Consider the following 72,089-nt stretch of genomic DNA (forward strand, 5'->3'; position numbering starts at 1 on the left):
TGGGTGAGTAGTGCGCTATACAAATTCTGAACTTGAACTTGAACTATCATACAGCAGCTCTCCTTTGAATCTCACCGATCCATGAAGTAGTGTGTAAGTGTTTTGTGAGTGACTCGCGGTGATATGGGCCCCACTGTCGAGAATATGTATGATTTTGTACTTCAGGGAAAGGTGTCATGGTTTTAAAAATTATTTCCGGAATAGCGCTGTATCGTATCATCGTATCAAAACTTTTATTCGGTTATCACATAACAGAACCATAAAAAGTACATAAATACAATTGCAATACATGTTTAAATCACAATGTTATAAAACAGATAAAAACAGTTAGGCATTTAAAAACATTTAATAAAAAAATGATTGTTAAAAATGGTGTACAAGGAAGCATGGCATCGTATAATCAGTAGCTCAGACTTTACAGCGAATTTTTAAACACGATTTTAAGAAGCAGGCTACACATTTGGCGGCGTTTTGAGAATCTAGTAACTGCAGGGCCAAGTAAGCAGGCCGACAGGTTCTCAAGCCCATTTCACAAAGAAGGGGAATGATCCAGCGCTTGCGGGGTTGCTCGTAATGTCGGCAGAACAAAGTTATGTGCATTGTGGACTGGGATGATATTCCGTTGCAAGGACATTTAATCAAATCATGCGACCAGTTCAGTTCATTGGGGAAAGTAACAAGGCGAAAAAAAGAATTAAAACGAAACCTGGTCAAAACATATTTTTCATGGTTGGTTAAGAAAAAAGTTAAATATGGCTGAATACCAGGAGAGGATTGAACCATTAGGATCTGCACATTAGATGGTTTAATTACTTCTTGGGAAAGACGCACATCTCTGAGGTGGTTTAAACACAGATTTTTCAGGGCCTTCCTGGTAATGTCTGATATTGAAATAGGCTCAGAGAAGTAGGATGTGCAGTTCAAATCCTTGAGGAAATTGGAAACGTAAAATAGCCAGGGAATTTTGCGCCAATGTGCCAGGGATAAGCAATCGGTTATTAGTGAACAGGTTAGATGGCATTGCGGTTTATTCCAAATACGGTGCCATAAAAGGATCGGCTGGCATCTGATGTTATCTGTCAGGTAGTCGATGCCCAGCTCGATGTGGCAACCGTATATTGGGGCACTTTGAGGAAGTGCCAAAATGTATTTTAAGAACCCGTTTTGAACCTTTTGTAAGTTATCTAAAGGAGCGTAGCCCCAAACACCTGCGCCATAAGTTGCTACGCTATGGCATTTGGCATGATAGATTTTAAGCAACTCGGCAGGTTTGCCCAATTTTCTCGAGAAGGAAACAAGAGCTGAAGTTGCTCTCTGATAGAGCAACTTTTTACTTATCATAGCTTGTTTCCAGGATAATTGGTCGTCCATTAAAATTCCTAAATAGGGATATTCCCTGGTACATTCCAATCTAGCTTGTTCTATGAAAACAGGTTTTGGGTTCTTCGCCTTGGGGCCGATGTGCATAACAAAGGTTTTATTTTTATTTACTTTCAACCCGAGGGAAAGCATAAACTGACAGTATTTATCCAACTGTCTTTGTAACTGCACTAGTGTTCTTGCTAGGATTACAGAGTCATCCGCATAAAGTAGCGCGGGAATAGGGCGGTGATTGATAGATGGAAGGTCCTGGCTCCCTGCTAACATGGCCGATTCCAGCCCATTAGTATAAAGATTAAATAAGAAGGGGGCCAGGACGCAGCCCTGTCTAACTCCTTTGTTTACTGGGAAGGATGGGGATAGTTCGCCACCAATCCCATATCTCACGCAAGCAGTAGCATTGGAATAGAGTTCGCGGAGAAATTGGATAAGAGGAGGATCTACCCCCAATTAACTGAGAATAGACCACAGCCTAGAATGTATCACGCAGTCAAATGCTGCGCTAAGATCGACATAAACTAGATACAGATTACCCCCTTTTGCCCCTACGTATTTGCCTATAAGAAGGGTTAGATTCAATGCCTGCTCAACAGTACCAAGTCCCTCCTGGAATCCATACTGGAGGTCTGTGAGAATGTTATTCCCAGACGCCCAGTCCTGGAGACGTTCCAAGATCAGTCGACCAGCGACTTTCCCTAGGGAGTCCAGGAGGGAGATGGGCCTGTAACAGGCTGGGTTATTGCATTCACCCTTCTTAAAGATTGGGAGCAGGATAGAAGAAGACCAAGAATCTATTAGGCCTATCTTTGTGACTGCTGCCATTACCTGGGTGACAAGGGGTGACCAGAGTTCCATATTGCTTACAAAGAAATCTAGTGGAACCCCGTCAGGGCCGGGTGCCTTACCAGTATTGGAAGATGATAGTGCGTTAATGACCTCGTTATGGTCAAAACAGAGGTCAATCGGAAATATTTGGTCCCCAATACGTTCGCTTTCCATCTGAGCCACAGTTATAGTGTCGACGGAGGAACCTCCAAATATCCTTGAATAGTGAGCCACCCACTCATCGGCCGTCACTGCCACATCTAGGTGTTGAGAAGCTGTGGCGTCTACCAAAAAGGATGATTTGACTGTGCGCCAAAACAAGGAGCTGTCTTTGCGTAGGCAGCTCTCATGCAATTGGGCCCAAAGATTTTTCTTTATTTCCTTTTTGCGATTATGTTGTGCCAATTTGTAAACCCTTCTAAGTTTGGCTATCTCATCAGTGTCTCTGTGTTGACTGTGAAGGGCTCTTTTTAGGGCGGATAAGGATTTACGACAGGTTGAGTTAAACCAACCTTTGGATTCCTGTTTCCGAGGTTTGTGGTGACGAAATAATTCTGCCCGTATAATTTTTAAGATCTCCAGAAAACTGGATATGATCAGCTGGGGTGAGGAATCTTCTGCCAGACAGGTATTCATCCATGGAAGGGCTTTAGGAATAACTCTGCCAGTAATTACTTCTGGGTCAACTTTGGACCATTTTACGGAAAAGCCATTTACTTTGTCCATGGACAAAGATTGTTGGTTTAATAAGCTGACCCTGGTAAGATGAGGTAGAGCAGTATTGATTGACAGGATGACACTATTTGGAAAGTGGTCACTGGATATATCAGAACCTGTTTTAAATGAATGCAGTTGACCCTTTAGTATTTGGGAGCATAGAATAAAGTCAATGAGACTTGACAGACACCTACCGTGAAATGTAGGTTTAAATTCAACGGGTGGATCCACAAGGTCATTTGCATAATCCAGCTCCAAGGAGAAAATACACTCATTCAGGGTATTACCTAGATACGAATGTGTAAAGTGGGTCAGAGAGCAACCATTTTCATCTTGGAGACCACAGATCTTTTCTTATAATTATTGCACAGAGGAACGTTAAAATCCCCCCCCTAAATCACATAGCAGGTAAGAGAGGGGTACTTGTTTCGTTGTTCTTTTATAAAAGATGTGATTTCAATTAAAGTTTTGACACATTCATCGGGCTGAAGGTTGTTATAAAAATTAATAAAAAAGTGCAAAGTGCACTTGTTAAATGAGACCATTATAATTTGAAAGTTCAAGCTGGTAAGGAGGACAGTTACGTTCGTTGATGGTAGATTATTTGAAAAGTATACTACTAGTCCTCCCTTGGATCTACCATGAGTTGTAATACTAGCTGGGACATAGTATGTTTTGTAACCCTGGATGTGTATGGGCTCAGTGGCCCAGGTTTCCTGTAAGCATACTATTTGGTGTGCATTTACTGTGTCTAGCCATGGTTTGTGGTTTATCTTGGAGCGGAGACCTGCTACGTTCCAAAATAGAACAGAAAGCATCCGATTAGGGTTTGCCGGATTACTTGTATTAGAGGGGGCAACAGAAGCTAGAATACCTGGCCATGGGGGTGAGTGTGGTAATGAGACGATGAAGTGTAATTCAGAATGGTCGTCACAGTTGACAGAATTATCAAGCAATAGATCGGGGTCTGTTGGACTTGGGAGAACTGCTTGCCTGGAAATACCAGGGGGCTCGGTAGATGTTATTACAACTGAGGACATTAATGATTCATAGGCCATTTCTGCAGAAGAGGGTGATGATATTGATCTGGATTCTGCCGTTGTAACTAAAATACCGTTTGTAGGATGTAATCCCAAAGAGCGGATGGCTGGTTACAATAATTTGGGCTCGAGAAGGGCGAGATCTGTACTATCCTGGCTATTAAGGACTGGTGGTCAATCCACCATTTCCAGGCAGTCAAATCTATTTGCTAGTGGAACACCTCTCCATCCCAAAGATGGAGCAACTTCTTTACCTCCGTAGCCTGGCCAGTCAACCCAGTCTCTTCTTCTGTCCCAATTTCCTACTTGAGTCCAGTTCCATTCTGGTCCTTCATTATATCGGGGTATTGGCGGACAGAAGTAAGAAAGTCTTTTAGTATCTATCCCGTCGTTTGTTGCTTGCGTACCCCAGGAGCAAATATGCTCAACTGTGTGTGGGTCGTCAAAATTAACAATGACGCAGTCTCCCTGGATTCTTTTCGGCTCTTTGCCTATCCAAGGGACCCTGCGGACCATTGATACTCTATTGGCTGCGTACGGTGGAAGAGGTCTGTTGACGGATAGCCAGTGCAATACTTTGTTTCTTAGAGACCAGCCTGGTTCTTCCATGTTTGTACTCAGCTCAGGAACCCCGGTCATAATCACCACGTATGGACTTGCTTCTGGTGGTAAGTGAATAGGATGACCACCCCTCCCCCTGGCCCTAGAAAAAGTATTTTGTACCCCTGGTGGCTTAGCTTGAACAGGCGCCTGAGTTATTTTGAGGAGTTGGGATTTTTGTTGTAACAGGACCCTTCTTCGCCACTGTGACAGGGGGCTTTTGTTGTACGGCTGATATTGCGGTGGCCGGTTTTGTGGCTACCGCCCCTTCCTTGTTAATTTTGGGATTAGATTTTTGAACCACAGTTTGACCAGGACCCATACCCTTTTGGGTTTTTGAAACTGTACTCAGGGCTGCTATCTGCTTTTCAATTTTTAGGAGGGTCTGTTCAATGGGTTGCACATAAGATTTGATTAATTCCCCTAATCTAGTCAGCAGTTGGTTATTTATACCACAGAATTTACCCACGTTACTGTTGACACTAAGGTTTGCAGCGTTTGTGGAAAGGTTAATTGTTTCAGGGGATGTGAGGTTTAACTCTTGCTGTATCGAAACAGCTTGACTTGGAGATTGAATAGTGGGTAAAACTTTATTGTTAGGTTGTTTCCTGGAGTGGATCGGTTTGTGCGATTTTTTTGATTTCTTGTGTTTGGGTATCGCTCCCTCCCTTAATCCCCTATTTTGTGCTATAATGGAGTCCTCCCTGTTCGGGCTCGCAAAAAGAACCAGGGTTTTCTCCAATAGCAAAGATGACTGTGAGTCTGAAAACTCTAAAGATGCAGACAGGTCAACAGTACATGGGACAGTGTGTGTTTCGACATGCACTTCCAATAGTGAGCCGGGTTCCCAGGGGCATGAGGGTGTTTTCGCAACAGCAAGAGAGCCCAACGAGGATCGTTTGGCCTTGGCCAAATCCTGCGAAACCCTTCGTTCCAGCAGGATTATGCCCTGGTCAATTTCCTCGTTAGCCCTGGAAATGAATTGGTCAATTGGGCCAGTTATCTGAGCGGCACCTTGTGCTGTTTTACTTCTGGTACCTCTGGTTGTCATGGTCAGATTGCGAAACTATCAGGGATGGTACAATATAACAACAGATATAAGAATGGTATTAGTCCAATAGTGATAGACAGAATGTGTTCGCAATGCAAATGTTAATAAGGTGGCCCAGTCCAGTCTTACCCGGTCTTTAACGGGCTTAACCGGGCCCGCCCTTGGTCCGGGCTTCGCCCGGCGTCCCGCGAGGCGGGGCTTACACCCTTCTTATGCGCCTCCTGGCGCTGTCGGCTGATGTCACTGCCGCATAGGATGCCGGGAATGGTAGTCCCCGCCCGAACTCTGCTCGGCGGTCGCGCTGGTGAGTTGTTAGGACCAGCGGGACGGCGGGAGGCAGGCAGTGGGGTCAAGCAGCTTTGGGAGGAAACTTGTGGCACTGACGACCAGCGTCCGTAGATCGATTCTGAAACTTTGCAAGAAAGAGGTCCCACTCGCCAGGGGCTTACACCCTTCTTATGCGCCTCCTGGCGCTGTCGGCTGATGTCACTGCCGCAGAGGATGCCGGGAATGGTAGTCTGTTAAAACGAAGTATGGAAGCGCAGAGACACTTGTAGATGGTAAGTCAAGATGATTAAATCACGTAGTAATTCTTCAGGCTCACAGTAACAAGATGACAATAAGATCCTTAGTAAAGTCTGTGGATGCCCCACCAGGAGCAAGGTCCTCTCTGCTCAGCCCATTACACCAACTGAATCTCAGCTAGATACAAACCAATCCCAACATTCCAAGTGACCTCACTACAGGCTGAGCAGACAGGCAGAGAACTATAGTGGGGAGACTGCATTAGTAAATAGCACATTATAACACATCTCCCTTTTTAATAATAAAAACATTCAAACGAAACAGAAGAAGATAAATCACGAAATTGAAGAAGATAAAAGACAGGAGTCTGGAATGGAAATACAAAAGCACAAGTCAGGAAAGAGAATATACAAGTCAGGAATAGAAGCAGATAAAATACAGAAAATATAGAAGTCAGGAAAAGAAGAATGCATTAAAACAATATATAACACATCCTACCCCCTTAATAACGATCATAAACACAAAAATGCATCAAGATGGTAAACACACTTTTGACAGAGAGAAGAAGAGGACGCACCACCAAAACATTGTAATACATCCTTACATTCTTCTCCTAAAAAATGATCAAAACAAAATTTATCAAAAACCAAAACCGCACCAATTTCTTAAAGTGCTGCACAAATCTCAAAAACCGAGAGTAAAATACAATAGCAAAACTGATAGGAGAAGTTACACACACTAGAAGTAACCCCTAACGTGTGTACCCGTCACACACAGTCTAAGTAAATTGTAAGTAACACAAGACAAAACTTGAAAATCTAGGGTATCCCATAACCCAAAACAAAACTAGGGTATCCTTTTACTCCAAAACACACTCGAATCATATAATGAGTATGAATAAACTCAGAAATTCCAAAAACAAAGGGGATAAACAAAACTGATGTGAAGTTACATTACTCTAGAGGTAACTCTCCACGTGTGTACCCATCACACACAGTCCATGTAGCCCAAAAACAAAGCAACCAAAAAGCTAGGGTATCCCTTAACCCCACATAAGTAGTTGTCATAACACACACAGCCTATATAACATGAAAATAAACACTAAGCAAATTAAAAACTTAGGGTTACTTTAGACCGAAAGAAAAAGCAAGGTATCTTTAACCCATGACACACTCGCTAAACTATAGGTATCCTTAAATCCATGAACACACACAGACAGGCATCCCAACAGTCCTAAAAATTTAACGTGCAAAACAAACTAAGCAGAAAGAGACCTTTTGAAGTTACACACCACCCTTTGAAAGATACAACCCAACATGCACACGACAAAACTGTGTACATAATAAAAAATCAAATCATTGCGGCAATGTTAGACTACACATATCAACTTTCATCCAAGCACAGGAGCTCGAACTTTGTCCCCGATGAAGAAAAGAAACAAAACAAAATAAACTGAAATAAATAAACGTAGTCACCGCCGATCATATTTGTATGGAGGGAGTTGTTTACAGAATTCCATATTGTAGTTCGCCGAGATTCCTGAGGTCTTCAATCTCCACCCGTAGTCTGTTAGTATTGGTATAAATCCTCAGAAGTCCAAAGAATCTACTGACATGCTTGCTGATGTACACACCCTCCATTGGTAATGTCATCTTCATTACGTTTTTCTGTAGTGTAACACGATGCATTTTACACTTTAAAGATCTCACCCCACGTCTGCTGACACTGTTCACTAAGAGTGCTACGACTTCCATGCAGTTTCCCAGAAATGCGGCTGCAGTATCCATGACCACGACTCCAGTAGTGTTCCTACACAACTATGTGTGTTAATAGATATCTGCGCCAAACCTTCAAGATGGCGGCACGTAGATTACGTTGTCTCGGGTGGCTACCGGCACGTTAGAGCATCCTAGCTCCCATACGCAGTACAAGATTCTTGAGCCACTCCACATAGGATCAGATGCAAGGTAAGGTGTGCGCGTGTATAACCGACTTTTCATTAAGTTTAAACGTCGCACTTCAACCGCTTTTACAATTACACTCTGGTTAATTAAAACTTGTACCCGGCATGGCTCCAGATTGAATTACAGTCTTGCAAAAATGCTTTGCTCCGTGTTACATGCTCCCAAATAAATTATCGAATGAATTTCTAACGCTGTGTTATAATCTCTCTCTCCCTGGGGTCATAAGCAGTTGAGCTCCGTGTGCATCTGCCGAAAATGAAGTTCTTAAGTGCAATACGACGCTCGCTCATTTAAACTCAGACAAAATGTTAAGTTTTCCACAGATGCACAAATTATCAATAAATCTCACGTTGTCTCAAGAATGTCTAATTGCTCGGTTTAAATGTCTAAAAATTGTTTAGAGGTCAAACTCTCATGCCACATAACGCAGTACACTGTTTATTGATGTTAAGTTTAAACTGCCAAATCGTACTTCTTCAAGACAGCTCCAGATCAAACACGAGGAAGCAACTTTGCCGTTTTTCTTTTAAAACAGTGAAGACTTCCAACACTGTTGCTATATCATGACACTTCAAATCCTTAGGGTTACTCATACAAAAATAAACAGCAGTGTCTCTCTTATTGCAGCAGTAAGTTAGGTTACTCTCTCTAGAATAGCTGTGATGAAAATTTAGCTACCAAAAGAATTCACAATACAGCTCAATCAAGCTTTAAGAATTCATGTCAAGATTGTCCAAAAACTGTATTTAAATAGTCTTAAATTGGGAAGAAACTGACACCTTTCGTTGAGGGCGACTGTTGACAGGATCACTGGTGGGGCATTAAGGGTGCCTAGTTTCATCCATTCCACAAATAGTAAAATACTTACTTTATGTCTTTAAGTTTCAAATCTTTAAATTCTTTATAAAAGTGCTTCTTCATCTACTTCAGATTCAAAAGTCAAATCCTTCCAAGGTAGCTCGTATGGGTTCTTTTTAAAACGTCGCCAGTGTTAAAACGAAGTATGGAAGCGCAGAGACACTTGTAGATGGTAAGTCAAGATGATTTAATCACGTAGTAATTCTTCAGGCTCACAGTAACAAGATGACAATAAGATCCTTAGTAAAGTCTGTAGATGCCCCACCAGGAGCAAGGTCCTCTCTGCTCAGCCCATTACACCAACTGAATCTCAGCTACATACAAACCAATCCCAACATTCCAAGTGACCTCACTGCAGGCGGAGCAGACAGGCAGAGAACTATAGTGGGGAGACTGCATTAGTAAATAGCACATTATAACATAGTCCCCGCCCGAACTCCGCTCGGCGGTCGCGCTGGTGAGTTGTTAGGACCAGCGGGACGGCGGGAGGCAGGCAGGGGGGTCAAGCAGCTTTGGGAGGAAACTTGTGGCACTGACGACCAGCGTCCGTAGATCGATTCTGAAACTTTGCAAGAAAGAGGTCCCACTCGCCAGGGGCTTACACCCTTCTTATGCGCCTCCTGGCGCTGTCGGCTGATGTCACTGCCGCAGAGGATGCCGGGAATGGTAGTCCCCGCCCGAACTCCGCTCGGCGGTCGCGCTGGTGAGTTGTTAGGACCAGCGGGACGGCGGGAGGCAGCCAGGGGCGTCAAGCAGCTTTGGGAGGAAACTTGTGGCACTGATGACCAGCGTCCGTAGATCGATTCTGAAACTTTGCAAGAAAGAGGCCCCACTCGCCAGGGGCTTACACCCTTCTTATGCGCCTCCAGGCGCTGTCGGCTGATGTCACTGCCGCAGAGGATGCCGGGAATGGTAGTCCCCGCCCGAACTCCGCTCGGCGGTCGCGCTGGTGAGTTGTTAGGACCAGCGGGACGGCGGGAGGCAGGCAGGGGGGTCAAGCAGCTTTGGGAGGAAACTTGTGGCACTGACGACCAGCGTCCGTAGATCGATTCTGAAACTTTGCAAGAAAGAGGTCCCACTCGCCAGGGGCTTACACCCTTCTTATGCGCCTCCTGGCGCTGTCGGCTGATGTCACTGCCGCAGAGGATGCCGGGAATGGTAGTCCCCGCCCGAACTCCGCTCGGCGGTCGCGCTGGTGAGTTGTTAGGACCAGCGGGACGGCGGGAGGCAGGCAGGGGGGTCAAGCAGCTTTGGGAGGAAACTTGTGGCACTGACGACCAGCGTCCGTAGATCGATTCTGAAACTTTGCAAGAAAGAGGTCCCACTCGCCAGGGGCTTACACCCTTCTTATGCGCCTCCTGGCGCTGTCGGCTGATGTCACTGCCGCAGAGGATGCCGGGAATGGTAGTCCCCGCCCGAACTCCGCTCGGCGGTCCGCTGGTGAGTTGTTAGGACCAGCGGGACGGCGGGAGGCAGGCAGGGGGGTCAAGCAGCTTTGGGAGGAAACTTGTGGCACTGACGACCAGCGTCCGTAGATCGATTCTGAAACTTTGCTGTATCAAGGTCGTGGAATATTTAAATTCAGAAGCAAGTGCCTTCACTAGCCGAGCGCAGTGGAATGCTTCATCATCGGGCAGCTCCTTGTTGGACCGGCGCTGCAATGCCCAATGGGCCCCTCAAGGGGTCTTTTTGCCGGAGTTCTTTTGATTGGTTTGCCATTGCAAGCCTGTGATGAAGGTGTAAGAATGGTGTAGACTGGAGTGAAAGTGGCTAAAATATTAAAATTAACTAAAGGACTCTACGTAACTAGTTTATTAGATATTTGTTCTTGTTAAGGGATAAAAAAACAAGGTGGACCTAGAAGGAAAGTAATGTTCCTCTTATTCTGATAATAAAATTAAACTCAGTATCTGGTCAACATGTTTCTTGCCATAGTGGAAGTCAAAATGATCCGTGGCAATTCGTCCTGACCTGTTTCATTTTTAATCTACACTAGATTGGGATAAAGGGATCTGATGTGTTCAAGTGCCCAAACCTAGTACCCACCAACAGTGTTGAAAAACAGGTATCACTTAAGGAAATACTGTCACGAGACAAAGTAAAAGCTTCCGATCTGCAGAGTAAATGAAAGAAGAGAAGTGTACATAGTTTGTAATCTTCGTAGTTTTTGCATAGGAGTGTATCAAATCTTTATGCAGATTAGACAAACTAACAAAGAAGTGTCAAGGTATACACGATAAACACCGGTGTGTCTGTTGCCACAGATAATGACCGGCACACAACACACAAAACATACCTAACAACACCCCCACACAATAGTGAAATGCACTTAAGTGATGAGCAAGAAGCACTGTCATATCTTACCCTAATCATGATAACAGTATCGGGCCCTTAGGTATTGCGGGATTCAAGTCACAGCTCAATCTGCGGTTTCTAAAAGTGAAATCAAGCAGCATAGGAGTCAGGGTGAGGCATTCAGGGAAGCAAGACTCCAAGCGGCATTGAAAACAAAGTTTACTCACGGCCTACCAAGCGGACAGTGCCGGAAAACCTACACCCTAAACACAATCCTGGAGGTACTAGCAGGATAGGTATGGCTGAAGCTTAAATCATGTCTGCACTCACGCTCCACAAGCGTCATGACATCATCGTGTCCTGACGTTTGAACGTAGCGTGTAACCGCGTAAAGAGAAGAAAAGAAAAGAAATGGAAACAGTACAGCCACATCTTGGATGTACTCTGGATAAATATGTCCAGATATGTTCTGTTCGTCAAAGCGGACACTGTATGCCGCTTTTAGTTTACTGGAATGATCTTAAGGAACTGTGTGTAAGTAGAACTGCTTGTTGGCGATTTATCTCAAAAGGTTATATTGATTGAGGGCTTTTGCGAAAATGGAAAAGTGGTCCACTGCTAGATAGCCGATACCTTCATAGGGGATTCTCAGTAGAGTGAAGAAAGCAGAAATAAATGTAGGAGAAAATTGTCACATTGTACATGCTAATGACAAGCATACAGCTCTAGGACGGGAGAACCCCCCTATTTTTCTCAACCCCTTTCTTTTGGATACCACTAATGACCGACAGATATAATTTTAGGACTCTACATGCAATGAGATTATGGAGGGTAACCGACAAGTTTAATTCTATGTCAGGACAGGAGGCGCCGATTATGCTTTCTCATTTCTTTATTAGAAATGCTCAGCAGCCAATAAAAACACAGTATACAAGAAATAAACTACAATACCCATGAACCTCTGGGTATCACATGATAAACCATAGAGACACTAGTATAAAAGGTGCCATAGAGAATACTAGATTCTCTTTCTTTGCTGCTCCGCAGCCAGTTAAGTGCTTTTCACCATTTTGTACTTACTTACATGCTGTGACTTTGTTTATGTTTGCTGTGCTTTGCTATTGCTGCGCATTGTTGCCGCTTTGTATTGCGCTTGGTTTGCGCTTTGTTCTTCTTGTCTTTACCGGTCTGCACGATCGTTTTTTTCTTTACAGGGTCGCGTCTTCTTTTCTTTGTGCCGCTTCGTTTCCGCGCTCGCGTTCCGTGTTTGGGAGCGCGTGGCCGCCTCTTGGATACAGGCGCTCCGCGCCCGTTATCTTTCTAAGAAGTGGAGCCGGATTAACGGGGCTGGGGAGCTCGCGCGCAACGCGCGCCTGTTTCTCTTTTTGACTCGGCTGTCAGGCGGCTGTTCTGCGCATGCGCGGACGCCATTTTCCGGTGCTTTTCCTGCAATATTAGTCACTGGGGATTATTCTGAAGTGACGACCTCCTAGTTTATGCCCACAGCCTGCAGCTTGCCCCAAATTACGCCCAGACTCAGTATTTATCGATTTGGGCTGTATAATTGGCATAGGCTTTGCCTAGAGTGGCTACTGTGAGCAAGCCCTCCCTCCACGCTTAATTTCTCTGGTTTTTCAGGCTCTGCCTGTGTGTGTTTTAGCTTGCTCTGGGGTTGGTTACTCCCCCTGCATTGTGCCTTTGGCCATTCTGATTTAGTCTGCTCTGTGGGCATTATTGTCGCCTCATAGTGCGATTATGGCTGATTATTACTATGAAGAGGACGACTACTCTTATGACGAAGATGCCTCTGGCTCTATGGAGAATGATTTGGTGGAGGCCTTGGACCAAGGAGTGCAACAGTCAGTTAATAAGGCTCTGGTTCGAGCCATTACTCCTTTGAAGCGTCGTTTGTCTAAATATGCCCAACAGCAGGGTTGGTTGCCTTCTCGTAGTTCCTCTAAGTCTCCTGCGAATCCTCATAGCTCTGATTTTCTCAAGTTGGCTAAGTCGTTATCTTCTAGTCAATCTACGGCGAAATCTTCTGGGGGAGCGTCTACGTCCCAGGTACAGCTTACGGATTCAGATGACGCTCATTCTTCTTCCTCCTCCAACCAGGGTGGTCCCCTTCCTTCGAAGAAAGCTCGTAAAGAGCATTATGTTGATGCTCCCACTCATCCTTCCCTTCTTAATTTTGAGCCCTCTGAGATAGTTCATCATAATTCTTCTTCCTGGCTCCCTTCCCCTGCGGTGGCGGAATATGTTCAGGCGCATATTTGCCAATCATTTGAAAAGGATGTTAGGGCTCGCCTCCGGTCAGAGTGTCCTCGTCCTGATTTATCTGACAATTTAGCTGATACACCGGAAGTTGACCCTATGATGGTCACATATCTTAAGAAGTATGCCAAGGACTCTAAGAAAGGTCTTGATCGGGCGTCGCGTTCATGCCAGGACAAGATGCTGGACTTATTGGGCCCTCTCACTAAGATCTTGGACCTGGGTTTCCAGGCCAAGGAATCTTCGGATCTTGTCGATCCAGATGAACTCATTGAGTGGTCACAACGCGCCATTTGTCAACTAGGGAATGCAAACTGCGCAATGTCTTGTGAGCGTCGCCGCTCCATCCTCCTGCAATTGGACCCCAAATTGGCAGAGCTCTCCTCTTCCGAGTCCGGTCCCTTAGCTCAGGGTCTGCTCTTTGGTCAACCTTTCCTGAAGGAGTTCACTAAGTTTGTGGCTACTTTTTTTTTAAAGTCTTTTTATTGAAACATAACAGCTCCATTAAAATACACATCATATAGCAGTGGAAGTGCATTGGTACAGTTACATCACACAAATATAAGAAGCACTTGGCAAGATCCATGTTGGCCTAACCCCATAGCGTACCCCTTACGAAATTCAAAATTCTGTGTTTAGGCACCCCCATCCTCCCTGCCCAGACCCCCCGTGCTATGTCCTTACCCCTCCCAAGTTTGTAGCTACTTTTAGTGGCCTCGATAAGGTGCAAGCCTCCTTACTGCACGCGTTTCGTCCGGTTTTTGCCAAGGCCGGACGAAACAGGGGACGATCGTTCAGCCGTGGGGCTCCACAGAATACCCAGAGGGGTTTCCAGTCCCAAAGAGGAGGTGGTCAAGACCGCGGCTACAACAACCGTTCCAACTTCTATCCCTCTCGCAAGGGAAGAGGACAATTTAAATAAAGGAAGATTTAGCGGCAATCAAGGAGGACACCATGATTCCAACGCTTCAGGTGAGGTTGATTTCACCTTCAAATGTGGTGCTAGGGGGCAGGATCCAATATTTTCTAGGCAATTGGCGTCTAATCTCAAACGATGCTTGGGTGCTGGAAACTGTTCAAGGTTACAAAATAGAATTTTATCAGCCCCAGCATCAGTCCCACCCTCCGATCCCCTTGGTCTTCTCCCTTCAAGATCAAAAGTTAATTTCGGCGGAGATAGACTCCCTTCTGGAAAATGGGGCGATTCGTCAGACTGTCCGCCATCCACAGGGGTTTGTGAGCACGTTTTTTCTGGTGCAGAAAAAAGGGGGCGGGTCCCGGTTAGTTCTAAATCTGAAGGATTTCAACGGCGGAGTAATTTATCGCCATTTCAAGATGGAAGGCATTCATCTGTTGCGAGATCTTCTTCGGGAAGGGGATTGGATGGTTCGCCACGACCTCAAGGATGAGTATTTGTCGGTCCCAATCTTCAGCCCCCACCGTCGGTTCCTACAGTTTCAATGGCTGGGGAATTGGTTCGAGTATCAGGTTCTCCCGTTCGGCCTCTCGTCAGCACCTTGGTGCTTCACGAAGCTTCTGAGGCACGTCGTGGAATGTTTGCGTGCTCGGGGGAGTTCACTTGATTATCTATCTGGACGACATTCTGTTCATGGCAGATTGTCCCATCACACTCATGACGCATCTGGAGTGGTCTATCGACCTATTACAGTCTCTGGGGTTTCTGGTCAATCCTCAGAAGTCTGTCTTCGTTTCATCGCAAGTGATGGACTTTCTGGGTTTCCAGATCAATTCACTTTCCTGTCAACTTCTCTTGCCCACTCAAAAGATTCGCTATATCAAGAGGGAGTTGACTTCAGTCATATCCAGACAGACTGTATCGTTGAGATCCGTAGCACGAGTTGTCGGTCTATTGGCGTCCTCGATTCAGGCAATTTTTCCGGGCCCTCTGCATTACAGGGCCCTTCAGCGTTTGAAGATCCGTCATCTCCAGAAAGGCCTTCGCTATTCAGATCTGATACCTCTCTCGGAGGAAGCGAGGTGGGCGATGCAGTGGTGGTTGGACCACATGGATGCCTGGAATGGGCGAGCCCTGTTCGGATCGTCTCCGGAACTGGTGATAGAGTCCGATGCCAGCCTGTGGGGTTGGGGAGCCCGGTGCGGTCCAGTGTCGACGGGGGGTCGGTGGTCCCGACGGGAATTGTCTCTCCATATCAATTGCCTGGAACTCCTGGCAGGGTCCTTTGCGATCCGTTGTTTCACTCCGAATCGGTCCCATTGTTGCATTCTTCTCCGCATGGACAATGTTTCGGCGGTCCGTTATGTCAACAAGTTGGGCGGAACGAGATCCAGGATCTTGGCGGAGATCGCCAAGGACTTTTGGCATTTTTGTCTCCAGAAGCAGATCACTGTTATTGCCGAATACCTTCCAGGTCGCAACAATCTGATTGGGGACTGGAATTCTCCTCACCTCCGGGATTTCAACGATTGGAGGCTGCACCCTCGTGTGTTCCGTTCTCTCCTTCGCCTATGGGGCCAGTGTCAGATCGATCTATTTGCCTCTTGCCTCAATGCTCATCTTCCCTGGTTTTTCAGTTGGAGGCCGGACCCGGCAGCTCTGGCCACGGATGCATTTCTGCAGACCTGGCCGTCGCTCCTGTGCTACGCCTTTCCCCCGTTCATGATGATTCCAAGAGTCCTGGCTTGCACAAAGCGTTATCAGTCAGAACTGATTCTGATTGCTCCTCTGTGGAGGGCTCAGGCTTGGTTCCCGGTTCTCCTGGAAATGAGTTGTGCAGTACCGCTCCTTCTTCCCCAGAAGTGGAATCTGTTGCTGGATCCTCTCGGCTGATTCAGTCTGGCACTCTGCTTCTCCTGGCTTGGCGGATTTCGGGGGTCACTGGTCTCTCCCAAGCCTTTCGGGAGACGCTTCCAAGTTCATCAGCGAAGCTTGGTCGCCCAACACTCATAAGCGCTACACAGGGTCTTGGAAACGATGGTGTGCTTGGTGTGTTCAACGGGAGATTGATCCCACTTCAGCAGATTTCTCTATGATTATTAATTTTCTAGCGTCCCTTGCATCATCCGGTTTGGCTTATTGAACGGTTAATAATTTCCGTTCTGCCATTTTGGCGGGTCATCTTCATATCGATGGCAAACCTGCGGGTGAGCACCCACTGATTTCCAAATTGCTTAAGGGCATTCGCTTGTCGAAGTCTCCTTGTCCCAAATACGTGTCTTTGTGGGATGTTTCCGTTGTGTTGCGATTTTTGGAGGCCTGGCCTTCCAATTCCTTGTTGTCTCGGAAGCAACTGTCCGCTAAACTGACTATGTTATTGTGCCTAGTGTCTTGCAAAAGCATGTGTCGGATGTCCGAGCCCTGGACTTAGCTGGTCGCAGTTTTACACCGGAAGGTGTTACTTTTATTCTTTCCAGACGCACAAAAACGAATACATCCTCGATTACCTATCCTTCTTTTCCCAACAATCCCAAGCTTTGTGTTGTTCAATGTGTTAAAGATTATGAGGTGGGTACTGCTCCTTTACGTTCCGATATGCATGGTCAATTGTTAATTGCTTTGCAGAAGCCATTTCGCCCTGTCGCCCCGGCTGCATTGGCCCACTGGGTCAGATGGCTCATGTCGGAAGCTGGCATTGATGTCTCTGTTTTTGGGGCGCATTCTGCACGTGGGGCTATGGCTTCCAAAGCATTTTCGATGAGTGTCACTTTGTTTGACCTCATGAAGGCCGCGGATTGGTCTTCTGATTCAGTTTTTAAGACCTTTTATTATAAACCCATTGATCATATTGCTTCTGTAGTGGTGGATCAGCTTTGAACAAGCATAATCGGTGCCTCCTGTCCTGACTTAGAATTAAAAATTTGCGAACATTCGTGACAAGAATTTTCAATTCTATTAAGGACAAGGAGGCAAGGATTATCCCACCCATATTCTGCATTTCTATGTATTATATTGTTATGGTTTCTTGCTATCTGCACATGATGGTATTGATTTTCCGTTCTTTGTTTACCCCACTATGCTTTGAGGCGTTTATTACGACTATATGTCTCTTTTCAGGGTCTGATCCGAGATAAGAGTTGCTGTTCCCTACGAGGTGTGCTGTTTGCGGATGGTCTTCGCCCTCAAGTTCTCTACGTCTTCTAGCATCCGGATTCCTCATGGATTTTGTTGTCTGGTTCCTTCCTCCTGGATTTACTGCTTGGACTACCGTTACCTTTTTCATGTTTGACTGTTTTATTCTCCAAAGAAAGAGGATCTAGTATTCTCTATGGCATCTTTTATACTTGTGTCTCTATGGTTTATCATGTGATACCCAGAGGTTCATGGGTATTGTAGTTTATTTTTTGTATACTGTGTTTTTATTGGCTGCTGAGCATTTCTAATAAAGAAAAGAGAAAGCATAATCCTTGCCTCCTTGTCTTTAATAGAATTGAAAATTCTTGTCACAAATGTTCGCAAATTTTGAATTGTCTCTAGAAGTCACAGTGTGTATACTTAGGGTGGGCCATAAGTGATAGATAGGAACATTTTTTTGTACTTGATTGCACAAATTGTTATACTGGCAAATCTTAAATAAAGATGGCCGCGTGAGCTTTGGGCTCCCGAGACCCCCGTAGCCCCCCGAATATATCCTGTTGTTAATCCTGTCTGCTGTGGAGTGCTTCTTGCAGTGGAACCGAAGGAGTACTGAATGCTGAAAACTGCATCCCAAAGGCGCCCTGGAAACCGGAGTTGTAGGGTTGGAAAGTTTGCGGCCTGTTTCTCTCGGATGCCCGGAGCTTGGGTTGGCGTAGTGCCCGTGCCGTAGTTCGACAACAACAGCGCTGGGTAACGGAAGTGGCCGGTCTGGCCTCACAGCCCCATTTGGTTTCACTTTCGGTTTCGACGGGAACGCTTGGCGATCTGGCCGAGGTGCACTTCAGATTGTTGGACTCCCCAGTCGGTGTCAGTGGGCCATGCAGTGTGGACATTTTATAAGTGTGGAGGCCTACGGACCCAAAAACTAGGCTTTTGACCGCGTGCCGTGTCGTGTGGCTACCGCGACCCGGTCTCTCTGCTAACTGATGGGCGCCGCGGAACCACGGAGGGTTGGTGAATTATCCTGAAGGGTCGAAAACAAGGGACTCGATATTGTCCACCAACAACAATTGCCAAGTGCAGCCTCCCCAAATCGGACGACGAATATAGGATTGTCCCGAAATGGTGACCAAGCCGGAAGGGGACAAAAGGCAATTGAAGACCACTAGAGGGGGAAGGTATACTCAATCGAACAACATGGATCGATATGCACAAACTAAGGCGTCGCCAAGTGGACTGGAAAAGTCACAAGAAGGAGTAAAAGACGCCTCTGCCCTGGAAGTGGAGCCGACATTGCAAGACGTGATGGCCACAATTGACGGGATCAAGTCCTCGCTTGGACAGAAGATGGAGACCCTTGCTTATAAATTGGACACTGTGTCCATTGAGGTTAACTTGATTCGGATGGACCTCACAAAGACGAGTGAGAAAGTGAAGTCTTTGGACATTAAGACGGCTAGTCTTACGGATTGTAATGATTTCCAGGCAGGTTCCGCAGGAGCGTCAGGAATCCGAAGAATATTCCACAGCCTTCCCCTACGGCCTTCCGACTCTATCAAACACTAGAGTATCGAGAGGCTCGCCAGGGGAAAACAGGGAGACAAAACAAGGAAAGGATGGGGGAGAAATAAAGAGCTTGACTGTAGTCTTTGTAGTGGATGTGTGGCAACTCAGAATGGAATCCTGGTAACAGTGGGGCTGTAAAGAAATATACAATCTAAATAAAGACACAATACACAGATATACCTTTTCTATGTTATGAATATGACCACTACATACCGCATTTGTTTTGTCTATGTTGTAGAAAGGAAATGCGGGATTTGTAGGAGTTCGTCTTGTGCTGTTACCAGTGTGAAAACAAAGAATAATAATCACTCTCTTATTACCATGAACATATGAATGTCAATGTTCTAAAGTATAAACTCTCACTTTGAGTAATGTAGAAGACCTTTGAAAACATCCTCTTATTCTGACGAATATGACAACATGACGCCAACACCACGGCTTGCTTGGAATTCTATAAATACATAACATACAATTAGAATTCTATTAGTGTTATACCATTAGTCAAAAAATGTATGCAGCGCACAACGCTGTTACTGTAATTCTAGGTCATGAAGATTGAGCTCTGCACCTCACTCGAATCCATGCAAGAATCCCCGAACACAGTGAGGCATGCCAAGGAATGAGTGGAAATGATGATGGGGCCAGCAGGTGTACAGCCAAGAAACAGGTGAAGGGAAACAATTGGGTGCTCAGCCGGATGGCGGAGAACAAGCCCGGCCGCCGGGCGGAGCATCGAAGAAAAAGGAAATGAAGATGAACTGAAAGGAACCTAACTAACTAAAGGGCCAGAGTGCTGCCCAGCCGGACGGCGGAGAACAAGCCCGGCCGTCGGGCGAAGCGACTCACGTGAAAGAGGAAGGTTTGCTGAGAAGCCCAGCCGGACGGTGGAGACCAAGCCCGGCCGTCGGGCGAAGCGTCAAGAAGGAACGGGAACTGCAGCTGAGCCCAGCCGGATGGCGGGGAAGAACCCGGCCGCCGAACGGGACTCAAGACTAAAGGTACTTCACGTTACGAAACAATCTGTAACGGAACAGAAGCGGACGTCAGGGCAAAGGACGCCCACTTCTCACAAGAACTCTGTGAGGGAGAGGGAATCCGAAGCTCGCACAAGAGCACGAAGGTCGGAGGGAAACCCTCTCAATAATCAGAGGCGGAAGAACAAATCAGGAAGTCAGGCAACCAGGAACAGGACGGAACAACAAAGCAACGGAGCTAGACGCAAGAACGTAAAGCGTCGCTCCAAGGGCTCTAATGGCCTATATAGTGGTCTCACTTAAAGGGACAGTGTGTAGGAAAACTCGGGGCATGACACGGATGATGTCACTGGACTGCAAGCTGAAGTGCGGACTCTGAGGGCCTCCAATGAACTTGTTGTCTGTCGACTGGAGGATTTTGAAGGGAGGGCCCGGAGGAATAACATTCGTATTATTGGGGTGCCGGAAAAAGCGGAGGGGCAAGCGGCCAATCTCTTTGTGGAGGGTCTAATAATCAATCACCTTGGACCCAAAGACCTGAGCAAGTTCTTCACCGTCGAGCGGGCACACAGAATTCCTGGAGGTAAACCACGTGTTGGTGGCCCGCCCCGGCCTTTGATAGCTAGAATATTTAATTTTAGGCACAGAGACGTAATCCTCCAGGCCTCCAGATCGGGGGGCCCCTTGAAGTATGAAAACTCGTCCATTAGTTTCTTTCCGGACTTTACGCAAGCAGTCCAGAAGCAGAGACTGAGTTTTATGGGGGTGAAAAGAAGGCTTCGTGATATGGGACTCAAATACGCCATGCTGTACCCGGCTAAGCTGAGAATCGAACATGAAGAGAGAACTTATTTCTTTGATGAGCCGGAGATCGTTGCAGATTGCTTGGACACCTTAACTGCCCAGCAAGAGCCCCAGAGACAGAGTGGAGAAGAAGGCGGGGGTGCGCAAGAACAAGAATGAGAGCTATTGTTCTGGGACCCGGGAGAGCTGGGGAATGGTCCATTGTTGTAATGTTTTGGATCACAGACTTAACACAGTACATAAGGGGGGTTAACGGGCTATCGGTAGGTCTCTTTCCTCCTCGGACTTACTTTCTGTAGTTTAGTCTAGATGTGGGGGCGACAGGCACACTGCAAGTTGGGGAGGCTTGATAGTCGTAAGCAGGGGTGCGGGGAGGGGGGGTAGCGTAACGGGATGTTTGGGGGGAGGTGGGGGGGAAATGTTGATTTGTTGTGTTTTGTTTGTGTTTTCGCAAGGCATTGTAGTCCAAGATTGCTTCTTTATGGTTCGGGGCTCGGAGGAGGGTTGGGTCTTTTTTCTGTTTTATGATGGGGGTAGGGGGTTGAGGGTATTGAGCTGGAACGTGAATGGGTTGGGGGATAAAATCAAGCGCAGTGTGGTTATACAATTCCTTAAAAGACATTCCCCGGATGCGGTCCTACTTCAGGAAACTCACTTGGTTGGAAATGTTTGTAAGGCGATGAATAGGAAAGGCTATCGGCTGGTGGCGCTTGCGGGTTTTACTTCTGGGTCCCGGGGTGTTGGGATCCTTCTCAAGAATTCTCTCCCGTTTGTAGTTGACTCAGTTGTTGCAGATGAGAAGGGACGATATGTTGCGGTCTCGGGACGTTGGGAGGAGCACATTCTCTCCCTGGTTTCCATTTATGTCCCTCCGGGTCTGCAGAATACGACCTTTCTTGATTTGGGGAAGATTGTGTTGGATCTTCCTAGTGGATTATTGATCTTGGGTGGAGATTTCAACGCTGTAGTCTCTTGCACCTTGGACAGGTATCCGTCACGGGACGGGAGGCGGGCTCAAAGATGGCTGCCGGACTTTATGGAGGCGCTGGGCTAGGTTGATAGCTGGAGATTATTTCATCCTAGTCAGCAGCAGTATACCTTCCACTCTGGCGCTCATGGTAGTCTCTCTCGGATTGACTATGGTCTAGTGCCTGCGGCCCAGGCTTCGTATATTGTTGAAGTACAGCATCTGGCCAGAGGTATTTCGGATCACTCGCCGCTATGGCTTAGATTTGATTTTGCTTCTGGCTCAAGTGGTAGAGTCGCCCCCATTAATCCCTGGTATCTGCGTAATCCTAAAATTCTCAAGGATTTGTTACAAGCGTTGGAGCATTATTTTCAAGATAATGAGGGATCGGTTTTCTCGTCGATTTCGTTGCGGGAGGCTTTTAAGACTGTGGTCAGGGGTAAGGCTTTATCCCTGACCGCAGGTGTCAAAAAGCAGAAAAAGGAGGATGTAGTGAGAATTGAGTCGGAAATAGCCAACATAGAAATGGAATTGGAACAGGAGGTGACCCGTGTTAAGTTACATGTTTTACACCTTAAGCAGCTTGAGTATAGGACATTGGTCACTGACAGTGCTAGAGCCCTAAGTCGAGAGCAGCAGGGGCGTCTTTATGATGTGGGGGACAAGGCTGGTAAATTGATTGCCTGGTTAGATAGGAAGGGTAGAGCAGATCGGGTGGTACCAGAGATTGAGAGGAAGGACGGGACTTGTATAACTGACCCACAGGGGATAGTGGACCGTTTCGCTGAATACTTTCGTATTATTTACACTTCCGTCTCAGATAGACCGGAGGAAGATTTGTGTCTATTGTTGAGAGATATTAATCTTCCATGTCTGTCTACGGAAGATTGTAACCTCATGGACGGTAAGCTTACCGCTGATGAGGCACTAGGCAGGGCTGCCCGCTTTCCCCCCTTCTGTTTTCGCTAGCTCTAGAGCCTCTAGCGGCCTGGCTCCGTTGGGAGCCCTCGATCAAGGGTATTTGTTGGTCTCCTCAGTTTGAGGATCGGATCTCTTTGTATGCTGACGACATCTTACTTCATCTCTCCTCCCCTAGGAAGTCCCTTATTGTGCTCTGTGATGTATTGGCCTCTTATGGTAGGAATTCAAGATTGATCATAAACTGGGCGAAATCTTATTTGTATGTATTATGTGGTGATGCCCCCATTTTGCCTTGGAATTGTCCCATTCAAATCGCTAGGGAGGGGTTCAAATACCTCAGGGTTTATATTTCAATGGATCCCACGATCCGGTATGAAAAAAACCTTCTCCCTCCACTGACCCTGCTGAAAAGTGATGTAGCTGGGTGGCAGAAATTTCCGCTCTCGATGCTAGGACGGGCGGCCCTTTTTAAAATGATGTTCCTGCCTCGTTTCCTTTATGCCCTCCAAAACACTCTAGATGTCTTACCTGTTAGCTATTTTCGCGAAGTGGAGAGTTTACAGCGTAAACTACTCTGGGACGGCAGACCACGTATAGCATTAGCCAAGCTGACGCTCCCATGGTATGATGGAGAGATTGCTCTCCCCGATATCAAGAGATACTATTGGGCGTCGCAATTGGGAGCTATAAATCATGGTACCTACGGGTCTGATACAGATCCCGGTTATATCATGGACAGATGGTTGCTTCCTGGTGGTAGTTATAGCAGAGCGCTGTATACCAGATCAGTAGAGAAAAATCTGATGGGACCGACCAGGGTGGCGGTATGTATATGGCATGATGTTACTAGTTCGCTTGGATGGAAGGACCGCTTGACTTTGGCTACCCCTCTCCTCGGATCTGATAGGTTTGGCAAGCTATGGAATACGAAGGGTTTTGACAAATGGGACCTGATAGGGATTACCACTGTAGGTGATCTCTGGGAGAAGGGGAAGATTAAGTAATTTGCTGAATTACAAACTGAATACGAGCTGAGTGGGACGGAGTATTTTCGTTATGCGCAGGTTAGTCATGCAGTGAGATCGGTCTTCCCCGAGGGAGAGGAGATACCGGAGGCATCCCCCTTGGAGGACCGCATACTAGATGGACATCTGCCCGATAGCACCATTTTTCTTATTTATAAAAAACTGATAAATCATTGAGTGGATCTTCTGGTGGATTTGAGGGATAAGTGGACCCGATATGGTCTCGAAATTGATGATGAAGACTGGCAATCTGCAATCTCCTCTCCATAGGAGGTTGCGATTCCAGCAAGGCTGAGACTCGTCCAGCTGAAAGTACTCCACAGAGTTTATGTCACGGGTCCACGTCTGATTAGAATGGGTTTAACGGAGGTAGGTCTGTGTAAGCGGGGATGTGGTCATTTCTCCATATCATATGGGAATGTCGGTATATGGTAAACTACTGGGGCTTTGTTCATGATGTTATGCAGGAAGTAACAGGTGTGGCTCTCTTGCCGGAAGCTAGGAGATGCTTGCTGAATATTTGGGAGCCTACGGACCTAACCACTGCACAGACCCAATGGGTCACGTTGGGGGCCATGATTGCTAAGCGAAACATAGCACAGCTGTGGGGCTCTGAAAGGCCGCCAACGATAGAGGGGTGGAAGGAAAGTATGGATTGGTGTATGTTCCGTGAAAAAACTGTTTACCTGGCAAGGGGTCATCCTTGGAAGTGGAACAGTGTCTGGAGCCCTTGGAATAATTACAGAGGGAATATTTGTGTGCCACCTGCAAATGTAGTCTTTGATGTCCCACTTTCCCCATGACCCGTATATGTGAATATTTATGATATCGATGTTTCGTTCCCCCCTAGCCAATATTTATTGTATTGTGTCTTGACACTGTGAACGACCCTCTTCTGTACTATGCACCGATGTGTTTATTGATGCCTTGTTTTAATAAAAAGAAATATAAAAAAATAAAAAATAAAGAATGGAGGAGTTCACTCCACGGGATATCATCGTTAAGTCCCTTCACACAGTTAACGCAAAATTGTGCCAAGGGTAGATTATCAGTTCAACTGTCTTGATTGGCATTACTAGCACACCGAATAAACTATTCCAAAGTTTTTTTGTTTTTTTTCAGCTATGCCACTGGACTGAGGATGAAATCCAGAACAATAGGATGAACAGAGCCGTAAAGAATCTGGAGATGTATTGATGGCCTGTGTCTGAAATCACAATATCAGGCACACCATATTGATTAGAAATATCATAAAAAATATCTTGGCCATCTCCAAAACTTAAAGAACATTTTTAATGGTGAGAAATAGGTCAACTTAGAGAAAGCATCTACTGTTACCATTATCATCTGGTAACCTCTGGAAGGTTGCAAATCCAAAATAAAATCAGTTTAAAACATGTGCCAGGGATACAGTGGAATAGGTAGCAGAAGAAGATACCCAAAAGTTATTTCTATGTCAGGACTGGCCCTTGACCCTGTTTTCAGGCCAGGTTGCTCACCCAAAGCGGTAGCACACCCTGCTCCTGCCGTGCCCCTGAGCCCTGCTGCCTGCCGGTTCGATCCCTGGTGGCCCAGTGGTGGGTCTCCTTCACTGGTACCTGTTGTTTCTCTGTGCCTCTTCTCCCTAATTTCTATCTTTCTTTTTTCTGTCTTTTTTTTTTTTTTTTTTTGGTTAAAGACTTTTATTGAGCAATAAAATAAGAATTACAGAGATGGGCCCACAACCACACGGGCTGGCCGCTAATAGCATCGCATAACATAAGAAGCAAACGATCACTTCCGAGGCCAGGCACAAAGCATATACCAATTAGTGCTCAGAGCATAGGACAGGACATAACAATTTTCTGTATTAGGCATAAAAACAACAAACTCTAAACAAGGCGAATACACATTAATCAAGTCAGCCCAGAAGGCAGAGGGGAAAGCCACTAATCAGGAAGACAAAAGCAAATCAATGGAACTCGGCAAGGCCGGGGGGGGGGGGGCAGCTGGGAGGGCAGGAGAATCCTAAAACAACATGAAAAATTTTCGGGAACGTCAGCCTAGGGGGATAGGGTAACATCGGGAGTGTCAACCAAGGGAGGGGTACAAATATCTCCACAATATGCATTCCACTGACCCCAAATCTTCGTCCACGCCCTGGGTCTGCCCCTAGCCACATAGACGGTCTTCTCTCGGAACATGGACCAGTCCATGTTATCCTCCCACACCGAGACTGCAGGAGGTCTGGATGCGCCCCAGAGTTGCGCAATGTCCCGCTTCGCGACCATGTATCCCAAGGTCGCCCATCTGGTCTGGGCCACAGAATAGTCGGTAGGTTCCCATACGTTCAACAGGCATCGTCGGGCCTCAGGCCGCAGGGTAATACCAGTCACAACAGTCATCACCGCAAGCACATCAATCCAGTAGGCCGCTACCACCGGGCACTCCCAAAGAATATGCATAAATGTAGCACTCATCCCACAACCACGCTTGCATAAGCCATCCGGGGAAAAACCCATCACAACCAGACGCGGACCAGTTACATACACCCGGTGGAGGATCTTAAGTTGAACCAAACGGAGACGGGCGGGGATGGCGACCTCTTTCGGAGAAGAGAGTGCCGACTGCCAATCCTCGTCATCCAAGTCCAATCCGTCACCGACCCAAACCTCCCTAAGGCGGACCAATAAGTCAGCGCGATTATTAATCAGTTTCTTGTAAATAAGGGAGATAGTGCTATCGGGCAGGTGTCCATCCAGTATACGATCCTCAAGGGGGGAGGACTCGGGCAGGGTCACATCAGGAGTCAGAACTGAGGCCAGGGCATGCCGGACCTGCAAATACCGAAAAAACTCTCTATCACTCAAGTCATATTCTGCCTTAAGGGCCTGGAAAGACTTCACTCTACCCTTCACACAGACATCACCCACTTTACATATCCCAATCATATCCCAGCGGTCAAAGCCCTTGGTAGACCAGAGACACCCCAAACGTTCAGAAGCATAAAGCGGAGTCGCCATTGTCAGTCGAGTCTCCCATCCCAAACTCACATTCGCGGCGCGCCACACATTGACTGCGATCCTGGACGGGCCCGCAAGATGGCGCCCGGCCGACCTGGAATAAAGCGCTCTATTAAAATCCCCTCCCGGCAGCTGGAGTCTATCCATCTCAAAGGCCGGATCTCGACCCGGGGAGTACATTGCTTGGTTAATGGCAGACAGCTGGGCAGCCCAATAATATCTCTTGATATCGGGGAACGCCATGCCCCCGTCATACCAAGGGATGGTAAGTTTCGCAAGGGCGATACGCGGACGTCCGTCCCAGATCAGTTGTCTTTGAAGACTCTCGATCTCCCGGAAATAGGTAGCGGGAATGTCGTCATAAGAATTTTGAAGCGCGTATAGGAATCGCGGCAAAGACATCATTTTAAAAAGGGCAGCCCTGCCCAGAGGAGACAGGGGTAGCTTACGCCAACGGGCCACATCCAGTCGCAGCCTAAGAAGCGGGGGGAGGAGGTTACGCTCGAACCGGAGTGAGGAGTCCAGCGTAATAAAGATCCCCAAATACTTGAAGCCAGATTGGACAACCTGGATAGGAAACCTGTCCGGCAATGGGGGCAAAACACCCGAGAGAACATACACACAGGACTTAGCCCAATTAATAACCAGACCCGAGTTAGCACCAAACGAAGTAAGAACGTCAAACAAGACATTTAAAGATTTACGCGGGGAAGTAAGATACAGAAGAATGTCATCCGCGTAAAGCGAGACGCGGTCTTCAAAATCCGGTGACCAACGGATCCCTTTGAGTGAAGGTTCCCATCGAAGCCACGCAGCCAACGGTTCCAGAGCAAGCGCGAAAAGCAACGGAGACAGGGGGCACCCCTGACGGGTCCCCCTACCAAGACAGAAGGGGACAGAAACCCGACCGTTTACCACTACCTGTGCCAAGGGTTCGGCGTATAACAACTTCACCCAACCAATAAACTCAGGCCCAAAACCAAATTTCTCAAGAGCTGCCCAAAGATAGGGCCACTCTACCGTGTCAAAGGCCATCGAGGCGTCTAGCGAAGCCAAAATGGCCGGCTCCGTCAGAAGCCCCGCCCTCGCAACAGCTCCGTGGAGACGACGTAGGTTAAGAGCCGTGTTGCGATGCGGGATAAATCCGGATTGATCCGGATGAACCAAGCCACTAATGACCGTCAAGAGGCGGGTAGCCAGGAGCTTAGCCAGGACCTTGGGTTCAACATTCAACAGGGAAATGGGCCTGTAAGACGAACAAAGGTCCCGAGGTTTACCGTCTTTGGGAATAACAACTATCGTAGCCAGACGCTGATCATATGGGAGAATACCCCGTTCGCGGGATTCCAAAAACATGGTACGAAGATAGGGCGCCACCCTGTCAGGACGTAGCTTGTACAATTCAATTGGCAATCCATTCGGGCCCAAAGCTTTGCCCGAACGGAGTGAGCGAATGGCCGTCGCTATCTCGTCCGTAGTAAAAGGGGACTCCAAAGAGACTCGGTCTAAATCGGAAACACTGGGCAGAGCTATATCACGCAACAAAAGGCGAGAGTCATCAACATCCCGTTCAGACACTGGGGTATAAACCACACGAAAATAATCCGCAAAACGTTCAACTGTTCCAACCGGGTCTGTCACTCCCACACCACTCGAAGACTGAATCACAGGCACCACACGACTCGCCCTCTCCTTCTTATCCAACCATGCCAGTAATTTACCCGCTTTGTCCCCCACATCATACAAACGACCCTGTTGCTCCCGAAACATCAGTTTAGCCGCATCTGTGACCAAAGACTTATAAGCAAATTGTTTCAGACCCAGGGCGTGGAGTTTATCAGATGTAACATCCGATTCTAGGTCAGCCTCTATCCCAGCAATCTCCCTCTCAAGGTCTACCACCTCCCGATTCCTCGCCTTTTTGGATTCAGCAATAAGGGAAAGGGCCTGCCCGCGAATCACTGTCTTAAAGGCCTCCCACAGGGATACCGCAGAGGAGACGGAACCCTCGTTGTCTGAAAAATAATTGTCCAAAGACTTAATCAAGAGATTGCGGGTCTCGGGGGAGGTGAGGTACCATGGGTTGATAGGAGCCACCCGGCCCGCCGCCTCCACTCCCACCTCAAAACAAAGCCAGAGCGGAGAATGATCAGAGATGCCCCGGGGGAGGTGTCTAATCTCACGAACCGCTGGCGACTGCGCCGCAGGCATCAGGAAATAATCCAGTCTAGACAGACTCCCATGGGCCCCAGAGTGGAAAGTGTATTGAAGCTGAGTAGGATGCATAAGTCTCCAGCAATCCACCAAGCCGAACGTATCCAGAAACCCACCCAGCCACTGTTGGGCCAAAGGGGTGTCCCTAGGGGGGTGACGATCATGTAGACCGGAGAACACAGAATTAAAGTCACCTGCAATGAAGAGAGTACCATCAGGGAGGTTCAACAACACACGGCCCAAATCGGAAAAGGTAGAGGTCTGTAGACCGGGGGGCACATAAACGACAAACAAGGAAAGGGTCCGACCCTCATAGCGACCCACGAGGACGGCATAACGCCCCCGATCATCAAGGATCACATCATCAATAGCTAGGGGGAGGGAAGCCCGAACAAGGATACCCACCCCCCTGGAACCCGTGGTAAACCCCGAATGTGCGGCGAGGCGATAGCCCCACCTATTCATTGCACGACATGTATTGCCCACCAAATGAGTCTCCTGTAGAAAAACAATATCTGGAGACAAACGACGTATACATCGCAACACCACACCCCGCTTAATACGATCCCCCAGACCATTAACATTCCACGAAATAAATCTCCACCCGCTACCCCCATCCCACACAGCAACGCCGCAACCCCCCTCCAATGAGCATGACATCAAAAACATCATTAGCAAGATAGAATCGCCTTGAGAACACAACACACAAACATCAAACTTCCCATCCACCCACCCCCCAACAATCAAGGAAACACCCCCCACCCTGCACCCCTGCAAGAAGCTAAAAAGCCACCCCAACATGCAGTGTGCCTGTCGCCCAAGAACCCCCATTCTACAAAAAGACCCCGGAGGAGGAAAGGCTCTGGCCCACCCGCCACCCCAACAAGACAAATAACAAGGAAAACACACGGACAGTAGAGGCACTTAGGCATAAAACCCCAGAAGAAGTTACTCTACACGAGGACCCGGGCATAGACCAATAGTTCAGCTCTCTACACCACCCTCAGCACCACCCGGGTGGGCGGCGGACTCAGCCGCAGGAGGTCGGTCTGGCAGAGAGTCCAGCCAGTCATTCACAGAATCAGGCCGATCAAAGAAAAAGGTTCGGTCACTGCACTCAACTCGCAGCCTGGTCGGAAAAAGCATAGCGTAGCGCAATCCCATGTCTCGGAGACGCTTCTTTACTCCACGGAAGCTCATACGCTGTTTCTGCACCTGTTGAGAAAAGTCCGGATAAAAGTTCACCGTGGCATTCTCAAAGGCCACCGGGCCCTTCACGCGTGACGCCTGCAGGATAACGTCCCGATCCCTATAGTGGAATAGTTTCGCAACAATAGGCCTCGGCGGGGCGCCAGGCTTACCCTGGCCTCCCGGAACACGATGGGCACGCTCCACTGCGAAGAATTTACTCAGCCCAGACGGGGAGAGGTAGTTCTGGATCAGGTCCTCGACCAGGAGATCAACAGAGTGCGGTTCTGGATTCTCCGGAACGCCAACCACACGCACATTACAGCGACGTGCCCTGTTCACCCTACGGAGATTGCCAATCTCCGTCTGTATCTCCGAGACGTCTGCCGTGAGGCTGGATGACTTGAGATCCAATGACTTCACCTTCTCATTGGTTTTAGATAGGTCGGCCCGAATCAAGTTCACATCAATGGCCACGGTGTCGATTTTGTGGGCCAAAGCTTCATATTGTTGACCTATCGTTTCCTTCATGCCAGAAATGGCGCCCATGATGTCCTGCAAGGACGGTTCCGTTGACGCGTCCACAATGTGGTCAACCGCACTTGGGCCAGGCAGGGCGGCCCCGGGGGACCCCTTAGCATGGGTGTAATGGTCCATAAAGTTAGACTGGACCGGGCCCCCCCGCAGGGGCATCTTGGTCTTTCGTGTCTCTCGGTCCCCTCTGCCCGCCATGACGGAAACCGCGTCACCAGGAGACTCACTCGAGCCGACGGCAATGGCCACAGGAAAGTAGGGCGTCGGGACCAAAAGACTGCTGCAAGGGTACCACAAGGAGAGGACCAGCCTGAAAGGAGAATAAGCCAGCCAAAGGCCCGACAGCCGTCCCGTGCGCCGGACCCAGTCCAGGCCAGACTCCCCTGCCAGATGTCTTAGTCTGAGGCAGAATCGAAACCGAAACTTAAGAGGGGGACCCACAAGTCCAATCCCCCAGCCGCTGTTGTTCAACTCCGAGACGGCCAGAGAGCCTCACCCAGTCCCGGGCGCACCTCAAGGGCGGACCCCGAAAGTTCGAATCACCGTATCTTCGGCGCCCCGGGTCCAAATCAAAGTCCCAAAATCCCAGGAAGATCAGCCCAGCGTCCTCTACATAAATCCTCGTGAAGAATCAGGATATGTTCAGGATATCATGCCGGGAGTGGCGGGGGTCCGGAGAGCGCTGTGCTCACGCGGCCATCACGGATGCCCGCCAAGCTCCTCCTCCATCTCTTTTTTCTGTCTTGATTTCTATCTTTCTTTGCTTTTCCCACTTTTTTTATTTCCCGACTTGTATTGCCTTTTCTGTGCCGTTTTTTTACCCACTGTTGTATCCCATTATTCTGTATTGCCTTGTCTGTACCGCTCATTCCCCTCACCCCCATCCCACATCTGCCCCGGGTCTGTTTCCCGCCGCTGCCTCCCCTGCGGCCCGAGCCCCGATTCGCTCCCCCCTCCCAGCTGCTCCTCCCTCTCTCGACCCCTCATAATGCAGGCCGCTATGTGGCCGCGCAGCTGGCGCGACATGGGCGCGCCTAAGGCAAACACGTCTGCGCCCGTTCGTGCCTGGACCACGCCCAGCGCAATAACCCCTGGCCCCCGAAGGAGCCATACAACCAGGCTGAGCTACGACACCGCCACCCTCAACACCGGCCGAGCATCCACCTGCTACCGAGCCACCCCAAAGCGCACCCACGGACCCTTCTCCTGCCGAACGTGCAACGTCACCTGCCCCTGCACCGGCCACCCCGCCCTACCGGACCATGCAACAACAACCACCTCAAGTGCATCATTCTCAACACCCACTCAGTCCACAAACACGCCATCGACCTCTGGGACCTCCTCGACACAACTGCATCGGACGTCGCCTTCCTCACGGAAACCTTGGTGAATGCCTCCTCAGCCCCCGACATCTCCATAGCCATCCCGGACGGCTACAAGATCACCCGGAAGGACCGCATCAACCAAACCGGAGGAGGAATCGCCATCATCCACAGGAACTCGATCAGCGTCAAGACCAACACCGAGGACGTCCTCCCCTCCGCCGAACATCTACACTTCCAGATCCACACCGACCCCAAGACCACCCTCAAAGGAACCCTTGTCTACAGACCCCCGGGACCACGCACACAATTCAGACTACATTCTCCTGGGCAACCTGAACTTCCACCTGGAGACCAACAACGACAAGAACACCACCTCCCTACTTGAAAACCTCGCCAACCTCGAACTCAAGCAACTGATGACCACCCTCACCCACCTCGCCGGTCACACGCTGGACTCCATTTTCTCCACCAGCAACGTCTCCTTCAGCCACACCACCGGCCTACACTGGACAGACCACAGCCGCGTCCACTTCACCTTCCAGAAGACCACATCCCACCACCGCCCACAACAGATCCCCCGCAGATGCTGGAGCAAAGTCACCACAGACCAGCTGACCGCATCACTGAGCCAGAACCCACCAAACGACACAACTGACGCCAACGCCGCCGCACGCAACCTCACACAGTGGATCAGTGACTGCGCCGACGCCCTCGCACAACTAAAAACCCCTCCGGCAAGCCCAGCAGCAAGAAAGCCACCTGGTTCACCGACGACCTCAAGAACACAAAGAAATCATGCCGAACCCTCGAGAAGACCTGGCGCCACGACCAAACAATAGAGAACCTCACAGCTCTCAAGAACGTCACCCGCAAACACCACCAACTAATCCGCACCACCAAAAGGACCGCTTTCAAAGAACGCCTAGACAACAACGCGCACAACAGCAAGGAGCTCTTCAGCATCGTGAAAGAACTCTCCAACCCCAGCGCCAACTCCTACGACATCCCACCCTCGCAAGACCTCTGCAACTCCCTCGCCACCTACTTCCACCGCAAGATCGCCGACATACACAACAGCTTCGACGCTCAGACCCCGCTACCAGTCACCGAGCCAACCCCCCCACCGACACCCTCAGCACCTGGACCCCGGTCAGCATCGAGGACACCACCCACATCATGAACACCACCCACTCCGGCTCACCATCAGACCCCTGCCCTCACCACATATTCAACAAAGCAGACGCCATCATCACACCCCACCTCCGGAACGTCATGAACAACTCCTTCTTGTCCGCCACCTTCCCAGAGAGCTGGAAGCATGCCGAGATCAACGCCCTACTGAAGAAACCCACAGCGGACCCAAAGGATCTCAAGAACTTCCGGCCCATCTACCTTCTTCCCTTCCCAGCGAGGGTCATCGAGAAGACTGTCAACAAACAGCTGACCACCTTCCTCGAAGCAAATGGCTCCCTCGACCCTTCCCAGTCCGGCTTCCGAGCCAACCACAGCACCGAGACCGCCCTCATTGCAGCCACCGACGACATCAGGACCATGCTCGACAACGGGGAAACTGCCGCCCTCATCCTTCTAGACCTCTCTGCCACCTTTGAAACCGTCTGCCACTGAACTCTAAGATCCCGCCTCCACAACGCCGGGATCCAAGGAAAGGCCCTGGAATGGATCACCTTCATTTCTCTCCGACAGAAACCAGAGAGTCTGTCTCCCTCCCTTCCGGTCCGCGGCAACCAAAATGATCTGCGGCGTACCCCAAGGCTCCTCACTCAGCCCGACCCTCTTCAAGGTCTACATGAGCCCCCTCGCCGTCATCGTACGCAAACACAACCTCAACAGCATCACCTACGCCGACGACACCCAGCTGATCCTCTCCCTCACCAAAGACCCAGCCAGTGCCAGAATCAACCTCCAGTAAGGAATGAAAGATGTCGCGGAATGGATGAAATACAGCCGCCTAAAGCTAAACAGAGGTCCTCATCCTGGGAACATCACAATCTGCCTGGAACGACTCGTGGTGGCCCACCGCGCTGGACTCCCCACAGTCACCCACGGACCACGCACGCAACCTAGGATTCATCTTGGACTCCTCGCTCACCATGTCCAAACAAGTCAACGCCATCTCGTCCTCATGCTTCAACACCCGGCGCATGCTTCGAAAGATCTTCAGGTGGATCCCCACCGAAACAAGAAGGACGGTCACCCAGGCCCTCGTCACCAGCGGTTGGACTACGGAAATGCCCTATACGCAGGAACCACAGCAAAACTACAGAACAGACACCAGCGCATACAGAACGCATCTGCACGCCTCATCCTGGACATCCCCCGACACAGCCACATAACCGCCCACCTGAGAGACCTGCACTGGCTCACCGTCAACAAAAGAATCACGTTCAGGCTTCTCACCCACGCACACAAAGCACTCCACAACGCCGGACCCGAATACCTCAACAGACGCCTCACGTTCTACACTCCAACCCGCCAGCTCCACTCCGCCACCCTCGCCCTCGCCACCATCCCACGGATCCGCAGAACCACCACCGGAGGAAGATCGTTCTCCTACCTGGCCGCCAAGACATGGAACTCCCTCCCCGCCCACCTACGTCTGACCCAGGACCACATCACCTTCAGGAGACATCTCAAGACCTGGCTGTTCGAGCAGTAGCAGCACCGCCCCCCCTCCTCCTCCCCCCAGCGCCTTGAGACCCCCACGGGTGAGTAGCGCGCTCTATAAATTTCTTGATTGATTGATTGAGGACCGGAGGCTCCGATTATTCTTCTCATTTTCTTGACTGAAAATTCTCAGCAGCCAATCAGAAAAGTAAAAACAAAATACACACCTCAATACCCATAAACCCTATTGGGTATCACATGACAACCATAGAGTAGACCCCTATATGAGGAGCATAAAAGAATACTACATCCTCTTTCTTTGCTGCTCCGCAGCCAGTTAAGTGCATTACATTCTTCACATTGCTTGCTTTGTAATTCATTGCACTTTATTTCCACTTTGTATTTATGTGCTGTGCATTTCATTGTTTTCTCACCTGTTTCATGGTTTACTATTCAGTGCCGTGCTGCTCGCGCTCGCGCTCTGGCGATTGCTCCTGTTGTGAGCCTTTTCACACGGTTGGTGCGCTCGTCTGTTTTCCCCGTCACGCTATTGCCGCACTTGTTGCCATAATCTGCTTGTTAATTCAGTGCGCGCTGTTCGCATTCGGGCGCATATTCCTGGTGTGCCCCTAGCGCTGTCACTGCGCTCCACTGTGGTGTCTTGTTTCTCGGATCCCGAGACTTTTGACACTGTGTGGTTTTCTTTGTTGGCGCTGATCGCGCGCTGTTAATTTTCATTCTTGGCCGTTTTGGGGAGTGTTGGGAGCGCAGTTCGAAACCCGGACCGGGCGCAGTGTGCCCATGTTGGTTTTCAGTGGAGCGGGAGACGAGGGTGAGGACGCGCGTCGTTCCGACACGTAGTCCTGTTTATGGCACTACTCTCGGGCCGGTCCGCGCATGCGCGGCGGCCATTTTGTTTACCGGTTTTACCTTTTTTTGCCGGTTTTCAGGTTTAAGTGAGCGCGGAAGCAGCGCGAAGAATTGCTTTTCACCCACCAGTCTGTGTCAGCCCTCAATTGACGCTCAGGTCTTCACATAGAGACTTGGGCTGTATACTACTGCATAGGCTTTGCCTAGAGTGGTGTTACTAGGTGAGCCCTCCCTCCACATTCAATAGTTACTGCACGCAGTGGATATTGCGTCCTTGTGTTGCTTTGGCTTGCCTGAGGTTCGCCATTCCCCCTTATTATATCATTGTCTATCTCTCAGGGTCTATAGTGCCCTCCCTGCTCTCTGTGCAGACAGTGCATATACGCTCCAATGTTTCCTCTGGTGGGTATATCAGTCACTTATCAGTGGCATTATGTCTGACTACTACTATGATGAGGAATACTATGATGAAGATCCCTCGGGGTCATTGGAGCATGAGCTGGTCAAGGCTCTTGATGTGAGAGTCCAGCACTCTGTAAATAAAGCCATGGTCAGGGCTATTGAACCCTTAAAACGTCATTTGTGCAATTATGCCCTGCAACAGGGCTGGCTTCCCGGGTCCTAATCCCGTTCTACATCTAGCGGAAAGGGTTCCAAGACTCCACATTCTTCGGACTTTGCAAAATTGGCTAAAGCCCTCTCTTCTGACCATTTTTATGGCTCTTCGAACAAGGATACTTCTTCTAGCTCACCTCTGAAAGATGATGGTAATACCTCCTCTGATACGGCGTCTGAGCCGGAGGCTTCTCCTCTCCCCCTGCTAAAAAGCAACGCAAAGAGTGTTTTGTGGATGCTCCATCCCATCCGAATTTGCTTAATTTTGATCCCACTGCCATTGTTCACCCTAACTCCTCCTCCTGGCTTCCCTCTACCGAGGTTGCAGAATATGTACAATCGCATCTGCGTTAAGCCTTTGATAAAGATGTCAGAGCGCGGTTGCGCTCGGAATGCCGAAGACCAGATTTGGCAGACAAAGTGGCGGACACCCCAGTGGTGGATCCATCTATGCTTACCTATTTAAAGAAATACACAAATGATCCCAAAAAAGGAATGGATCGTGCATGGCGGTCCTGTCAAGATAAGCTACTTGATTTAACTGGTCCCCTTACAAAAATCCTGGACTTAGGTTTCAAATCTAAAACCTCTGGGCAAATCATTGATCCTGATGATCTGATTGGATGGGCTCAGCGTGCCATCTGTCAATTGGGCAATGCTAATTGTGCCATGTCCTGCAAGCGGCGCCGCTCTATTCGTTTGAAACTCGACCCTAAGTTGGCAAAGTTGTCCACCTCGGAGTCAGGCCCCTTGGCACATGGTCTTCTCTTCGGGCAACCTTTTCTGAAGGAACTGACTAAATTTGTCGCAACTTTCAGTGGCCTTGACAAGGCGCAAGGTTCTTTAACACGGGCTTTCCGCCCGTTTTTTGGCTGGACCGGACGACTTCCGGGGAGGTCATTCGGCCGTTGTTACCAGCAAGGCGCCCATTGGAGTTATAACTCCAATCGCGGAAAGTATCAGAACTCCTACTCCTCCTCCTCCTTCTATCCAACCCGTGGATCCCGTAACAAGAACTTGAAAGGACGCTGTGGAGGCAACCAGGGAGGTCAACGTGATGCCACAACTTCAGGTGAGCCTGATTCCCTTTTCAGAGGTTCAATTGGGGGGCCGACTCCAGTCTTTTCTCACCAATTGGCAAAAGATCTTGCAGGATGCGTTGATCCTGGATTCAGTGCGAGGTTACAAAATAGAGTTTTTTCACTCCCCCTCTCAGCCTCTGCCTCCTCGCCCAGTGCTTTTTCCCTTCAAGATCAGATGTTCATTTCCAGCGAGATCGAGTCTCTGCTTCAGAAAGGAGCCATAGTGCAGACGTCTCGTCTCCCTCTGGGCTTTGTCAGCAACGTCTTCCTAGTTCAGAAGAAGGGGGGGTGGATCCAGGCTTGTTTTAAATCTCAAGGAATTCAATGGATGGGTTGTATATCGCCACTTCAAGATGGAGGGGATCCATCTTCTTCGCGATCTTCGTCAGGAGGAGGACTGGATGGTCCGCCTGGATCTGAAAGATGCCTATCTGTCAGTGCCCATTTACGGACCACATCGACGTTTTCTTCAATTCCAATGGCAGGGAATCTGGTACGAGTACCAAGTCCTTCCTTTCAGCCTCTCGTCAGCACCTTGGTGCTTCACGAAACTTATGAGGCCTGTGGTAGAAGTTCTGCGAGCCCGGGGCGTTCGCCTCATAATTTATCTGGATGACATCCTCATCATGAGCCGGTGTCCTTGCCTAGTAATGCAGCATCTTGTCTGGACCATAGACTATTGCAGAATCTAGGTTTCTTGATCAACCCTCAGAAATGAGTATTGATTCCCTCTCAGTCTGTAGAGTTTCTGGGCTTTCTACTCAACTCCCACACGTGTCAACTTCTCTTGCCCAATCAGAAGATCAGATCAATCAAGAGAGAGTTGAGGTTGATTTTGAACAAGCAGACTGTGTCCTTGAGATCTGTATCCCGGGTCGTCGGGTTGTTAGCTTCTTCTATACAAGCGATCTTCCCGGGTCCCCTTCAATACCGAGCACTTCAACTGCTCAAGATACGCCATCTACAGAAAGGCCTCAAGTATTCCGATCAGATTCCCCTCTCAGAGGAGGCAAGGTGGGAGATGTTGTGGTGGCTGTAACGTATGGAATCGTGGAACGGTCGAGCCCTATTCAGCACCACTCCGGAGGTGGTGATCGAATCCGATGCCAGTCGGTGGGGTTGGGGAGCCCGGTGCTGTCCAGTGTCCACAGGCGGCCGTTGGTCTCCGGAGGAATTGAATCTCTACATCAATTTCCTGGAACTTCTGGCGGGCTCCTTTGCGATTCGGTGCCTCTCGCCCTGTCAGACGAATTGTTGCATTCTTCTCCGCATGGACAATGTGTCGGCGGTTTGTTATGTGAACAAGTTGGGCGGGACCCGGTTCCGCCTCCTAGCGGAGATTGCAAAAGATTTTTGGCATTTTTGCCTTCAGAACAAACTGTTTGTAGTGGCGGAGTACCTTCCAGGGTGCAGCAACCAGGTGGCCAATTGGAATTCCCAACATCTCCAGGATTTCAGCGACTGGAGGCTTCACCCTCGAGTGTTCCAGTTATTGACCCAGATGTGGGGCCCTTGTCAGATTGATCTGTTTGCCTCCAGACTCAACAAACAGATTCCGTTTTTTTTTAACTGACGTCCGGATCTGGAGGCTCTAGTCACGGATGTTTTTCTGTAGGTGTGGCCCCCCAGCACTTTGTAATGCGTTCCCTCCGTTTGTGATGATTCCAAGGGTCCTGGCCCAAACCAAATGTTATTAATCGGAATTGATTCTGATCATTCCTCTGTGGAGGGCTCAGGCGTGGTTCCTAGTACTTCTGGAAATGTTATGTGCGCTTCCGGTCCTTTTTCCCCGGCGATGGAATCTGTTGTTAGACCCTCTCAAATCTCCGCATCCGTTGATAACTTCAGGTCAACTCATGCTGGTCGCTTGGAGAATTTCGGGGATCCCTGGAAGATCCCAGGCCTTTCGAGAGACACTATCAGATTTATCAGCGAGGCATGGTCGCCCAACACACACAAATGTTATGCTACAGCATGGAAACGATGGTGTGATTGGTGCTCTCAATGGGAGGTGGATCACACTGCAGCAGATGTCTCCTTGGTAGTGAACTTTCTTGCGTCCTTAGCCGCTTCAGGCCTAGCTTATCGCACTGTCAATAATTTCCGGTCAGCCATCTCGGCGGGTCACGTGGCCATTGAGGGCAAACCACTTGGTGAACATCCATTACTATGTAAATTACTCAGAGGTATCCGGTTGGTAAAACCACCGTGTTCTAAATATAGCTTTAGGATGTCTCCATTGTCTTACGTTTCTTGGACTCCTGGCCTGTGAATCAGTGTTTGTCTCATAAACAACTTTCTGCCAAACTCGCTATGCTACTTTGTCTAGTATCCTGCAAACGCGTTTCTGATATTCGCACGCTAGATCTAGCGGGTCGCAGATTCTCGCCAGAGGGTGTTACTTTTTTGGTCACCAGACGCATTAAATGTAACACCACTTCTGTCACTTATCCTGCGTTTCCTGATAATCCAAAATTGTGTGTGGTACAATGTATCCGGAATTATGAGGTGAGTACTGCAGGTTTTCGTCAAGATATGGCGGGTCAATTGTTGATTGCTTTGCAGAAACCTTTTCGCCCAGTGACCCCAGCTACACCAGCAAGATGGGTTTGTTGGCTCATGGGCGAAGCTGGTATTGATGTTTCCAGATTTGGTGCTCATTCTGCTCGTGGTGCTATGGCATCCAAGGCTTTTTCTGTGGGAGTCAGTTTATTGGACATTATGAATGCAGCTGATTGGTACTCTGACTCTACATTTAAAACTTTTTATTATAAACCTATTGTGAATGTTGCATCTGTTGTGTTGGCGCAGCTTTGAACAAGCATAATCGGAGCCTCCGGTCCTGGCATATAATTCAAAATTTGCGAACATTCATGACAAGAAATTTAAATTCTATTAAGGACCCGGAGGCGAGGATTATCCCACCCATAATTCAGTACTGTGATGTCTGATTTGCAATGTTTATATACTGCAATGTATAATTATGCTGTTTTTTACCCTTCCCTTATGTTATATCTCTTCCTGGAGTGTGGTATTACGGCTTTGTCTTTCAATTTCAGGTTCTGATCGCAAGTGAACTTTGCTGACTTTCACCTTTGAAGAGGGTTTTCGCCGTCTCCAGGGAGATGCTGTTTCGTTGACGCTGACTTCAAGTTTGTCTTTGCTGCCCGTTGGCCTGTGGATTTCCTTATGAAGATTGGATTCTTCTTCCCATTTATTGCCAGATATCAGACTGTGTTTATTCTTGGACTTAACTGTTATTTCACACAAAGAAAGAGGATGTAGTATTCTCTTATGCTCCTTATATAGGGGTCTACTCTATGGTTGTAATGTGATACCCACTAGGGTTATGGGTATTGTAGTGTGTATTTTGTTTTTAATTTTCTGATTGGCTGCTGAGAATTTTCAGTAAAGAAAATGAGAAGCATAATTCTCGCCTCCGTGTCCTTAATAGAATTGAAAATTCATATCACGAATGTTCGCAAATTTTAAATTATTATGACTTGTTTGGGGCATATATTGGAACAGGTCAGTCACACTCTTGTACATATTCATTTACAGCTGGCAACCAGAATGACAAAAACTATATTAAAGATGAAAGGAAAACCACGATGCACGAATATTGTCGAATCATGACACATTTTAAGACCTTCCTCTTGTAGATCCTTAGTTGGTATGTATCAGGCTTGATGTCTGAAATATGTCATGTTCATGACCCAAGGGAACCTTCCTTTGGATTTCCTCTAAAAATTCTGGACCATTTGGCCATGGGCATTTGTCACTCTCTGTAGAGAGCTTTGTACCAAAGAAGTCTTTTGGGAGGAGAAACGTTGATTCTCGAGGTTGCTTGTCAAGAGATTGATGGTGTGGAAGAGCGTAGGTCACAATATGTAATGCAGAAATCTTACAGAAAGAATAAAAATTAGTCCATCTGGCCTGGTGACTGTTTCAGAACTGCATGTTTGAAGTAACTGTATTTTTATGTTATCTGGACAAATCTCAAAAGGTTATCAAGACACCATCAAAAGATGTCTCCAGTTCGATGCGATAGCTCCGGCCTGCCGGACAGTGATCCAGATATGGAGGCGAGTGTCCAGGTCTATGGGATTGTGGGCATGCTAACTGGCAACACCCCCTCTGGCAGGGATCTCACCTTCGGCCGGTTTCAGCCCTGGAGGGGTTTTGCAGATGGGATATTATAGGGATCTCTTCACTTGGGGATATAATGAAGGGGCCCACACTTAAGTCCTTCCAGAGATTGCAGGAGGAGTTTGACCTACACAAATCTCAGTTCCATAGGTATCTACAGCTTCGCCATGCCCTGTCTCCCCTGATACAACATCTCACGTCCCTACCTGAATTCCATCCACTGGAGGGTAGATTGTTAATAGGTAACTTAGGAGCCAACAAAATTCAACAAATTTATCAGACCCTCACTACACACTCCAAAACTACCATACATCAGACCCGGGCAGTGTGGGAGGTGGATTTGCCGGCCCTGACAGTTGATGACTGGGCCGAGGCGTTGGCTAGCCCTACATGTCTCCGCTGTGACTCACACGACGGGTCATTCCTTCATACGGTTTGGGACTGCGGGGCCCTACAACACTTCTGGTCGGGCGTTTTGGCATGCTTGAGGCAGGTGCTAGCGTGGGACATCCCGGCATATCCTAGACTGACGCTGCTACACAGCGCTGAGGACATCTGGGGAATAGATATAAGAGACACCTCCTATTCTTGAGCCTCACACTGGCAAACTGGACTTTGCACAACATTGGAAAGCTACATCTCCCCCCGGTATTGTGAAATGGAAAAAGGCACTGGATACATGCATGTCAGCCGAAATAGCAGTTTCAGGTGAGGGGCTGTCCACAGAAACATGGGAAGATCTGGGCAGGTGGCTACATATCGTGGTATAGACTTATCACTCCTTGCGCCACAGACAAACCAGGACCCTCTCGAGCGGCTGGTGGTGAATGGCTCACCCGTTTGATATGTTGGCTCATTACAGATGTGGATGTACACTGATTCATTATAACTATATCCTGCTCTTCATGGGGTCCGGGGGTGGGGGGGAGGGACGGGAGGGGGAGTTTGGTCTGATGTTCCGCAGACCTTTGGGGGGGGGGAAACATTTCAGTACCTACAGTATCTACAGTCTGCCCTGTACATGTATAACTTCTGTTGGGCATATTTTATGCCTAATGGTTTTCTTCAATAGGACTGAATAATTGTGTTCACATTACATCAAACCATGAGACAGCTGAAATACTGGATGGTCCAAACAATGGGTAGCCACAAAAATATTCCCAAGGGCCAAAAAGATTGGTCTGTGGTGTGTCCGAGGGCCGCACTGATGCCAGCGGGGGGGGGCAGAGGTGGTGTTGGGTACTGTAAGATGGGTGTAGGGGAAGTAAAGCATGCACATCTAGTGGCTGAATGTATAATATAAAAAAAGAAACCCTGGGATAAATCCTACTATTATGCAGATAAATGGCAATATAGATGTTCAAGGTATCTGAAAAAAACATGAGTGGCATGGCTGACTGCCAAGCATTGTAGATGTATCGTAACAGAGCTCCAGGGCCAGGCTGCTGAATCCTACAATTACCAGCAGCGGGGTAGGGGCATCCACGGCTCTAACTTGCCCCGGAGCAAGCGATAAGGGATACGAGTGACGTCAACACCGATCCGCCCAAGCTACACTGACACCCTAACCCTGATGGAGCTGCGCGAGGAAAGACTGGAGCTGGGGCATATTCTGGACCCAGGAACCACATGCATGTGCAGAGGAAAAAGCGACGGCCTACCTGCTAAAAAGTTCCTCGTCACACCCAGACCGCCTGCGACAGAGGTGATCTCTATTGACACCCACAGAGGAACTTCCCATCTCGGTGAATGCTGCCTGTGGCCACTGGGTGTAAGTTGGGGCCTAGGGACATTACTGATGCCTGTGGCGCCTCCGCTGCTGATCGTGAATGTAATGGACCCAGGCCTCATAAAGCGACCTCAGGGGCACACCAATTGAATATGGCATGCTGGGCACGCAGCAGCCCTATGGAGGAAATATCTACGATGGCACAGATACAGTAACGGCCCACACTGTTAGAGTGAAGTGCCTGCGTCTCCCCCACATGAGAGAGAGCCCGGGATAGTGGCGGGTCCGGAGGCCCATCTGTAATACACTTCAATGCAGGCAGTACCAGGAAGGGAAGGACATCCAGCGGCCACACACAAGAACATGCATCAACACCGCTCCTACCACAGCTGGGCAAGCAGACGGCTAGCATACTAGCAAGACTGGCCCAGTGTTGAAAGACACTGGCAAAGGTGTCTTCCCTCCCTCTCTTGGGGGTTGCTTGCCCAGTCGTCTGCTGTGTATGCTATTACAACAGGACTGGGTCCTCCTCCCCGGTGTCCTAGAGCTAAAGCAAAGACCAAGGGGAAAGTCTACGACACCACATACCGCGAAATGGGCCACAGAATGGGAAAACAATTGAACCAACAGTGCCTAGTACTACACAACAAGGAGACCTAGAAAGCCAATGTCTATAGTGGATTACGTACCACCCACAAACATGGCCCCAACGCCGGAGAAACTAGACCTCATATTACAGGAAATCCGGGAATCGAGACATGCAATTGAACAACAAATAGGGTCCTTAACTACTGACTTTACACTACTAAAGGCTGACCATAATAAGTTAGCAGAAACTGTGAAAAATACCAAGCATCTTATAACAGAAATCACCCCTCGGCACACAGAACACACTGATCAAATAGCTCAAATGCAACGCCAAGTGTACATTCTGCAGGACAGAGTGGAGGATGCAGAAGGACGCTCGAGAAGAAACAATATTCATATTGTAGGTTTTCCGGAGCAATGCGAAGGACTCAATGCAACACAATTTGTGGAGAAATGGCTACGAGAAGTGGTCGTCCCAGAAGGACTGACAGACCTTTTCTGTGTAGAAAGATCACACAGAGTGGCAGCCGAGACCGGTGATAGCTCGGATACTCCGCTACAAGGACCGAGTAACGCTGCTCCGTAATGCCACAGAAAAAGCCCCTCTATTGTATGAAAACCAGCTAATCTCCCTGTATCTGGACTTCACAATACTGGTCCAACGCCATAGGGCTTCCTACCACGCAGTAAAAACAAAACTCAGATCCTTGAATCTCAAATTTGCCTTATTGTACCCAGCCATCCTCAAAGTCATGCACAAGCAGCAGTCATATTATTTTGACGGCCCGAAGCAGTGTACACCTGGGCAGAAGAAACATTCCTATCTTGTAACTTTGAGAGGTCCACACAAGGTACCTCCCAGGACTCACACACAGTGCAAGCAGGGAAAACTTGTTGCAGCAAACCAGCCCGGAAACAACAAGCCTAAATCCCATCACCTGAACAAGTACTCAAAAGCTAAAAGTAAGCTTTAATTACAGCAGCGGCACTCAAAGACCAGGACCCCCCTCTTCAGTTGAGTCCTTCAGAAGACACTGCTATTCAATCGGATTCTGAGAATAGTTTAACTTCATTTCCCTCAATTACTCCACAGATGGTGAATGACTACTTGGGATAAAACGATAAATGTAGCATCCTGCACAAATAGACCCAGAAATCACTGATACAATAAAAGGGTATCAGAGTTGTCCCCACCTTGCACTGCAACTCATGCTTTATGAACAAAATGGCCTAGGTCCAGCTTGGTACTACCACAACACTAGTACCCAAGGTCACACGTTACCTGTAAGGCTCAGCAACCATGACCCCCATTGCAAATGCTAGTTGCCCAAAGTTGGAATGGTTAATTTTATGGTGCTTAGTTTGGTCCACCATAGTTACTTTGTTGGACCTAGTATTTTTAGGTTATATGGGGATAAGTTGTAGGCTTGGCTCATCACTCACACTCCCTCATCTGATAGTACATACACGAGACGCAGAAAGTAAACTAACAACGCCCAAGGTCCTATGGCTGTTTTTGAAACTATAACATAATCATTTGGAATGTCCGGGAACTGGGATCAGTCCATAAGCGGCATAGAGTGTATGCTCAGCTAAATAGGAGAAAAGCACAGATAGTTTTCCTCCAAGAGATACACCTCACCAACTCCGAAGCGGTCAAACAACAGCGGAAATGGAAAGGCCAGGTCTTTAACACGTCATACTCTGCATATGCACGAGAGGCTGCTATTTGGGTTAGAATTGGTACACCATTTGTAATCTTGGAGCAACACTTAGATACTAATGTTAGATATGTCATTATACACGGTACATTAGATGGGATACATGTGGTACTAGGTAGCATATATGCCCCAAATTATGATCAGGACAAGTTTTTAGAAAGCCTAAACACAACATTAGCGGAATGGGCAGGATACCCTTGGATACTTGGGGGGGAGGGGGGACTACAAGACAGTCCTAGACATCAACCTAGACCACTACCAACCCCCATTTCGGAGAGCAGCATCCACCAGACAGGCCACAGCCCTTCGAAGATGGGAGCAAGCTTGGTCCCTTTCAGACGCTTGGCGCATTAAAAACACAGACCTCTGTGAATACTCAGTTGACTCCCCACCACACATGTTACATACAAGGCTTGATGGGGTGTTCTGCTCCACTAACCTCATTACCCACGTCATGCATACAACTTACCTGACACTATCGGAGCACAACCCTTTAGAGCTTACGCTGTCCTGGGGGAGGATCCCTACACCGATCCCAACTGGGAGACTGCGACCCCAACTATTGGAGGATTAAGTGTTCCGAAGCACCATGACAGATACCATTAGTAATTACTTCACTGAAAATGCCAACACTACCAGCTCATGTCTAACAGAATGAGAGGCATTCAAAACAGTAGTCCGGGGAACAACCAATAGTGCAATTGTAGGAGCGCGACAGACCGTGCACAGAGACTTGAAAGAAGTGTAAAACAAACTAGGGACACTAGAACAGGAAGCGGCAAAGGATCCTATTAGTGTAGCAACTCTCTAAGAAGCAGGAATCAACTATGCCGAACAGCTTGAACATCTCCGCATAATAGACCACCAATCCTATACACAACAACTTCACACTGAAGCAGACAAGACTGGCACTCTCCTACCATGGTTATTACCTGATACCCTCAATCCACCCCAATAGATGAATTCACTAGAATAAACGAGGCAACGGTTATAACACAGAACGAAATAAACTCAGCCTTTAGGGACTATTATAAAGCACTTTATGAGGCTCCAATAGCAACAGGTGCAGATACAACAGAGGTATTCTTGAGGGACCTCAACTGCCCACAATTATCCCAGACAGATGAAAAAGAGTTGACAGGCCCAATCACCAAAACTGAGATCAAAGAAGCAATCAAAGAGCTCCCGCGCAATAAAACACCAGACCTAGATGGCCTCCCAGCCAAATGTTATAGCACCTTCTCGGCCCAATTAGTCCCCCATTTGGAACTCCTTTACCAAACAGCATTAGGAACAGATGGTCTCTCTCCCACTGCAGTGCAAGCGCTGGTTACCTATCTCCCCAACCAGGCAGAAACCCTAAAGATATTTCAGGATACCGCCCATTATCACTTTTAAACACAATGCAAGATCCTGGCTCGTCGATTACTTCTCTTTCTGCCCCAATTTATACATATACTGACCAATGTGGTTTTGTGCCCGGTCGTAGCACCTCTCTAAATATAAGACATTTTTATCATGTAATGGACGCAATCCCCAATGAACATACGAGAGCTGGGTGCATCTCCCTAGATCTGCACCAAGCCTTCGAAACCTTCAACTGGGAATATATGCTAGCAGTGCTCAGCAGATTTGGAATCCCCCTGACTACCTGCGGTGGTTTAAACTAGTATACACGCCGCCAACCGTAAGAACCCGCACAGGCGCACACATTTCCCAGCCCTCCCCAGTGTGCAGTGGTACAAGACAGGGTTGCCCATTATCTCCCCTACTCTTTGGGTTAGCACTTGAGCCACTAGCAGTAAAGCTTTGACATGTGACAGCAGAAAAGGGCATTAATATCGGTCAAACGGTACACACACTGTCTCTATATGTAGATAATATAATCCTTTATTTCAAGAACCTACAAGCCGACCTATACACCATTGCAAATATTTTAACTCATTTTAAACAAATGTCAGGCCTAACTATAAATGAGTCTAATTCCTACGCCTATCTTGTTTTAAAACAATCTACAGACAACAACAATACCATTTGGGCCCTATGCTTTTCAGGTCTCACCCAGCACTTTCAAATATCCAGGCATCCAAATATATAGGTCACCACAAGACCTATTGGAAGGTCATATCCAAAAAGCAGTCTCCGCCCTCCGTACCCAAGTAAACTTCTGAATATTCCTCCCTCTATCGGTAGAAGGCCGAATAGTAATCTCCAAAATGGTTATGCTCCTACTACTGCTTTATTACTTTACCAACCTCCCACTAGTCATTCCGGGCATGTACTTTACAGCCCTAAACACACAATTGTCTGAGCTAGTATGGGGAAAAGGCAGCAGAAGTGTTGGTCATCCCAAGCTGCAGTTGGGGACAGACAAGGGAGGTATGGGAGCTCCTGATTTCCGGGCATATTGTTTTGCAGGACACTTACAATTGCTTGCATACTGGCTTGCTGGACGCAACTTACCCGAAATAGGATATACACCAGATGCCTTGGCCCAAGGAACAATACACACATTACTCCTACCCCAGAGTAGGTCCCCATCAACAGCTCCACTACTGCTAAAAGTAGCCCTCGAATACTTGAAGAGAGCTCTGCAATACACAAAGCGAGTGGCCCCATACGCCCCAAACATCCCACTGGTGGGCCTCCCCACTCCTACAGGGTTAATCACAAAACGCTGCATACACAAATGGGAAAGGGAGGGGGCAACAACTGTAGGGCACTGTTTGCTGATGGAATGCTATTAAATCACGAGGACTTTACTCATGAACAGGGAGTCCCAGGGTCCCTATTTCTCCTGCACGCAAATATTGCTAGATTCATCAGAAAATGTTGGTACCCAACCAACAATGACCCCCACACACAAACTGGTCCACTCCCTATATTTATTGGGCAATGGTCTTCATCTGACCCGATGGCTTAATATAGGGATCCGCACGCATGCCGCAAAGTCACTTGCACGATTAAAGGAGAAATTGGAGAGAGACTTCGGAAGGAAACTCTCAGACAAGGCTGGCAATCTGTATTGGAACTCTCCAAAAAAGAATCTTGCAGCGCTAAATTCAAACTTATACAGTACATGATAGTGCATAGAGCCTACCTCACACCCCATCAAGTAAACAAAATGTACCCCAACACTCATAAAAACTGCCCAAGATGCCGCTCCCAAGGCACCAGCCTAATGCACATGCTATGGACATGTTCACCCCTTTCCACCTTTTGGACACAGGTTACGGGCATGCTTTGAGCAGTGACGGGGAGTATATGCTACAACACACCAGAAAGCAGCATAGTGGGATTATACCACTGATCTAAGAATCAGAAAGTTCCGGCGAGATTTGCAGACTTGGCCTGGCTTATTGCAAAGTGGTCCATAGCAATGAGATGGAAATCAGCTCTGCCACCTAATATAATACACTGGCACGAGGTGGTCATCCATTGGGGGAAGGCGGAAAGGGCAGCAATAGGCATATGTTCACTCCTTTCCACCTTTTTGGCACAGGTTACATGCATGCTTTGAGCAGTGATGGGGAGTACATGCTGAAACACATCAGAAAGCTGCATAGTGGGATTATACCACTGACCTAAGAATCATAAAGTTCAGGTGAGATTTGCAGACTTGGCCTTACTTGTTGCAAAGCAGTCCATAGCAATGAGATGGAAATCAGCTCTGCCACCTAATATAATACACTGACAAGTGGTGGTCATCCGTTGGGGGAAGGCAGAAAGTGCAGCAATAGGGAGGGAAGAGTAATGGAGGTCTGAGGAAAATACCAATCTCAATGGAGTGGGACATGATGTTGGAAGCATTCAAGGCTACCGGCCTTTCGATACAATAACACTATGCAGACCAATTGAATCCCCGGGCTACCCTTAAGCAGATAATATAATACAAACTCGAGCCTGCCCACGGTTATAAATACATTGCCTTGGGACTAATGGACCAAGTGGTGATTCTCAATGAATATTGTATTAACTGCAGGCTCGTAAACAGTAATGTGGTGAGCCGGGCGGGGTGGGGAATGGGATATTGTTTGTTGTAACTTTCACAGTCCATGAATACTCCTTGATGTAACACACATGCTTTATTTGCTTTTATGTATACCCAGAGGTCTCACCCTGACATCACTCAACTGTTGTAAACCTGAATATGTAAGGATGTTTCAAGTGATATAAATGATGCATGTGTGTGTAATGTATGAATCACAAAATCAATAAAGTTTGTTTAAAAAACAAATCTGAAAAAAATATATATCTTTTTTTAATGCTGTTGTGTTGCAGAGGCCAAAAGGTGTTATGTTGTATGTAAAATGTCCAAAATGTATCCGAAAGGCATGTTTCCATTTATCCCCTTTTTTTGATTCAGAGACGATGAAATGCTCCATGAAGGTTTTCTATACCTTAGGGCAATGTGTACATTATTGATGCAGAACAAAAAAAAACTGTGATAAAGTAAAACCATCACACTATAAAAATCCCAAGCCATGTTAGAAAAATAGAGAACATTTTATTGAACACAATGACAACGCAATGACAAAAATATAATAAAGGGAACCAGAGATCTGAATTTTTAAAGATTTAAGTGAAAATAGTGTTAAAAAAATGCAAAGCGGAAATGATAGTCAATGGTCGTGGTAGACTTGTATTTACTTGTATGTAGGGTATGCCCAGACGTGGGTCTCTTGCTCACTTTGCCACTAGATTCAAGCTAGCCTAAAGGGTGTTACCCAGAAACCTGTCCCAGGATGCTTGTTTGCGGTTTATGGAAGACCTGGCTTAGCATTTCGGGCTGGACTGTTCTCCTGAGGCACAGGGTCAAGACTAATTTGCATAAAGCTGGGTCTGAACTGTGGTGGCGAAGTGAGCTAAAGAATGATGATGAATTTAACCCAGATCTGTGACTGGGGTTGAGTGTCTGAAAAGTTTCAGTGCTCCGTCCATCATCTCCTTGGGTTTGCATTGTTCGCCCTAAATTGGCTGGGTATGCCCAGACGTGAGTCCCTTGCTCACTTTGCCACTTGATTAAATCTAGCCTGGCTGATGAAGGGTGATACCCAGAAACTGGTCCCAGGATGCTTGTTTCCGGTTCAGGGAAGACCTGGCTTGGCAGTTCAGGCTGGACTGTTCCCATGAGGCACAGGGTCAAGATTGATTTGCTTATAGCTGGGTCTGAACTGAAGTGGCGAAGTGAACTAAAGATTGATGATGGATTCAACCCAGATCTGTGACCGGGGGTGAGTGTCTGAAAAGTTTCAGCGCTCCGTCCATCATCACCTTGTGTTTGCGGTGATAGACTTGTGGCCAACAGCAATGGAGACCTGGACAGATACACCAAGTGGATGGTACCCAGTGATAGTCTGGAAGTCAAAAGGTTCCGAAAAGTTTTAAAGTCTTAATCCAAAAAGGGACTCAGGGCAAATCTGAAATTGTAGCTACCATTGTGGAACTTTGGTCCCAGGCTCTAAAACCTTTGAGGTTTGTGCTTGAAAACGTTTCTAACTCCCAAAACAGAAAGGGAATTTATGATTTTTTTAGAGATGCTAGAGTCTTTTAAGGAGACAAATCTGAAATTCAATAAGATACTGTGGAACTGCTGGTATGGTGCTTTTTTATTGTAGATCCCCTTGGCCCTGGAGCTCTAAAGAAACCGTTTCCAATTTGTTTTAAAGTTTCCAAACTTTTTCTGATACCCAAGCAACCACAGGACTACACTTCTAAGCCCCCCTCAACCCCCCAGGACCTAGAGGGGCACATAGAGACTCTCAGGGTGCAAAACAGAGGCCACCAGGAAAGTCCAGTCTAAGGTCCAGTTGCCATTGGATAGCTGGGAATCATAGGGAAAAGTCCACTTGCAGCTATTTGTGTCCCTGTAGCGACACAGGAGGTCAGCCAACTGACCCTTGCAGTCCACTTCTTTATCCTGGGTAGAAGAGGGAACAGATCCAGTCCTTACAGGATCCTCTCAGGTCAAAGACAGCAGGTACATTCCACTTCTGTTATTCCACAGGTCCGGAAAGTGTTTTGAATGAGTACCTTTGGGTGCCACATTTATGCCTGGCACCAGTTAGTGGGTTGGGTTGACTTCTGGGTGATCCCTATCCAATGGGGTACAAGTTCCAGAGAGCAACCCTACTCACCTTTTCAGCAGTAAACTACTGAAATCCTACTGAAAAAAAACCCACAGTGGCCCTCACTTTTAAAATCTCAAACTCCAAGGTGGGGAAACCCTTATCCCTCGTGCTGAGCCTCTAAACCCACCCAGAGGTGTGGCCAGTAATGAGCAGCCCTCCCCCTTTGTGGTCACTCTAAACCAGTGCTCCGGGTAGCTTTTACCCACTGAGTTTGGTGCCAGCCTGACTAAGGGTACAAAAGCTGAGGCCTTTCCAGGTGTCACCCAACATTTACTTGTGACATGATAGGCCCATTGAAGTGAATTAAGTTCCTGGGCCCACCCCAACGCCTCCCCACTCACAAGCAAATGTCTCTGCTCTGTAAGCAATTTTCACACCAAATTCAGACCTAGAACCAGCAGGGCAGTTGCTAGGGGGCTAACACAAATTAGCCTGCAGCAGCTGCAGGCAGGGTAAAAGTAACTTTCTAAAAGTTACATTTCCCATATATTTAATAGAAATCCAACTTTACCATTATATTGGATTTGTATTAAATATAAACATTAGTCTTTGAATGGAGTATGAAGCTGGTACACAAAAGTTATAAGTTAAAGCAGTGCTTCCCAACCTCTTAGAACAATGATCCACTTTTTCTAATGACAAACGTTCACGACCCACCTAGATTTAATGGACATGAGGAGGACAATTTTTTGATGTAATTAAAGTATAATTTACAGACCTCATATTTTCCATTGAAATGGCCACTAAATTTGTACAGACATAGGGCCAGATGTAGGTAGGCTTTTACCGGTCAGTAACGGCCGATTTCGGCCGTTACTGACCAGTAAATGGATTTTGACATGTAGGGGGCAGAATCGGTAAATTTACCGATCGGTAAATTTACCGATTCTGTAAATTACCGAATCTGTATTTTTACCGATTCGGTAATTTTGAGATGTAGGTGGGACTCTTCTGAGTCCCACAAGCCTTACAGAATCGGTATTTTACCATCAAATTCAATTTGATGGTAAAATACCGATTCCGGTGTGCATGCACATGTGTGCATGCACACCTGCGCCATATGACAGGCAGACCTGCCCTTAGGGCAGGTATGCCTGCCACATGGCCCCCGAACCTGTTTTGCGGGTGCTAGAGGGTGTCAAAGTGACACCCCCTGCACCCTTGTGAAATTCGGTATTTACCGATTCGGTAAATACCGAATCGGTAATGCCCATTCACTCCTATGGGCTTCAAAGCCCATAGGAATGAATGGGCATTACCGGTCGGTATTTACCGAATCGGTAAATACCGATTTTTACCGATTCGGTAAAAAAAATCTGGATTTCCCTACATGTCCCCCCTTCATATTTACCGACTCTTAAATACCGAATCGGTAAAATTCGGTATTTAAGAGTCGGTAAATATTACTTACCTACATCTAGCCCATACTGTTTTACTTATAAGGCACGCAAATGATAATGTGTGGAAATTGGGGTTCAGTTAATATTTATCATTTGTGCATCACCAAGTAAAGTGTCTTTCTTTGTTATGATCCTATTCATATTTGCTTTCATCACACTTCACAATTAAAAAAAATTTGCTTAATTTTTGTTTTCATAACTGCTGAATGTGTACAGTTAATTTATAGGGATTTATATTTTGATGTGTGTTTCAAAAATGATATCCTACAGCCTTTCCTTTCACACTCCCTGACTCATTCTCTTGCTCACCAGGGCCCCACCGACGCCAAACATTATTTCTCCAGTGCCATGACCAACGTAGCCAACTGGATGAAAGACAATTGTCTCACTCTAATTCAAACAACACAGCTTAATGATTTTCGGGAACAACACCTCCACTGGGGACCACAGCTGGTGGCGAGTTGCACACCAACAGACCACGCATGCTACCTGGGGATCATCCTCAACAGCCAAAGGCCCATGAAAAAATAGATCAATGCAGTTACATCCTCATGCTTCCACACTCTACGCATGCTCTGCAGAATCTATGAATGGATCCCAATCAACACAACAAAGACCATCACTCAGGACCTCGTCACCGCCTGCCTCGTCTAAGGCAATGCTCTCTACGCCAGCCTCTCCACCCAGCTCCTCCGAAGACTCTGGACCATACAGAACGCTGCGACCAGACTCATCCTGGACTTTCCCAAACGATCGAATATCACCCCTCACCTCAGAGACCTCCAATGGCTCCCCATCCAGAACAGATGCCAGTTCAAGGTTCTTACACACACCTAGAAAGCCCTCCACAATCAAGGACCATCCTACATGAACCATCAACTACATTTCCACCAACCCTACAGACACCTTCGTTCCTCCTCACTCACCCTCACTCCCTGCATCCGTCGCAACCGTAGTGGGGAATGCTCCTTCTCCTACATTGCCGGCAAGACCTAGTACAACCAGCCCCTCCACTCTGAACAGCTCCCTCTCTGGCAAACTTCAGAAAGAGAATCAAGACCTGGCATTTTGATGGAGATACTGCATCCTCAGCGCCCAGATACCCCTAGGGGCAACAGTGCTGCACTTTACAAATCATTGATTGATTGAATGATTGAAAGTGAAATGTGTTTGTAAACACCAATCCCAATATTAGGAAATAAACAGCATTTTGTCAGAAGATATAGTTTGACATTTGACCTCTGTCATTGAAGTGCAGCAAATGTGACAAGATAAATACAGAATTTAAAGGCATCTATTTCTATTAATCCTATGTTTAGACAGAATATTGTAAACAAAAATATCATGGGACAAAATATTGTGTCAAGAATATCGAGGACAAAAATATTGGGAAGGTAAGTTTCTCCAGGTAAGCAAAGTTTTACTATATATAACTCCACATATATGTATCTTGAATATAAACATATCTTCAAGGTACCTAGATGTATAGTTAAGAATAGTAAATTGATACTTACCTATTTGCACTTACCTTCTAGATATTTTGGTCCTCGACATTTTTTTACACAATATTTTGTCCACTCTATATTTTTGTTCCCAATATTCTGTCAGTGATCAGTGAATTCTATTTGGTGTTTTAAGCTACAACAATATTTTATCCTAGCAGGTGATGCGAAACAGAGAAAGAGGTAGTAGAGGAAGAGAGTTCAGACTACTAAAACATTGGATAGAAAAGGACGTGTACATGAAACAAATACAAGGATTGAAAGATTAAATTGTCTGTTAGGAACCACATATGCTTTATTAATGGCAGAGAAACTGTGGCCCTGATCCTCTTTGACCTCTCTGCTGCATTCTACACCATCTTCCACCGCACCCTCATCGACAGACTCTACAACATCAGCATACAGCAAAATCCCCTCAAGTGGATCGCCTCTTTGCACTCAGGACACACACAGAGCATCCGGCTGTCCCCCTTCACCTCCGAAACCACGTACATCATATGCGGCATACCCCAAGGATCCTCACTGAGCCCCACCCTGTTAAACAACTTCATGACCCCCCCTCATATAGGTTGTCAGATTCCACCACCTCTCCTATGCAGACGACACCTAACTAATCCTCTCACTCACCGAGGACCCCTCCAACGCTAAGACCAACTTCTGCAACACCATGACCAACGTAGCCAACTGGATGAGAGATAACTGCCTCAAACTCAACTCCGACAAGATAGAAGTACTGATCTTCAGGAAGAACACCTCAGTTTGTGACCACAGCTGGTTGCCAGCAGAACTCGGACCAACACCCACACCACCAGACCATGCACGCAACCCATCCTCGACAGCAAATTGACCATGAAACAAAAAGTCAACGCAGTCACCTCCTCCTGCTTCCACACTCTCAGCATGCGCCACAGAATCTTCAGCTGGATCCCAGTCAACACCAGAAAGACCATCACTCAACCCCTCATTACCAGCCGCCTCGAACATGGCAACGCTCTCTATGCTGGCATCTCCACCCAACTCCTCAGAAGACTCCAGACTATACACAATGCTGCAGCCAGACTCATCCTGCTGGACCTCCCCAAACAGTTCCACATCACCCCCCACCTCAGACACTTTCACTGGCTCCCCAGCCAGAAGAGATGCCAGTTCAAGATCCTCACTCACGCCTACAAAGCTCTACATGATCAAGAACCAGCATACATCAACCATTGACTGAACTTCCATTTAACCACTAGACACCTTCGCTCCTCCTCACTTGCCTGCCCGCACATCACCGGCATCTGGCGCAGCTGCAACAGGGTCGCTACTTCTCCTACATCACCACCAAGACCTGGAACGACCTGCCTCTCCACCACAGAACAGCACACTCCCTGCATACTTCAGAAAGAAACTCAAGACCTGGCTTTTCAAGTGAGACTTGGCATCCTCAGAGCCCAGATACCCCTAGGGGTGATAGTGCTGCGCTATAAAAAGGCTGAGTGATTGATTGAATGTTAATGGCAGAAAGGAGGAGGTCGAATCTCATGAGAAATGGCACATAGGTTGATGATTTAGCTGTATTGGGAGAAGCCCCATCAATCGTAGAGATTATGAGAATTTTTCATGAATGGTTTCATGACAGATCTCAGGTCTATCAGTCTCAGAAGGTTCTGTTGAAGGCCCTATTCAGTGTTTGAGGCTACTACCAGGTCTATCCACAAAGGGGGAGGCCCAAGATAAAGAGGCAGTACATGAAGAGGACAATTGGAAGTACGGACTATGGTTTCCAATTCTACCCTTAAAAAGGGTAGGAAGCCATTTGTAGTCTTTCAGCAAGAAATGTGAAGTTGTAGGGATAGAATGTAGAAGTTGTAAGGGTTCTGTATTCCCTGTATGGAATCTGGGGTGGGTTCTGTTTGTTGGCAGTTGTTTCCGGGACATTGAGCTGACAAGGATTAAACTTACCTGGTCATGCCACCACCTGTCAAGCTTCTTTTCAGACGTGACAACTTCAGGTTCGTGAGTAAAGCAGGCAGTGTTGGGGTACACATTAGAGGTCATGAGAAACCAGTTTCTTTGCCTTTCAAAACATTTTTACTTTTTCAAAACCAAGGGTTACTTGAAGCAGGTATTGGGAGGTTGGTGGAAAATCAGGCAGCAACAAGAGTTTCATCTTATCTTTCAGTTTGTCTGTCTCGGTAACAGGCAGGTTGGGAGACTTCAACAAGGGCATGTGATATGGATCAGGCATGGCACCTCCAATAAAATCAACCAATCTTGCTTATTCCTGACACTGTATAGTCCAATAGCAAAACTTCTGTGATAAGAGAAAATACCATAAACAATGAACTATAGTTAAACAGTATGCTTACGAGGACAACGAAGGCTAAAGCAGACAGCTGGAAACGATATTTACTATTACAACAAGGCCCATATATCACATTCGTACCCCGGAGTGTAGAGGGGAGAAGATGTAGCCTAATGGCTAGGATGGTCGAGCTCAAATCTGTTAGCCAGGTTCGAGTCTCGGTAATGACGCTTAACATCCTGTGATTTTGGGCAAATCACTTACAGGTAGATGCATCAAGCATTTTTGCGAGCGCAAACGGTGCGAATCGCAAAATTCGTCCGTTTGTGCCCGCAAAAATGGCATTTGAAATGCATCAAGGGTTCATGCATTCGCAATTTAAGAATTCGCAAATAATTGCGAGTTCTCAAATTGCGATTGCATTTAAGGAATCGCAATTTGCGATTCCTTAAATGCAATGCATGAACCATTCCAAGATTGCGAATTCGCAATCTGGGGCTGCTATTTACCGCGAAGTCTAACTATGTGGTAAATAGCAAAAACTTAGAAATATGCACTTTAGTGCATTTTTCTAAGTTTTTTTTTTTTTTCGTCAAACAATTTTTATTGCAGATCAATACACATGCAGAAAGGCATCATCATCATCATCATCAGAGGGCATAGCAGGAACAATTTCTGATCAGACGGTAAAATGTGGGAAAACACAGCCATTCAGCCCTCATCCCGGAGGCAGGGCGGCGCTAATGCCCAAAATAGAGTAATACGTAAGAAACTGCCAACATACCCATCAACGGTTAGTGTGCTATGGTGCCTGCTTTTATTTTGTCGCCCGCCGTAGGTGAAGTAGCCCTGATGATCTAGTACAGTGATATAAAGAACGTGAATGTCCCCAGTCTTAATCTATAAAGTGCATTTTTCTAAGTTGTATATTACACACACACATGTCCTTGAGACATGTGTGTGCGCAACACCAGTGAAGATTACCATTTCAGGGGTGCAACAGGGGTCCTTTGGACACCCTGGCACCCTTGAAATTGCTTCCTTATTTGCGATTCGCTAATTGCTAATCGCAAATAAGGAATGACTCCCCATTCATTCCTATGGGCCTTTAAAACCACTGACCTATGCACATAAAATACTGTTTTTTAAAATGCATTGCACGTGTTCTTTGCAGCAGGCATATTAACCCTCCATGCTACATTGGATAAGTCAAACCTGCCACTGGACAAAACTAATCTCTCTCCAGCAGGTACATTAATCATTTGTGTTTTCTTGATACTTTTATTGTTGTTTAAGAACTGCTAATTCCAAAAGGAACTTTGCAGTGCTTTTAAAACTGCTTCCTGCGGACCCCCTGGGAATGTGTCACGGACCCCAGTTTGGGAAACACTGCCCTAAACCATTGGGTCAAGATCGCGCTATATAAAACTCCAGAAAAAAATATGCAACCCAATAGTCTATCCCCAATAAACAGCATGCAATTTGGGGCCTTTAAAGAATGTTATGCAGTCCTGGTAGAAAAAATCCAACTCAGTGTTAGTGTCCCTGGCCAACCCGAGACTGCTTTGATTGGCAGAACAATATTCCCATCTGCTGTCTCAGTTTAATGTACCTGGATGTCTGGGTGGCACTCCATCCTGAACTTACCTGGTCCCTTAATCTCGGGCCCCTGGTGTGAAAGGCTAAATCTGACCTCTCAAAATGGCAGTCCCTTCCCCTCAATGTAATGGGTTGCAAAGCCCTACATTTAAACATATACATTTATATCTTTCAAAATCTTCCACTCCTCACACCGTGGACATGGTTCTGGACCCTATATAGGGTTGCAACCTCCTTCCTGTGGCATGGGTCCAGACCCTCCCCCCCTCGCTGTTGCTCACTGCCGGCATGCCCCATCACGCCCCTCACGCAGCAAGGACAGAAGCAGTGCGTAGTATCATCCTCAGTAGGTTAGACTACTGCAACGCACTGCTTCTGGGATCCCCCAGTACTCTAATTATGAAGCTACAGCGGGTACAGAACATGGCAGCTAAGTTGGCGCTCTCGCGGCCTTGGTCTGCTTCGTCCTCTCTTGCCCTTTCGGACCTACACTGGTTACCGGTGCAAAAACGGATCTGTTTTAAATCAGCTTGCTTAGTCTTTAGAGCCTTGCATGGGCTGGGTCCCGTGGTGCTGCGAGGTCTCTTTTCCTGGTACTCTGCCGCCAGACTCTTGAGATCCTCCTCGGCCTTCTTGGTGACTGTCCCCAAGATAAAAAGGGCGAGGATGGGCGGCCGCTCATTCAGCTTTACGGCCGCCAAGCTCTGGAACTCTCTACCTCTGGCACTTAGGTGTAAGCAGGATCTCCTGTCTTTTAGAAAGGACCTTAAAACTTACCTTTTTCCGAAGGCAGTGTAATTGTCATCTGTAGGAATGTCTGTGGTTCAAAGCGCCAGGATACCCTTTGGGTGACAGTTGCGCTATATAAGTAGGCCTACATACATACATACATACATGAGGGTGGTTTGGGTATGCCCACTCTACATCTCTATTACCAAGCCTATCACCTCCTGGTGATTCGGGGGCTGGTCAGATCCCACCCACCGACTAGAGCTATCCCTCTTAGGGTTCTCCCAAATACTTGCCATGCTCTATGGCCCCCCGATCCCCAACAGCACTCTCCCGGTAACCAAAACGGATCTGGCTTGGAGGGCCACCCTACGCCACAATCACTGGGACACAACACTCACACAGCAAACACCCCTTTAGCCTGGTACCAGGTTGCATGATGCAGTGGCAATGTGAAGCTTTGGGAGGTGGGACCTTATTGGTATTTCGCAGTTGAGCGATGTATGGTCAGGGACACACTTGCACTCTTGTCAGGAACTCCAAAACACCTACACCCTTACCAACACACAATTTTACAAGTTCCTTCAGCTGAGACATGCCCTTCAATCCTATGTCTCTCAGATTGACTCTCCCTGAGTTCAGCTTGCTAGAAGCCAAGCTCCTCATAGGTGCACTGGGAAAAAGTTAGATCTCTAAAATGTATAGCATGCTGATCATTAACGCCCTGGGCACTCTAGACCAACTCAGGGCTCGGTGGGAGAACTGTCAGGGTCCCCTAGAAGACAACGACTAGTGAGACAAACTGATGACCCCTTTAATTACTACTGGCTCTTCCAGGCTACGCCTGATTCAAACATATTACCTATATAGTGCTTATCTTTTCCCGGCAAGACTAAACCAGGTAGGCCTCCTCCCTGAACCCACTTTCCCTCGATGTAGTGATGTTCCTTCCAATTTCTATCTGATGGTGTGGCCAAGATTCAAGAGTTTTTGTCAGCTTTGGTGGGAGAGTTGACTGCTGGGATAGGAGGTACCCTTTCCCCCTTGATGCTCTTGTTGGGAGTCCTTGAAGGCCCCGGAGGAACTAGGGCTGATCGGGCATTCTTGGGCACTGCCTGTATGTCACCAAATGAGACATTAAAAGACACACAGATGCCCGTGGGTCCCGGCCTCACTGTGCCACTGGATTCAAGCTAGCCTGGCTGACGAGGGGTGATGCCCCGAAACCCGTCCCAGGATTCTAGATTCTGGAAAAGGGAGGACCTGGGTTGGCAGTTCAGTCTGGACTGTTCCCATGAGGCACAGGGTCAAGGCTGATTTGCATATGGTTGGGTCTAAACTGGGGTGGCATGGTGAGCAAAAGAACAATGGATTTAACCCAGATCTATTGACTGGGGGAGAATGTTTGATTTGCTCTGCATTCCGTCCATCATCTATGTGTGTTTTGCTTTCTCGCCCTAAGTTCGCCGGGAATACCAAAACGTGCGTCCCGGGCTCACTGTGCCACTGGATTCAAGCTAACCTGGCTGATGAGGGGTGATGCCCTGAAACCAGTCCCAGGATGCTTGTTTCCGATCCAGGGAGGACCTGGCTCAGCAGCTCGGTCTGGACTGCTCCCATGAGGCACAGGGTCAAGACTGATTTGCATATGGCTAGGTCTAAACTGGGGTGGCACGGTGAGGAAAAGAACAATGGATTTAACCCAGATCTATTGACTTGGGGAGAATGTTTGATTGGCTCTGCATTCCATCCATCATCTGTGTGTCTTTTGCCAAATGAGACATTGCCACTTGATGAAATAATTCACGCCCCTCCTACAAAATCCCAGCCCCTCCTACACTCTCGCAGTGGTCCCCTAAAGCATGGCTTGGTCAATTACCCTAGGGGTAGGTTTTGCGATGCATGTGCTGGTGTTGCCCTGTACTATGATATCATGCAATTTGACAGCCTGTACCATGGTCATACGCTTTAGTGTCTTTACGATTTGCTTACTGTATGTCTTTTTATATTATCTGTGCAAAATTCAATAAAATCTGTTAATCCCAAAAAAAAAAGATGGGTGTATGCCCTTAAGTCCTTGCAGGGGCAGATGAAGTAGATGAATGGTGGCACAGTGGTTTCTGGTGACAGTGCAGCAGTTTTTGCTTCAACCTCCAGGTAGATGAGAGCCTGGTAGAAGAAGAAGTAGGATAGCAATAGCAGAGTGGAGGTTTGAGACCTGTTGCTAAGACCATGCAAGAGGCAAGAATATTGGTATAAGAGTCATAACAGAATGAAACCAAGCAATCAGAAATGCTGCCTTCCCTGAAAAATAGCTCAAGGTAAATGCAACAGTTTGGAAATCTCTGGGGCCTGGATCAGTGGATCCCTCCCGGGGAGATCATCTTTCCCCGGAACAGAGCAAGAAAGAGGTTCTCTTCTGGGGTCTTCTGGCACTGGAAAAGGAAACCGGAAAAGTCTCTTGATGGCTTGCAAATGGAAGAAGTCCAGGGAGGAAACCAGCACACACTGAGTGGCGGATCATACGGGCTCAGTACTTCACAACTAAATGGGGTGCAGTGACAGCTGTCCATGGATGTCCTGTCCTCTCTTTCTTTCTGACAACAAGAGATAGACCTACAGGATTAAAAGGAAGCACAGCAGGAATACCGCTTTATCTTTGGACAAGATCTCCAAATATACTTTTCTGAGCTGAGCGAATTCTGAAAGATACCATTTCTTTGTTTCAGTTGATTGGTTGGTTGCGTGCCTCTTTGGGTGATTGGTGGTGTGCTAGGGTACTGGTTAGGATTTGCTTAATAGAGGTCGCATCCTGGTAGTATGACTCTATGTCTCCCTGGTAGTTCTTGACTTTGTAGTGCGCTTTATGTGTTTTACTCTTGTTCCAAAGTATGTTCAATATATTTTTGCAACCTTACTTTGACTAGGCTCTTCTCGCTTGTTAGTTATGATTACAGAGGAGGGAGATGTGCTGTATCATGCTTTCCCTATGTTCTATGTGTACACCTGCTCCACTAGGAGTATGATGATCCATGGAATGTTGCTTTGTCGCTTGGGGTGTAGAACTCACACTTATACTAGTTGAAAAGAGAGACTGAGCAGGATCGTCCCAGCCTACTATGGGGTATCGTGTAGATACACACTTGTAATTGTAATCTGTAATGTATCCTTATGTTTCCTGAACATGTTCCTATTGTAAATAAAGAAACTGCCTGTTTACAGTACACAGTGTTCAAGCAGCTTACTTAGCAAAAAGGATTTTGCAGCATGCACAGAGGCCACATCTGTAGAGGTCTGAATGCACATATGTCCCAGTGGTGACAGCTGGTTAAGACAGGTAGTCCCATTATAGCCAGGCTGCCCAGACTAACTTTTTACAAGCTCAGCTTGTGATGTGTCCTCCAATGAGTAAATCATTTGGAGCTTTCTACGAGTGTCACCCGACACCTTACATCAGAAACAAGTTGGTGCCAGGTGCCCTGGTCCAATTACTTGTCCATTGTCTTTCTCTATGAGGGCTAATATGTCACCCAGCTTGGCCAGGGAGTCTGGTAGATGTCTTTCTCTTCGATGGAGGGCAACTGAACAGAGGAGCAATGGTGAATACACTCTGCTGTGCAGGATGACCTTCAGGTTGCACTCAATCTTACTGGGCTGAGGGGGATTGGAGGTGTGCCCTCCTAACCAGTTATGTAAGCAGGTTATGGTTGCATCAACCACTGAAAGGTCTCCTGTGGGAACAATTCTCAAAGGTATGAGTGCACATAATTACCACTTAAGTATACAGAGAGCTTAATTTGCAAGTTTAAATCCACTTTACTGAGTCATTGAATGTGAACTTCAACTTGGAAGTGGACTGTATTGTAAAGTAAATTCCGACAGCACGGGGAAATGTTCTGTTAGAGGAAATTTCCTCAAAGGGATCGGATTGTAAGTAGTCCAGGGTGAGAAACACCTAGGAAAGAGGTGAAGCTCCCACAAGATTGTGGCACTTTCCCACATTGAAATCAGTCAGAGATTTACTCTGTTCAAGGGAAAGAGATAATCTGTTTCCAATCCAGATTGGGAAAGAGGAGTGAGCACCATCTAGAATGGTGGGAGTGTAGGAAATAGTTTCCATGTAAAGTAGAAGTAGAGGAGTACAAATATGGTTTTCTAGTGCAAATACACGCTTGTGTGAGATTTCCACATATGCAAATATAGTAAATTTAGTCAGAACGTAGGAGCAGGGGTAGAGAAGGCATTCAACGCCGTCCACTTGCCATTTATGAGACAGGCACTATTGAAATACGGGTTTGGCCCTGACATCCTAGCCTGGATAGACCTATTATACACTAAACCGAGGGCACGGGTGCGGGTGAATGAAATAATGTCGGCGTAGTTTCCGGTGTGCCGGTGCGCCAGGCAGGGATGTCCTCTGTCGCCATTATCATCTACCTTAGTATTGGAACCACTGGCTTGCCTGGTATGAAATCACCCGTACCTACGAGGCTTTAAGGACTATCAGGAATTGCTTAGAGATGAACGGATATCACCCTACCCTGATGACATCCTTCTCTACATCACCAATCCTGAGGTGACGCTTCCCATTATACTGCAGGTCTTCGAGTAATGCGGAAGACATGCGGGATTTCAGATAAACTGTGACAAATCTAGCCTCTATCTGGTGGGAGGGTGTTTAGATGCTCAGGCCTACCAGACAATTATACTGCATAGAGAGTTGTTCCTATACCGAGGTCTCACATAACCACCAACATAACGGCGAGTCTTGGCCACAATATAAAGAGAGTGCTTACAGATTTCCATGAGGACGTGGAAAGATGGAGAAGACTCCCCATGATGCTACTGGGCAGAGCGGCCATGTTCAAAATGGTCACCCTTCCTAAATTAAGCTGCATCCTCCAAAATACATATCACTAACTCCCTGAGGAAATCTTTAAAACAATAGAGGGAGAGACGCGCACACTCCTGTGGAAGGGGGGACACCCAGGGGTAGAACTCCAGACCCTACAACGTAGTCAATACAATGGAGATATCGAGCTCCCAGACATTCGATAATATTATCGGGCAGCACATCTTGTGGTCATCAATGAATGAGGACACATAGCAGGTGTCCACCCAACATAAGCCGTTGAGAGACTCAAGTTTCACACCTGAACACAGCTCCACTACATTAATGGGGGCAGAGGAGTGAGACAATTACTGCTGGAAACTCATAGGACCACAGAGGACTGGAAGGGGCGGAAGGTAAAATGAAGTGGAACAGAGATGCAAAAGAGAGAACACCCTTTGGGAGCGTACCCGATGGTCAGAATTAGATAAGCTACAGGGGTTCGAACCCTGGGATATGGTGGGGATATCCAGACTCGGACACCTACTAGAGGGAGGTGCCCTGATCTCCTTCAGCTCACTTTGACGTGAGAATAAGCTGAACGACGCCCAAAGTAATAATTATTTGCAATTACAACATGCCTGGTGGGCAAAACAACTAGGCACATCAAACATCCCAGAATTTGCACCCCCAGAGGGAAGGATACTTCAAGGAGAAATACCAAATAAAGCCATCTCATGGACATACAAAACCCTGATAAATAATATACTAGACTATCTGGGAGCTCTTAGAACACAATGGGAGGTCACCACGGGTGAATTAGAAGACATAGACTGGGAAGCAACATTGATTCATCCAAGAGAAGTGGCTATCAAATTACAGTTAAGATTAATACAATACAAGATCCTCCACAGGGTCTATTTTGACTGGGCACGCCTTCATAAAATCAGGAGGGCTGAATCACCAGAGTGTCTCCGCTGCAGGACAGGGCAAGGGACCTATATACACACATTATGGAATTGACACCATATAAAATCATATTGGACCCAAATAACAGAGGAATTAGGCAAGGTAGTAGAAACGACGATACCCATGGATGCCACATACGTTCTGTTGGGTATTCCCTCCAAGGTAGACCTCCCAGGTGAAAACTCTTGTTATGGTATTTAGGGCTGGTAGTGGACAAGAGAGACATCGCCAGAAATTCGGGTGCCCCAGCTCTTCCCACAGTGACAGGGTGAAGAAAGGGTATGGATTTATATATGGGTGCAGAGAGGGTGACATACAAAGCAAGAAGATGCCCGAAGAGTTCTCCAAGGTTTGGGGCCCCTGGTTGAGATGCTATGGGTTGGACATTGAGGGTGAGAACGATGAACCCCAACCAATGCAGAGATAACAGAGAGAAATGTGAGAAGAAATACACCCCCCTCATTATAATCTATAAGACCGTAATGGTATACAGACATAATATCGACCACAAAAATATCGAAGTAGCTAAATATCGAGTTTAAAATATCGAGTAGACAGAATATAGATAAGACAGAATATAGACTACAGAAATATCGAATAGAATGACAATAATATCGATTCAAAAATATAGAATGGACAGAATATCGAATGGACAGAATATAGACAACAAAAATATCGAGGGACAGAATATAGACAACAAAAATATCGAATTTTAGGTAAGTAAGTAAGTAAATTTATGTTATTTAATTTTTGCGTAATATAATTCTGGAGCGGGTTGTGGGTTTATAGGGAAATAGGGTGGGAAGTAATTTAATTATAATTAATTAAATATTTTAATTTATTGGTATTTATTTACAATTATTTGTTAAATAATTTTTAATTGGCAATTAATTAAAATTTAATTGGTAATTAATTTTTATTAATTGATAATTATGTTAATTTTATTCATTTATTTTCTGGAGCGGGTTTTGGGTTTATAGGGGAATAGGGTGGGGAGTAATTTAATTATAATTAATTAAATATGTTAAATTATGTATTGCTATTTATTTACAATTACTTGTTATTGAATTTTTTAATTGGTATTTAATTAATGTATAATTGGTAATTATTTTTTAATAATTGATTAATTGATAATTCTGTTAATTTTATTTATTTAATTTTTGTAGTGGGTTGATAGGGGAATTGGGTGTGAAGTCATTTAATTGTAATTAATTAAACATTTTAATATATAAATTGGTATTTAGTTTGAATTAATTGTTAATTATTCTTAATTTTTTTAATAATTTATTTTTATTGGTAAATATTTTGTATTAATAGGTAATTATTTTTTAGTAATTAAATTAATTTTATTATTTTTAATTGAATAATTATTATAATATCTTAAATTGGGAATTAATTTTAAATAATGTGTAATTGGTATTAATATTTAATGAATTTTTAATTATATATGAAGTATTTACTTTCCCTACTGTTGCTCTATTTGGAGTGGGAAGAGTAATTTTTACCTTCCTGCTATCCAACGCTTTCCCTACTGTTGCACTCACTGGAGTGGGAATAGTAATTTTTTCCCCTACGCTATCCAACGCTTTCCCTACTGTTGCACTCTCTGGAGTGGGAATAGTAATTTTTACCCCTACGCTATCCAACGCTTTCCCTACTGTTGCACTCTCTGGAGTGGGAATAGTAATTTTTACCTTCCCGGTATCCAATGCTTTCCCTACTGTTGCACTCACTGGAGTGGGAATAGTAATGTTTACCTCTACGCTATCCAACGGTTACCTTACTGTTGCACTCTCTGGAGTGGGAATAGTAATTTTTACCTTCCCGCTATCCAACGTTTTCCCTACTGTTGCACTCTCTGGAGTGGGAATAGTAATTTTTACCCCTACGCTATCCAACGCTTACCCTACTGTTGCATTCTCTGGAGTGGGAATAGTAATTTTTACCCCTACGCTATCCAACGTTTTCCCTACTGTTGCACACTTTGGAGTGGGAAAAGTAATGTTTACCTTCTCGGTATCCAATGCTTTCCCTACTGTTGCACTCACTGGAGTGGGAATAGTACATTTTATGCCTACGCTAGCCAACGTTTTCCCCACTGTTGCACTCACTGGAGTTGGAATAGTAATTTTTACCCCTACGCTATCCAACGCTTTCCCTACTGTTGCACTTTCTGGAGTGGGAATAGTAATTTTTACCCTCCCGCTATCCAATGCTTTCCCTACTGTTGCACTCACTGGAGTGGGAATAGTAATTTTTACCCCTACGCTATCCAACGCTTTCCCTACTGTTGCACTCACTGGAGTGGGAATAGTAATTTTTACCCCTACGCTATCCAACGCTTTCCCTACTGTTGCACTCACTGGAGTGGGAATAGTAATTTTTACCCCTACCCTGTCCAACGCTTTCCCTACTGTTGCACTCTTTGGAGTGGGAATAGTAATTTTTACCCTCCCGCTATCCAACGCTTTCCCTACTGTTGCACTCATTGGAGTGGGAATAGTAATTTTTACCCCTACGCTATCCAACGCTTTCCCTACTGTTGCACTCTCTGGAGTGGGAATAGTAATTTTTACCCTCCCGCTATCCAACGCTTTCCCTACTGTTGCACTCACTGGAGTGGGAATAGTAAATTTAACCCTCTCACTATCGTATGGTAAATATATTGTATATTTTTTTATTATTACTATGTTTATATATATATATATATATGTATTAAAAAAAAATTTTTTTTATTTATATTAATTATTTAATTATTTTAATGTTATTAAATATTTTAAGTATGTTTAAGTTAGTTATATTTATTATTTCATTAATTTAAAATTACTTTTAACTATTTAAAAAATTCGATATTTTGACTATCTATATTTTTGTAGGTCTATATTTTAGATTCCATATTTTTGTACTTACCTGTTAGAAGATAGGAAGTCGATATTTTGGCATTCTATATTTTTTACTTGATATTTTTGTAGGTCTATATTTTTGCCATCGATATTCTTTCAGTGATCCGACTGTAACCACCAGACAAGGATCAGTGATGGCCGCGACAGAAATGAACTGTATTTATACCACTGCCGAATTATCGATTTCAAAGCTGTAATCTTAACGATGCTCTTCGTCTTAAGCACAAAAGATGTACCTATGCTGCGTTTTCTTTTCTTGAAATTTGTATCAATAAAAATATATTTTTTAAAACAAACTTAGGAGCAGGCCTACATTAAAAATGTCTTTTGTGAATTGAGCCAAGGGAACCCACATTTCTTTATAGGGTGTTCTTTGGTGGTATATGGTCTCTTTTTACATACACATTTATGCTTTTTCTACAACACACATGCACTCACATAGTGTCAACTACTGTATTGTTATATTTTCAAGCCCTCAATAATTTGCAATCATAAGTAACGTGATAAAATCCTATTAAAGCATGGCACTGCATATGACCGTATAGTCACTTCCCTCCTACCAGATCCAGGCTTACCTGTCAGATTCATAGACCTAAGTTAAAGACTTTGGGGCTCTATAGATGCTCAACTAGATAAACAGATTAGTTCTGTCCTCACTATTTTCTAACGATTAAGCCACTGCCTGCTATGGTCATATAAAAAAGATTTGAATATATAGAGGAAATGGGTGGCTGCTTGGTAGATCTTTGCGGTTTCCACCTAAAGTCTGCTCAATTGTCCCCAGGGTGTGAGTTTCTCAGGTGCATCTTTTTGGTCTGCTCGTTTTTTACCTACCTGACAGAGTTTAAATATTTTGTTATGTTATGTTATACTCATTTGTAGTTTGCAACAAATCATCCCCAGGGGGATCTCTCGGCACCAGAGTAGCAGCCACCTAAAAAGAAACAGAAACTTAGAACAGCCAGGTCTTGAGCATTTTCTTAAATTGAGACCAGTTGGAACAGCCCCGGATCTGATCAGGAAGACTGTCCCAATAGACGGGGGCTCGATGAGAAAAGGCGCAACCGCCCACTTTGGCTTTACTGATTCTCCGTGTACAGAGCAAGTTGCGATTGCTAGATCTCAACTGACTTACGGGTTGGTACCACTTAAGTTTCTTCTTAAGGTAGGCAGGGCCGGTCCCCTGAAGGGACTTAAAAACAGTACATAGAAGCTTGAAAACTGCTTGCTTTCCAATAGGAAGCTAATGCAGTTGACGTAGGAGAGGGACAAAAGATCAACCCCCGACCCCTTAGTTACTATGTAGCTCTCTCAGTGAGGTCTGTACTACCAAGGCGATGGTTAAGAGTGCAAGTTTGGGCTCTCAGTACATGCTTTTCATTTTTCAAAATGGTTGCACACCAAATATGGGAAGTCCTGCATGTTGATTATTTGTTGTCTCTCCAGTCTGTTCAGACTGCTGTGGTTAGCAGAAGAGAAAAAAACAAGGGGCACGTGAATGATGAATATAACATTTTCTAGCTATCGTGACAAGAATTTTAGATACTGTTAAGGACACGGAGGCGAGGATTATGCTTTCTCATTTCTTTACTGCAAAACACAGCCGCCAATGAAAGTAAAACTACATTTGTAAAAAACTACAATATCCATGAGGCTTTGAACCACGCCTCCAGTATTACATCCAATCACATCATGAACAAGCATACAAAGTAGAGAGACACTAATCCTGCCTCCTCTTTCTTTGCACGAAGAAGTCCCATAAGAACAGACAAAGTCTTTGAAATTCTCAACGGAGAAGTAAACAGTTCCTGAAATAAGTTCTCAACGGAGAACAATCCAAAACCAGCGAAGGCATCCGCTTCCATCTTGAAGGCACGTCAACTCCATCCGGAGAAGGCACTCAGTTTTTGTTGGAATTATTTCCTACAATAGAAAAATAAGGTTGAGAAAGGGAGCCCACAACTACATTTCTCATTGGGTGGGTATAAAAGTTGTTAAACAACAAATATCAAAACAACTTTACAGTTGAATAACTGGCCTAACGGGTGGGATAATCCTCGCCTCCGTGTCCTTAATAGAATCTAAAATTCTTGTTGCGATAGCTAGAAAAATTTGTATTCTATAGCAGGACCGGAGGCTTCTGATTATGCTGGTTCAAAGCTCATCAATTGAGTATAATGCTCAAAACGCCGTTTTGAGCATTATATTCCAACACGCGGGACGTTTTTAGCTAATGAACTAAAAGGGAATGCACGTAGCTAGAACCTCGTGTGATCCATGATTCCCGTAACGTGGGACCGTATATTATTAACGGATCTCTGACTTCTGAATCTACAGACTGTGTATGTCAATGATCACACTCTTACCGCGTGTTTGGTTTACACTATCCCTGACTTGTATTACCGTTGCTATTTATGGAGCTCAGAAAGTATCTTGCTATGCCCTCCAAAATCATTATAGCGAGACGAGTCTGTTTTTAAACGTTGAGAAGATAATTCGCTGGACGAATATCTCCTACAAGTGAGAAGGAGGCAGAGTACCCCTTATCATATACTGAGCGATCTTTATCGGTTGAGAACTATTGGGAAACATTTATTACAATTGTCCTGATGAAGGCGGTCAGACATTAAATATACCGCCGAAACGCGTCGATGCTTAAGGAGCAAAACTGGAATAAGAAATTAAGGAAAATTCAAAATAAGTGTTTTGTTGGAATTTAGTCCTTTTCCGTAGCTCCTCTCAATTGGAATGTTGATTTTATTTATTATATAATGTTCCGTCCTGTATGTGTTTCCCATTTTTAACAAAATATAATGTATGTCAATAAATTGTTTAAGATTTACTTTTATTAGAGTGTTTTACTTCTATTAACATTTTTAAATTGTTTATATTGCTTCCTTGTTATAATTTGATATTGGTGAATCTATGTGTGTGTCTGTAAGAACCTGTGTGTCTACGGTAATTCGCCCAAAGGGAATTATATTCTGACTTGTGTCAATTGTGGAACCCTATCCCTTTGGTTTCGGGGTCCCTCTCTCTTTTATTAGAGATTCAAAGCTCATCAATTACAGCATCAGAAACATGAGGAATAGGTTTGTAATAAAATACTTTAAACATTGAGTCTGACGACCAATCAGCTGCCTTAAGAATGTCCTCCAAGCGGGACCCTAATAAATAGGCTTTAGAAGCCATAGCTCCTCTGGCGGAGTGAGCGCCATAAACAGATACATCAATGCCAGATTCCGACATAATCCATCTGACCCACCTAGCTAGAGTAGCCCACCTAGCTAGAGTAGCCGCAGCGACTGGTTTGAATGGCTTTTGTACAGAAATTAACAGCTGACCCAAAGGGTACACCCTGTGAGAAATAGTACGCTCTTCATAAGATTTTAAACACTGCAAAACACAGAACTTGTTATTGTGTGGAAAAGCAGGATACTCCACTGACCTAGACATGGTCTTAGTCCTTCTCATGATAATGAAGGAGACACCCTGTGGAGAAAACATCATAACAGCTAGATCTAAGGCTCTAACATCAGACACCCTTTGACATGAAATAAGACAGAGCAACATAGGAAGCTTAGCAGAAAGCTGCTTCAAGGAAAGATCACCATTGTCGGGCCAGGATTCCAAAAGAGATAGAACTTTCATAACATCCCATAAAGTGGAATAACTAGGCCGAGGGGGGTTAGCCACACGGACCCCTTTAAGTAACTTACATACCAGGGGATGCATCCCCACAGGCTTACCATCAACCTGATCGTGACCAGCAGAAATAGCAGACCTGAAGTTATTAACTGACCTGCAAACAAGTCCTGACTCAGCACATTCAGACAAGAAATTCAGTACTTCAGTTATAGATGATCCCACGGGATCCACCTGTTTTGAAAGGCACCAACCCACCCATCGCTTCCAGGAAGCAGAATATCGTTTCAGGGTGGAAGGAGCCCACGCCTGTTGCATAAAACCGGCAGCCGCCTGTGAAAGTCCAGCAATGCTCTCATGTCTCCGGAGAGCATCCACACCATCAAGGTCAATTGGTTCTGTAGGACCAAGGGGTGGCTTGACCCCACTGGGTCCAGGAGAAGCGTCTGGACTGTTGGGAGCAAGAAGGGGAGGTCCACAGACAACTCCAACATTGTGGGAAACCATGATTGAGTCGACCAAAACGGGGTCACCAGGACCAGGGAAGGCCTCTGGCGCCGGACAAAGGCCGCCACCATCAGTATCAATGCAAACGGAGAAAAAGAATAATT

At 46.5% G+C, this 72,089-nt stretch overlaps 1 long non-coding RNA gene across 1 annotated transcript; it reads left to right on the forward strand.

The window, feature by feature from the left end:
- The first annotated feature begins 11,654 nt into the window (after positions 1-11,654).
- On the forward strand, positions 11,655-40,725 carry LOC144827693 (uncharacterized). Its single transcript, XR_013610308.1, has 2 exons — positions 11,655-11,789; positions 40,355-40,725. It is a non-coding gene; the product is annotated as an uncharacterized LOC144827693 (long non-coding RNA).
- The last annotated feature ends 31,364 nt before the right edge of the window (positions 40,726-72,089 follow it).

Source organism: Lissotriton helveticus, chromosome 4_1 (assembly GCF_964261635.1).
Source record: "Lissotriton helveticus chromosome 4_1, aLisHel1.1, whole genome shotgun sequence".
Lineage (NCBI taxonomy): Eukaryota > Metazoa > Chordata > Amphibia > Caudata > Salamandridae > Lissotriton > Lissotriton helveticus.